Raw genomic sequence first — 71768 nt, 5'->3', positions numbered from 1 at the left:
TGAGCAGGACCATTTAAGGTAAGTTCTTTTTATACTGACTGTATAAAAGAACAAGACCTTTGTTATTATGGAAGTGTGTGCTCTTAATCCTGATATAATAACAAGCGCATATATTTAATATTTATTTCTTTAATTTATCAAAGGATGCGATTTAGTTTTGATAAATCAATAGACCCGATATGTTGAGAAATAATATTATTTATAGTGTGTGTTATTGATTATAGAAGAAACTGTATCCTAGAAATCTAGGTTGATGATGTCCCCAAGAGGAGCTCATAAGGATTGTCATGTAAACCCTGCAGGTAGACTTAGTCTGACATGACGATGAAGTTGAGTGGCACTACTCTTGGAACTAGATATTAATTAAGTGAGTTGTCAGTAACTCATTTAATTAGTGGACATTTTATATCTTAAACACAGGGAGACTAACACACTCATGATAAGAAGGTGTTGGTGCGGGAAGCATCCGACGATCGAACCTTGGTTTTGATAATGGCAAAGGATTCAAAGTTAAGTTAGTGTGTGATCTAACATGTTTGAATGAGTGTTTCAGGAAAGTCCTAGCTGCGGTTAGGCAGATGAAAAACCCTAAGGGGTGGTAACCTTAGGTCCTAGGGGGCGGTAACCCTAGGTGGAGGAAAACCCTAAGGGGCGGTAACCTTAGGTCCTAGGGGGTGGTAACCCTAGGTGGAGAAAAACCCTAGGGGGCGGTAACCCTAGGTCCTAGGGGGTGGTAACCCTAGGCGAAAAGTCCAGTTGGTCTGGAGGACCGGACTGGCATCAGGTAATCTCTCCTGAGGGGAGTAGGTGAGGACGCGTTCCCCGTAGAGGGAACAGTAGGCGTCGGGTCGACCTAGGGTTTCCGGTAGGAAATCCGAAGTCAGACTCGGGCAGTCCGAAGACTGTCAGCTCTTTTTTACTTATGAATTATCAGATTCTAACATTGTCTTGCAGGGTATGCAATTGCTCGGACTAACCTTGTTTTGCAGGAGAAGCGGCTCCTAGAAAAAGGAGGTCCGGGCGCCCGGGACCAAACTTTATCCCCTGCGCGACTTCACCACGTGGAGCAACCTAGTTGGCTAGCCACGTCACACTCCAGGCGCCCGGAAAGGCCCCAGGCGCCCGGAACCTCATATAAAAGGAGGGTTGAGGTGCAGCTTTAAGAACAATGATCTTCTAAGCATTCTTCGTGTGACAAGCTGCTAACGTCTCGACTCAGAAGTGCTGCAACGACAATTCAGAGCTTCATCTTTATTCTTTTTATTGTCGGTACAATATTCTTTTCTGCTTAAATTGTACTTAGTGTGTAATAGCTTTTACGAATTATAGTTGTTGCCCACCAGAAGCGATCAAGGATCGCGGGCCTTCGAGTAGGAGTCGTCACAGGCTCCGAACGAAGTAAATCCTTCGTGTCCACTTTATTTACTTTTCCACTGCGTTATTTCTGAACAAGCTTTTACGATTTCGAAAAACGAAATAGCCACGAGCGCTATTCACCCCCCCTCTAGCGCTTTCGATCCATCAATTGGTATCAGAGCGGGGTCATTTTGAATCGGTGCAACCACCATTCAAAATATTTTTTCGTGGTATTTTTTTTAGATTTTCGGAGTCGATTAGAATTTAGCCTCATAGCTATATTCTAATTCTTTTTCCCTCGAATCGGTTTTTCTCGGAATTGGTGCAACACCACCCGAGTTCGTGATCCATTTTTTTCCTTCCGCACTGCTAAGCCAGGACCAAGTCCTGGGACATTTTGTTGGTTGTTTTTCGTTTTAGGTTAATCTGAAATGGCCCGTCAAGAAGGCTACAGTACAGCCCGCCCTTCGCTATTCACCGGAGACGACTTCGGGTACTGGAAGGGTCGGATGGAGGCATATCTCCAGACTCACTTTGAAGTCTAGATGATTATCAAAATCGGATTCCAAATATCATCTGATAGCGCCAGCAAACCACTACCGTACGAGGACTGGGATGCATCTTTGATCAAGAAGGTGGAAGCTAATGCCAAGGCAACCTGCACCCTCTAGTGTGGCCTATCAAAAGAAGAACTCAACCGCGTCGGCCCCTTTAACAGCGCCAAAGAATTGTGGGAGAAGCTAATTGAACTTCACGAAGGGACATCCGACACCAAAGTAAGTAAAAGAGACTTAATTTTTAATAAATTATTTAACATCAAATTGCAGGAAGGTGAAACAGCTGCCCAACTCCATGCCCGGATTCAAGATCTGCTCAATGGTCTTCATGCAATTGGACAGAAGGTAGACAACCGGGACATCATAAGGTATTCTCTAAACGCCTTTCCAAGGAACACCTTGTGGGCATCCATGGTAGATGCCTACAAGGTCTCCAAGGACTTATCTACCATTAAATTAGATGAACTTTTTGCAGAATTTGAACTTCACGAACAGACTAATGCACGCCCGACCGAGAAAGGGTTGGCTTTGGTTGCAGGAACAGGGAGATCGCGTGAGTCAAAAATCAAGCGAAGAACCTAACCTGAGTCAGAAGAAGAACCAGATTCGGAAGACGATGATGAACTTACAACTGAGAAAGTCAACTTAGTAAAAAAAAAGCTCTGCAAAAAGAAGGGCTTCAACAAAAAGGATCTCAGAAAAGCCATCCAGTCTAAAGAAGCCCAGCCAAGCTCGAAGGTTAAATTCGAAGTGACCTGCTATGGGTGCAATCAGAAGGGTCACATCAAGGCAAATTGCCCGAACCAGAAGGATTCAAAGAAACCCAAAAGGAAGAAGGCATTGAAGGCAACATGGGACGAGTCTTCTTCCGAGGAATCCGACGACGAAGAACTGGAACAGACGAACTTTCTCGCCTTGACAGCCAGGGACTACACCAACGGATCCGGAAGTGAGGACGAATCGGAAGCCGAGTCCGAGAGAAGCCACGGATCCGCATCCGTTTCTGAAGGGTCGAACCCCTCTGTAAGTAAAAGTCGTTTATATAGTTTAATTAATTATTTAATGCATAAAGTAGCTAAGTCCAAGATTCGAATCAAAGCGCTTCTAAAGGAGGTAACACTCCTTAAAGAAACGCCTAACAACGAATCCTTAACTGATCAAGTTCAGACTGGAACCTCAACTCAAGTTCAAAAACTTGAGGAAGAGAATTCCAATCTGAAAAGTCAAGTCAAGGATTTGAAAACAACCCTAGAGCGATTTTCCTTGGGATCCAAGAATCTTGACTTGATTTTTGGAACTCAAAGGACAATCTACAATCAAACTGGACTAGGATATAAAAAGAAATATAAATCTTACCTATCCTTAATAAACAAACCAAATAGTAAATCAGTCCAAGCTTGGGTTGCCAAGTCCAATCTGATCAATCAAGTAGGACTTGGACATTACTGGATTCCTAAGGATCAAATACATTACCTCGATAAACCTTATCGAGACTATGATCCAGGGGGAGCTAGCAGAAAAATAATTAAAATTAATACTTTAAATTCAAATACAAAATTCGTGATTAACAATTAAAATTAATACTTAAAATTCAAATACAAAATTCGTAATTAATAATTAAAATTTAAAATTCAAACTCAAAATTCATAATTAATAATTAAAATTCAAACTCAAAATTCGTAATTAAAACTTAAAATTCAAATTCAAAATTCGTAATTAAAACGTAAAATTCAAATTCAAAATTCGTAATTAAAACTTAAATTCAAAATTCGTAATTATAACTTAAAATTCAAATTCAAAATTCGTAATTATAACTTAAAATTCAAATTCAAAATTCGTAATTAAAACTTAAAATTCAAATTCAGAATTCGTAATTAAAACTTAAAATTCAAATTCAAATTCAAAATTCGTAATTAAAACTTAAAATTCAAATTCAAATTCAAAATTCGTAATTAAAACTTAAAATTCAAATTCAAAATTCGTAATTAAAACTTAAAATTCAAATTCAAAATTCGTAATTAAAATTTAAAATTCAAATTCAAAAATTCGAAATTAATTATTAATCAAATAGTAGGAGGGTCCAGAATAGCTGGCAACTCCGAAATCTATTTACCCGACAGGGTAACCGAACTTAATCTACCCGAAATGGGTAAACAAGAGTAGATTACCTGGATGGGTAAATAAGGATAGATTAAAAAGGGTTAAATTTTAACTTGAAGCACAGTACTGGTGAAGTTTTTGGATGATAGTACGTTGGGAAAACTTGGGCATCACATGTCTAGGAAGATATGACTTGGACCTGGTGCATTTGGCCAAGTGGAACTAACCGAAGCTACCCTTAAATGGATCCTAACTAGTTAGACCAAGGTTTAGTATTAAGTTCAATGGGTAGGACTATTTGGAAAACCTCAAAGGCTTGGTTACTTTAATGAGCTCCTTGTGACTCACCATAGCCCGGAAGTTTATCCAAAGAATGCTTACTTGTTTAACCCAAAGCTAAACCTGAATTTAACATAAAGTTAAACTAAGCCCTAAAAATTGAACTAATTCATCTCACAGAATAATAGGATACCCTGATTGAAAACATAGATCAGGTGAGATAACTAGGCAAACTAAATTTTAAATCTTACTTAAGTTAAGTTAAACATTTTCAAAATTAAATTAACTTAAATATTTTCAATTTTAAAATTAACTTAAACATTTTTTTAAAATCAAATTAACTTAAACATTTTCAAAATTGAATTAATTTAAAGATTTCTCAATTAAACATTAAAAATATTTAATTTTCTTTAAAAAAAAAACGAACAAACTGGGGTCAAAAACCAGGGGCGGGCGCCCCCGGTATTCGACCCAGGGCGCCCGCAGAGAACCCGGGCGCCCCGCCTCACACGACCTCGGGCGCCCGGAACAAGTTCGGGCGCCCAGACTCCCTTATAAATAGGGGGCAGGGGGCGCCCCCTACCCTTGCACCACCAAGTTTTCCCTAAGCCTTTCCGGCATCACTGCGAAAACTTTCAAATTAAAATTTTCTGTGGTTAATACGGAGTCTCAAATCAACCGAGGTCGTCAGTTCTAAAATTTCTTACAATGGCCCCTCGGTAAAATTTCTATCCCTTCCTAAACTTTATTCCAATTTACAATGCTTGTTTATTTCTTAGTGTAATATTAGTTTTAAATTTAGGAAGCGTTCTAAATCTGGTGCTGGGCCCTCTACACCGAGCATTGACCCTAGGTTTCCCACCGACGAACTTAGGATTAAGTTTCAGTCAACAAACTACATGGCCATTAGAACCAAGTGTATAGATAGAGCGTTTTTTCTACGCTCTTGTGTTCCAGCCTCCGAGGCTATAACCCACTATAGGTTGCGAAACCTTGTTGAGTGCACCAGCCCAATAAACATAAGTTTATGTGCCGAATTTTACAACAACCTAGTGAAAATAGACGACTTCTCCTATACCACTAGGGCAGCTGGCACGGATATCACATTATCTCCCACTACCATTCGTGAGTTTCTAGGGTTACGAGAGTCACCCTGCACCTTTTTGTGCTATCCTCCCAGGGAGCTACCTTTTGGAGATCCCTACTCACATATTACCCTCGATACGATCTATTTGTATTTCTTTGAGGACCAGCGTGATGCCACTGAGACCCAGTTTAGGTCAATTACCCTTAGAGTTCAGGACTACGCCCTTTATAGGGTTCTGGTGCTTTGCATTCTACCGCTGACCACTCACGACATTGCGGTGATGCGTCCATTTCACTCCTTTCTTCTCTATGCCCTGTGTCATGGGTTAGACATAGACATCAGTCTACACATCTTTTCCACTATTATTTACGCAGCTGGATACGTGACCAGCAGACGAGTACATATGCCTTACTGTCACATTCTGACAGCTTACATGTCCTCCTTGCACATTGATGTCACCAGAGGTGACATCCGCCACATGACCGAGTTTGACATCATAGGAGCCAAGAACTTTTCCCTAGCAAATATCCATATAGACAATGAGGGTACCATGTCCTGGCGAAGGGGGGCACAGCACCAGCAGGCGGAGGAGGCAGAGCAGGATGAGTTCATGTTGGCACTATTTCCTAAGGAGGCTGCTCCTGCCCCACCACCACCTCGAGCACCACGCCCTGCTCCCCGCACTCTAGCTGATCGAGTTTCCGGACTAGAGAGGGCTATGTCGAGTCTCCAGAACGAGAGCTCCGAGTTTCATCAGGCCATGCGGCGAGAGGTCTCCGATCTTCGACGAGAGGTCTGACAGGAGGTCTCCGACTTACGATGAGACGTACGGCAGGAGCTCTCCGACCTGCGCCGAGATCTACGAGAGGACGATCGGGCTCGTCACACTGAGCTCCTGACACTACTCCGATCGCTGGGTTCCGGACCACCTCCCTCATCATCTCAGTAGCTCCGACTGTAGCTCTATTATGACTCTAGTACAGCATGTAGCAGCATGTAGCAGCTCTATTATGACCCTTTTATGACTCTTTTATCTATGTCGACTTTTTACTTCAGACTTGATTGATTATACCTTAATCTAATAGATCAGTCTTTTAATCACATTTTTGAAATTCTAGGCAAAATTTGATTTTTAAAATCCCTACTTTACTAGACTTTCAAAAGTTGGATTTAGCCTAGGATTTCCCCCTAGAAATCATGTTCCCCCAGGACTCAGCCAGAGCATCTCACAAACACCTAGGTATACCTTGATTGTGTTTGTAAAACATAGAACGGTGTGAGATGCATAGGGTACAGCCTGGACTCAAGAATGCTTATTTTTGTGCATCAAAATGAGTCTGGGCGTTAAATACGTGATTAAAAGTAATCAAATCAAGTCTACCAGCCTTAGTCAAATCTAACTGGATAAATTGACTTGACTTGACTAACCAAGTGAACACTGTTGCCCTCTAGGCAATCAGCAAGTAGCTAAACGGTTAGACAGTTGGTGAAGGAAATAATAAGTTTAAGCATGTCTGTACTTAAGGGATCTGATACCTGATCAAAACAAATCTTTACTCATGCTTGGACTTTAGGGCTCTGATACCTTACTAAAACAAAATGACAAGCTTCTCCTTTGCCTTAAGTATTCTTGAAATTCATTTCAAAGCAGCTTTTTCAAAAACTTTCTCCAAATTTTAAACTTTCAGTGTCCTCTATTCTGAAAATCTTTTTTAATCTTGTTAGAAAGTTATTTAAGCTGAAACTTTTTCGAAAATTCGTTAAGTTAAAATTTTTTAAAGCTTTGAAAATTTTAAGTTGAAAATCTTCCTTGGAAATTTTCTTTAAAAACCTGAATATTTTTTTCAGAAAATTTCTGAAGCTGAAAATTTTGTTTGAAAATCTTTGAAGTTGTCATTTTTTTGACAAATTCTGAAGTTAAATTTTTTGTTTTGAAATTTTTCTGTGAAAATTTTGGAAACTCTTCAAAACACACTAAGTTAAAAAGAGTTCCTCTTGGCAAATCACTTCAAGCAAAATCAATTGATAAAATTTTGAAAAAATTTGCTATTCTAAGGTGTTACCTTTCACTTGCTCCTTGCCTAAGTTAAAATGTTTTCTGCTAAATTATGTCTTGAAAAATTAAGTTTTTCAAAACTAGCTCATTTTTTATATATGGCAAAGGGGGAGAGTAGAGAAATTCAATTCAAAGAAAGAAATAAAAATAAAGAAAGAGTAGAGAAATTCAAAGAAAATATTTTAAAGGAAGCTTGTATTAAGGGGGAGCTATGTTTATCTTGCTATCATGCTTATCTTGTGTCTTGTGCTTATACATAACAGCATATTTCTTTTACTTAACATTGAATTTCGATTGTCATTATCAAAAAGGGAGAGATTGTTGGTGCGGGAAGCATCCGACGATCGAACCTTGGTTTTGATAATGGCAAAGGATTCAAAGTTAAGTTAGTGTGTGATCTAACATGTTTGAATGAGTATTTCAGGAAAGTCCTAGCTGCGGTTAGGCAGGTGAAAAACCCTAAGGGGTGGTAACCTTAGGTCCTAGGGGGCGGTAACCCTAGGTGGAGGAAAACCCTAAGGGGCGGTAACCTTAGGTCCTAGGGGGTAGTAACCCTAGGTGGAGAAAACCCCTAGGGGCGGTAACCCTAGGTCCTAGGGGGTGGTAACCCTAGGCGAAAAGTCCAGTTGGTCTGGAGGACCGGACTGACATCAGGTAATCTCTCCTGAGGGGAGTAGGTGAGGACGCGTTCCCCGTAGAGGGAACAGTAGGCGTCGGGTCGACCTAGGGTTTCCGGTAGGAAATCCGAAGTCAGACTCGGACAGTCCGAAGACTGTCAGCTCTTTTTTACTTATGAATTATCAGATTCTAACATTATCTTGCAGGGTATGCAATTGCTCAGACTAACCTTGTTTTGCAGGAGAAGCGGCTCTTGGAAAAAGGAGGTCCGAGCGCCCGGGACCAAACTTTATCCCCTGCGCGACTTCACCACGTGGAGCAACCTAGTTGGCTGGCCACGTCACACTCCAGGCGCCCAAAAAGGCCCCAGGCGCCCGGAACCTCATATAAAAGGAGGGTTGAGGTGCAGCTTTAAGAACAACGATCTTCTAAGCATTCTCCGTGCGACAAGCTGCTAACGTCTCGACTCAGAAGTGTTGCAACGACAATTCGGAGCTTCAGCTTTATTCTTTTTATTGTCGGTACAATATTCTTTTCTGCTTAAATTGTACTTAGCGTGTAATAGCTTTTACGAATTATAGTTGTTGCCCACCGGAAGCGATCAAGGATCGCGGGCCTTCGAGTAGGAGTCGTCACGGGCTCTGAACGAAGTAAATCCTTCGTGTCCACTTTATTTACTTTTTCGCTGCGTTATTTCTGAACAAGCTTTTACGATTTCGAAAAATGAAATAGCCACGAGCGCTATTCACCCCCCCCCCCTCTAGCGCTTTCGATCCATCAGAAGGAGCCCATATAATAATATGGGATTGGTGTGGTAGTTCAATAATAACTCTTTAGTGGAATGAGATATTATTGATGAACTCGAGTTGGGTGTTCGGGGCGAACACGGGAAGCTCAAGTTCATCGGGAGACCAAAACCAATTCCTCCTCTCGGTCCCTGTCGTAGCCTCTTAATTATAAATTGTTATACCCACCCATACCCACCTTCTTACCCACCTTAAGGTGGCTGGCCAAGCTTAGCTTGGAGCCCAAGCTAGGGCCGGCCAAACCAAGGTTAGATGGGTTAAGTAGGTGGTCGGCCCTAGCTTGAACCCAAGCTTAGGTGGCCGGCCACAATTAAATAAAAGGAGTTTATTTAAAATCTTTCTTTATATGGAAGGCATGGTTTTAAAATAAAGTTTAAAATTTAAATCTTACCTTTTATAGCTTTCTACAAAAGATTAAGAGAAAGGTTTGATATCTTTCCTTATTTGTAGTTAAAAGGAAGATTTTAATTTTTGATAAAACTTTCCTTTTATTAACCATCCTCATGGTTTTAAAAGAGAGATTTAAAATTTAAATCTTTCCTTTTATAACTTTCTGCAAAAGATTAAGAGAAAGGTTTGATATCTTTCTTTATTTGTAGTTAAAAGGAAGATTTTAATTTTTAATAAAACTTTCCTTTTTTGTAACCATCCTCATGATTTTAAAAAAGAGTTTTAAAATTTTAAATCTTTCCTTTTTATAGTTTCTACAAAAGATTAAGAAAAGATTTGATATCTTTCCTTATTTGTAGATTGAAAGAAAGATTTTAATTTTAGAGTAAACTTTCCTTTTTGTAAATCATCTACATGTTTTAATAGAGAGATTTTAATTTATAAAAGTTTCTTTTTATGACCAACCATGAAGGGAATTTTTAAAAGAAAATTTTTTTATTTAAAAATTTTCGGAAATAAATTAGGAAGTTTTAATTTTGTGTTTAAAACTTTCCATCCTTGGAGGATTAGATATGGCCGGCCACATTAATAGAGAAAAAGATTTTTAATTAGTTAAATTTTCTTTTTCAATGGCAAGGAAAATAAGGAAGTTTTTATTAAAACTTTCCTTATTTGCCAAGACCAAGGAATATAAAAGAGAGAGTAGAGGTGTCTCACCTCATAACAAGAAGATACATCTAGTATTCCTCTCTTCTATTCCTTGTGGTGGTCGGCCCTCCCTCTCTTCTTCCTCTTTCTATTTTCTTCTTCCTTGGCTAATGGCATCAACTCTCTAGGAGACCCTTGGTGGCCGGATCTTGCTTGGAGAAGAAGGAGAGAAAGGAGGCTTTGTTTCTAGCATCCCTTGAAGCTTGGTGGTGGTGGTCGAACCTCATCTTCTCTTGGAGTTCTTGTGGTGGCTGAAACTTGCTTGGAGAAGAAGGAAGCTTGGGTGGATTCTCATCTCGGGAGATCGTCGCCCACACGACGTCTGAGATAAGAAGAGGAATACGACAGAAGATCGTGAGGTCTATAAGCTATAAAAGGTATAACTAGTTATTAGTTTCCACATCATAACTAGTTCATCCTTTTATTTAGATCTTAAAATACCAAACACAAGAGGCTAATGAATCTAGGTTATCGAATTTATGTTTTTGATTTTATGTTTCTTTTGTTTTTCGAATTTGTGATTCGATTGTTCTTTTTTGTTAAACCTAGGGTTACTATAAGGAAATTAAATATTAAATTTCGTTGAAAGGTTTTGTCTAGGAAGTGGTGGATGCTCTCATACCCAAGAAGGCCTAGTGCCTCACCATGTTTAACCTGGAAGCCAATATCTGAAATTAATATTTAATTGAATTTGTAACATGGGTGGATTTGGATCAATAATGTTAAGCATCGTTTGCGATCCAAGTCTAAACCACTAAGAATAGATAAGTTGAATTTGGAATAAAAAATGTTAAGTTCCATTTGCGATTCCAAATTTAATTTCTAAAGAACATAATAGGTTGTTAGGAATGGTTCATGACTTGTATAAAATTTTTGTACAGGGAAACCGGTACGATATTCCTAATAGCAACCAGCAATTGGTATCAGAGCTAGGGTTTGCCTCTGTGTGTTTGGTTTTCAGTTTAATTATGCACATGTCATACATAATTTAGGCAGGATGATAGTAGGATGTGTAACTCTGTGGTTGCAGGCTTCAACTATTATGTCTTATAGATATTGTGTGTGATTGGACCCTTGGACATGTCAAGGGCATTTTATGTGTGTGCATGATTGTATTTATTAAATACAGCAGGAGCTGTATCAGTTTTAGGATTTTACATTTTTGTTTCAATCTAGATTACATGTACATCCTTTGTAGAATATAGGATCGATATATGTAAAATTATATTTTTATCGCGGATCGTATCCTTGCGAGGCGTGGTACTATTTGTGGACCAGAGGCACAGCGGAAAAAGAAGTAAGATAGATACGGCGACTAGACCCGATTGTGGTGGCTAAAGATGGCAGCAGCTAGGGTTGACAGCAAACAGAGGACAGTGATGGAAAAGGCCATAATAGTTGAAAAATTATTTTTCCATATTTATTGCTTTATTTGCTGTGATGTGTGTGTGCATGTTAAAATTCCTCACCTAAAATAACTAAGTGGGAGAGGGATTAGTAAATAAATTCCACGATCTCCATTACTGGTTTGTAAGTGATGCAACAAACTTACGTGTTGGCTCTGAGTGCCTCCCTCTACAACGGATGAGTTTGTTTGTAGATTACTAGATCAAACTTCCTTTATAGATGGTTATAGGAAATTATTTAGGAGTGTGTGATCTTCTCCAATTGAAGGGGCACAATAATATTTAATGGACTAAGTATCAAGTAATGGTATACACTTAGACACATTTAATAGTATCCTCCCCAACTGAGTCACTGCTATTATTTCTATGACCAAAGGAATACCAACTATTAATTTTATTTGTCATAAAGTTAGGATAACAAGATAATAAAATTAATGGGTAAGCCCCTCCTCTTACAAATGTTTGATTTTGTATACGCCCACACTAACGTTGCATGCAAAATTCACGGTATTTTGAGGTGTTGGTAAATTTAAATAATATTGTTTGAGGAATCAATATTATTCTAAATTTAGAGTTTTGACCAAAACTTATTTTGTGATTCTTAGGATAACTTTCAACCCACTAGCCATTATACTGAAAGAGAACAAACTTACTGGTCCCAATTACATAGATTGGAAAAGAAACCTAGACATTATCCTAACTGCTGAAGGCTATAAGTTTGTACTGTTAGAGGTCTACCCTAATGTGCCTAATAGTGATTCTAGTGAAGAGGAGATTGAGTATCATAGGAAATAGGTCAAGGCAGATGAGATGGCGCGGAGTTACATTTGACTTTTATATCAAATGTGCTGCAATATCAGCATCAGACCATGCCTACGGCCATGACATGATGTACAATCTCAAGGAACTCTTCGGACACTAGAATCGGGCTGACAGGCAAGACTGTATGAACTCTAGGTACTGGACTAAAAGCAGGAATGAAGAAGCCGAAAGGCAAGTGCTTCATTTGCAAGCAGTCTGGATATTTGTAGGCGGACTGTCCTCATAGGAAGAGAACAATATAGGTATATCTTATTCTCTAGTAGTTGGAACATGTTTAGTGGTGTTATCTATCGGTACCTGGCATGTAGATATGATAACAAATTATCATGTCTGCAAATCATTGTAAGGGTTCCAGGAAACTCGACAACTACACGAAGGAGAAATCACTGTTTACATGGGCAATGCTACAGAAGTAGCAGCTGTTGCAGTGGGAGATGTTTATAGGAATAAAATATTAATTTTAAGAAATTGTCTTTACGTACGAAGTTTTAGAAAGAACTTGATTTCAGTTTCTAAACAATACAAAGATGGATATTCTGTCTATTTATGATAGCAAAGGTGTTGTCAACATAAATAGGGAAGTTATCTGTTCTGGTACGTTTGTTAGCAATTTATATATTCTAAATCCAATAACTCCAATAAAGCAACAAATGGAAATTAATAGCGCATCTTCTAATTCTAATAAGAGAAAGGAACTTTCGGAAATAAACCAAATATATCTTTGGCATCTAAGGCTTAGTCATATTAACTTGAGTAAGATTCAAAGGCTTATAGCCGATGGACTCTTGGGTTCATTAGTGTTGGAAAACTTTCCAACTTACGAATCTTGCTTGGAAGGAAAAATGACCAAGAGACCTTTTAAGGTCAAGGGGTATAGAGCCAAAGATGTGTTAGAATTGGTTCATTCTGATTTGTGTGGTCCTATGTCTATCCAGGCAAGAGGTGGTTTCGAATATTTTGTCTCTTTTATAGACGATTATTCGAGATATTGATACATTTACTTGATGCACCACAAGTCTGAATGCTTTGATAAGTTCAAAGAATACAAGGTTGATGTGGAGAAACGTCATGGTAAAAGTATCAAGACACTACGGTCTGATCGTGGTGGCGAATACCTCTTTGGAGAGTTTAGGAATTACTTATCAGAGGTCGGGATTCAATCCCAATTGTCTACACCTGAAACACCCCAACAGAATGGTGTGACAGAACGAAGGAATAGGACTCTTATGGAAATGGTTAGATCGATGATGAGTTATTCAGAATTACCAAGTTTATTTTGGGGATATGCTCTGGAAACAACAGTATACATTCTGAATATGGTACCTTCTAAATCAGTACCCTCTACTCCCATGAAATTATGGAATGGGCGTAAGCCTAGTCTGAGTCATATTCGGATATGGGGTAATCCAACACATGTGCTGAAGGGAGATACTGACAAGTTAGAATCACGTACAGAAGTTTGTCTGTTTGTAGGATATTCTAAGGGAATGAAAGGTGGTTTGTTTTATAATCCTAAAAATCAGAAGATCATTGTTAGAACCAATGCTCAATTTTTAGAGGAAGATTATGTAATGAACCATAAGCCCATGAGTGAAATTGTTCTAGAAGAAATGAGAGAGGACACACCTACTTTAGTACTAACAGTGCAAGATGAAATATCACAAGAAACTGCAACACGAATCACAAATGATACACAACAACAGACAGTGCCTCGTCGTAGTGGGAGAGTTGTTAGGCAACCTGAAAGATTCATATTTTTGGGAGAGTCGTCGGACTTGGTCCCAAGTAAACATGAACCTGATCCTCGAACATATGATGAAACACTCCAAGATAAAGATGCAGTATCTTGGCAAAAAGCGATGAATTCTGAAATAGAATCTATGTATTCTAATAAGGTCTGGGAGCTTGTAGAACCACCAAATGGTGTAAAAGCTGTTGATGTAAGTGGATCTACAAAAGGAAAAGAAGGACAGATGGGAAGGTGGAAACCTTCAAAGCAAGGCTTGTTGCGAAGGAGTATACTCAGAAAGAGGGAATCGATTATGAGGAAATTTTTTCACCGGTGGCCATGCTTAAGTCTATCCAGATACTCTTATCTATTGCCGCTCATATGGATTATGAGGCTTGGCAAATGGATGTCAAGACAGCTTTCCTTAACGGAAGTCTTGAAGAGAACATCCATATGAAGCAACCAGAGGGGTTCATAGCAAAGTGCAAACAGCATCTAGTTTGTAAGCTCAATCAGTCGATTTATGGATTGAAGCAAGCTTCAAGATCTTGGAACATCCGATTTAATGAAGTAATCCAGTAATATAGATTTATTCAGTGTCCGGATGAGTCTTGTGTATACAAGAAGTGTGATGGAAACGTAGTGATATTTCTTGTTCTATACGTAGATGACATTTTTGATAGTTGGAAACAATATCAAAGTATTGTCGGAAGTAAGGGTATGGTTGTCCAATCAATTTGATATGAAGGACTTGGGTGAATGCGCACATATTCTCGGTATCAAAGTAATAATAGATCACAAGAAAAGAATGTTGCGCTTATCCCGAGCTTCATATATCGATACTATCCTAGGTCGTTTTAGCATGCAAGACTCCAAGAAAGGTTTTCTACCTTTTAGGCATAGAGTATCTTTATCTAAAGAGATGTCTCCGAAGACATCAAAAGAGATAGAAGAAATGAAGGCAGTTCCTTATGCTGTACGAAGTCTAATGTATGTTATGCACGAGACCTGATATCTGTTTCACCGTGGGCATAGTTAGCAGATATCAAAGTAACCCTAGACAAGGATATTGGACTGTAGTAAAGCATATATTGAAGTACCTGAGAAGGACTAGAGATTATATGTTGGTTTACCATGCAGATGCTTTTCTTCCTGTGGGTTACACGGATTTTGACTTCCAATCAGATAGGGACAATAGTAAGTCAACCTCGGGGTTTTGTGTTTACTTTAGGAGGTAAAGCCATAACAATGGAGGAGTGTTAAGCATAGATGCTTTTTCAGACTCCACCATAGAAGCTGAGTATGTGACAGTCTTGGAGACAGCCGTAGAAGCTGAATGGCTCAGTAACTTCATGATGGACTTAGATGTGATTCTTGGTTTACCCAAAATTATTGGTGCAGTAGCAAACTTGAAGGAACCACGAGCCCATAAGGCAAGTAAACACATAGAGTGCAAGTACCACCCAATACGAGATATCGTATAACGAGGAGAAGCTGTTGCCGCCTAGATTGCATCAGATGATAACCAGAAGATCCTTTCACTAAGGCCCTTAAGGCAAGAGCTTTTGATCGGTATGTTGAAGGGTTGAGAATCAGATGTATGGCAGGGTATATGACAACATAGTCTTTTAGTATAAGTGGGAGATTGTTAAAGTGTATACTAAAAGTCTAACTTTTTGTATAAACATATAAGAATCACATTGGTCAAATATCTACATTTATATGCTAAGTATAGTTGTTCAATTAATTTATATTGTAGATAACATGGTGTGTGGTGTTACACACAGAAGATCATGTTATCAATTCCTTATAAATTATAAACAATAGCTCACGACTAAGATGGATAGGAACAAACCATTGGAAAAGTCGTAGTGTAATTTGGTATTAGTTTATCTTGACTATAAAATTACACTAGTACACTCTGAGTGTATTGAGCAGGACCATTTAAGGTAAGTTTTTTTTATACTGACTGCATAAAAGAACAAGACCTTTGTTATTATGGAAGTGTGTGCTCTTAATCCTGATATAATAACAAGCACATATATTTAATATTTATTTCTTTAATTTATCAAAGGGTGTGATTTAGTTTGATAAATCAATAGGCCCGATAAGTTGGGAAATAATATTATTTATAGTGTGTGTTGTTGATTATAGAAGGAAACTGTATCCTAGAAATCTAGGATGATGATGTCCCCAAGGGGAGCTCATAAGGATTGTCATGTAAACCCTGCAGGTGGACTTAGTCTGACATGACGATGAAGTTGAGTGGTACTACTCTTGGAGCTAGATATTAATTAAGTGAGTTGTCAGTAACTCATTTAATTAGTGGACATTCTATATCTTAAACACAGGGAGACTAACACACTCATGATAAGAAGAAGCACATATAGTAATATGAGATTGGTGTGGTAGTTCAATAATAACTCGTTAGTAGAATGAGATATTATTGATGAACTCGAGTTAGGTGTTCGAGGCGAACATGGAAAGCTCAAGTTCATCGGGAGACCAAAATCAATTCCTCCTCTCGGTCCCTGTCATAGCCTCTTAATTATAAAGTGTTATACCAACTCATACCCACCTTAAGGTGGCCTGCCAAGCTTAGCTTGGAGCCCAAGCTAGGGCCGGCCAAACCAAGGTTAGATGGGTTAAGTAGGTGGTCGGCCCTAGCTTGAACCCAATCTTAGGTGGTCGACCATAATTAAATAAAAGGAGTTTATTTAAAATCTTTCCTTATGTGGAAGACATGATTTTAAAAGAGAGTTTAAAATTTAAATCTTTCCTTTTATAGTTTTCTACAAAAGATTAAGAGAAAGGTTTGATATCTTTCCTTATTTGTAGTTAAAAGGAAGATTTTAATTTTTGATAAAACTTTCCTTTTTTGTAACCATCCTCATGGTTTTAAGAGAGAGTTTTAAAATTTAAATCTTTCCTTTTATAGCTTTCTACAAAAGATTAAGAAAAGATTTGATATCTTTCCTTATTTGTAGATTGAAAGGAAGATTTTAATTTTAGAGAAAACTTTCCTTTTTGTAAATCATTCACATGTTTTAATAGAGAGATTTTAATTTATAAAAGTTTCTTTTTATGACCAACCATGAAGGGAATTTTTAAAAGAGAAATTTTTTATTTAAAAATTTCCGGAAATAAATTAGGAAGTTTTAATTTTGTGTTAAAAATTTCCTTCCTTGGAGGATTAGATATGGCCGGCCACATTAATAGAGAAAAGAATTTTTAATTAGTTAAATTTTATTTTTCAATGGCAAGGAAAATAAGTAAGTTTTTTATTAAAACTTTCCTTTTTTGCCAAGACCAAGGAATATAAAAGAGAGGGTAGAGGTGGCTCACCTCATAACAAGAAGATACATCTAGTATTCCTCTATTCTATTCCTTGTGGTGGTCGGCCCTCCCTCTCTTCTTCCTCTTTCTCTTTTCTTCTTCCTTGGCTGGCGGCATCAACTCTCTAGGAGACCCTTGGTGGCCGGATCTTGCTTGGAGAAGAAGGAGAGAAAGGAGGCTTTGTTTCTAGCATCCCTTGGAGCTTGGTGGTGGTGGTCGAACCTCGTCTTCTCTTGGAGTTCTTGTGGTGGCCAAAACTTGCTTGGAGAAGAAGGAAACTTGGGTGGATTCTCGTCTCGGTAGATTGTCGCCTACTCGACGTCCGCGATAAGAAGAGGAATACGGCAGAAGATCGTGAGGTCTATAAGCTATAAAAGGTATAACTAGTTATTAGTTTTCGCATCATAACTAGTTCATCCTTTTATTTAGATCTTGAAATACCAAACACAAGAGGCTAATGAATCTAGGTTATCGAATTTATATTTTCGATTTTGTGTTTCTTTTGTTTTTTGAATTTGTGATTCGATTGTTCTTTTTGGTTAAACCTAGTGTTACTATAAGGAAATTAAATATTAAATTTCGTTGAAAGGCTTTGTCTAGGAAGTGGTGGATGCTCCCATACCCAAGAAGGTCTAGTGCCTCGCCATGTTTAACCTGGAAGCCAATCTCTGAAATTAATATTTAATTGAATTTGTAACATGGGTGGATTTGGATCAATAATGTTAAGCATCGTTTGCGATCCAAGTCTAAACCACTAAGAACAGATAAGTTGAATTTGGAATCAATAATGTTAAGTTCCGTTTGCGATTCCAAATTTAATTTCTAAAGAACACAATAGGTTGTTAGGAATGGTTCAGGACCTGTATAAAATTTTTGTACAGAGGAACCGATACGATAATCCCAGTAGCAACCAACAGTGTTAGCATTGCACTTTTTCGTTCTCGATTTTTCCGTTGCTTACTCTACGACTTTCTGATCGATATTTACCCCCCCCCCCCCCCCCCTCTATAGAATTACACGATCCAACAACAATGGGTCATCATGTATATCATCCTTGACATCTAGAATTGAAAATAATACTGTCAGTACAAAACTAACAAGTCAGTAACAAAATCAGTTCATTTCAATTCATACATATGCATAAAACCAATACACAGAATAACTAAGCAAATAAGAAAAACAAATTTTCTTTATTTGAGGAGCTCTAATTAACTAACACACTGATCAGTCGATTAGGTAACTAGATCCTAAGTCCCCTACCCTCATTAGAACTAATTTAATTAGGATGTTTAGTTATTATTATTTAACCTTGTCCATTTAAGTCTAAACCAGACTTATTGATCAAATCAATGTTTATTTGATCAATCCTAGCCATTGGACAATTTGACCCAATTTTGATCCAATTTCTCCTATTAGAACAAATCTAATCCACTTGATCAAATCTGGAAAAGTCTAGTCAATTAGATTCAATGCGGTCTGATTGAATAAAATTGATTTGGTTAAATCAACCAATGGTTTGAACCGGATCGGGTCTAAAAGGATTAATCTGATTTAGTTAAACCAACCAATGATTTAAATCAGACCTCGGTCTAACTGAACTAAACTGGTCTAGTTAAATCAACTAATGATTTAAACTAGACCAGGGTCTCAATGACCTAATTATTCAAGTTCATGCCCAATTAATTTAAATATTAAAAAATAAAATTCAATTTCCAATTTAATTGAACCGTGAATTAATTAAACTATTTTCTAATTAATTGCAACATGCATTAATTAAAAAAATTGCACTAACGCTGTCAGTGTTGTCATTACTTTCAACATACATGCGTTTCAAAAGTTTCTTTTTCTTGTATTAATAAACCTTAGTTTAATGCATTAATAATAAACTTAATAGTTGCCAAAAAAAAAATTTTGCTGAAACATATGCATGAAATTTGGTACGAAACCTAATGCTTCAGGTTTTGTTCGTTATCACCCACATCACTTTTCTCTTCTCTGTCGCCAGCACTCACGTCACCATCACCTCTGACTCCCTTCGTTCGTTGATCATAATCAGATGACTGACCTCATAATTGTCCACCGGCTAAAAATGAAAACAAATTCCGTGGTTATCATTTGTTGTGCTCGGGAATTGTAGCCAATATGAGTACAAGAAAGTTGAATTCAACCGAATCGACCGAATCAAATAAATCAAGAATCGAACAAATTGAAATTTAAAAAAAAAACTGAACTGATTGATTTTTTTTACGAAAATCAAACAAATCAAGCTGATTAAATATCAGTTAATTTTATTTTCGACTGAATTAATCAAATCAATTAAAATTTTAAAGCTAAATTAATCAAATTTAAAATTTATTTAATTAATTATATTTTAAAATTAAAAAATAGATTAATATTATTATTCGATTTAGCCGTGATAGGACCCGTTGGTCGGCTAGAAGGAGAGTTGAATAGCCCTGCACAAATAAATAAACGAACCCTTCTCGGACAACTAACTTAAATAGCGAACACTTGTATAAAATAACAAAGAAATCAAACATACAGAAGCTTAGAGAGTTTTTACTTGGTTACAACCGGGGAGGTTGTTAATCCAAGGAAATGAATCACACTACTTTCTTCTTCAGGTGGAGAAACCTCTTTACAGCAGTGTAAGCAGCACAGAAAATGAGAAGCTAAACTAATAAAGAGAAGCGCACAAGTGTTGTTTATCAAGAATGATTGTTGTTCTTCAGCTTCTGAACCAAGGCTGTATTTATAGCCTTGGTCGGGGCGCCTGGAAGCGTTCCAGGCGCCTGGAGTGAGATAGAAATCTATCCTTGACGCAACGGTCAACATCCATGTCGAAGTGGATAAAATAAGGTTCTGGGCGCCCGAAATGGGTCTAAGCGCCTGGACCCTAAAAGTCAATAGGGTTGACTTTTTTCAATCCGAGCCCTCTGCTCCGGTGCTGCTCACCTGGGTGATTTCGACCATCCGGAATAGGGTTCACCCGAACCCAACTTCCGGCCTTTGAGCAAACTCCCGCTCTAGCTTCTCATCCCTCGGAAACGCCGCCCGCCTCCTCGTCCGTTCGCGTACTCTTCCGTAGCACCTTGTCCCTCGAATGCACAGAGCCCGTCGGCTCTCTCCCGTACCGTCCTTCTCGCTAGTTGCGTCTTTTGCTCGACTTCTTGTGCTCTTAAGCTCTTGCACACTTAAACACAAGGTTAAACACAACATGACCTAATCTAACTTAGTTGATCACATCAAAACCACCTTGGGGTATCAACAATCTCCTCCTTTTTGATGTAAGCAACCCAGGTTAAGTTAGGGTAAATAAATGTAAAATAAAAAAGTAATAAATTTACAATTCAAGTACAAAATTTTTTTTAAAAAAATCTACCTCCCCCTAGAATTAACTTCCCTTCTCCCCCTTTAATCACATAAAAAATGCGATACCAAAAAAAAAAATCTAAGGGTAACTTTTATAAAACTCTGATTTTCAAATAATTTTATCAAGATTTTGGAAATATTTAAAATAATTTTAATAGCACTAAAAATGTAATATTTTTAGAAAAAAAAATTTCTAAGTAAAAGAATTTTTATGAAATAATCAATAATTTCCTCAGTTAAATAAATTTTCAAAAACTAATTTTGTAGAAATTTTGGTAAAGTAAATCTGACACTAAAAAAACTTTAAGTCTAAAAAAATTCCTAAGTAAGAAAAAAAATTCTAAGAAAAAAATTTTGTGCAACGTATAAAATAAATTTTGGTAAAGCAAAATTTATAAAATAACTTAAAAACAGGTGAGAAAATTTTCTAAGTTAAACAAATTTACAGTGAAAAATTTGAGAATTTTCCAAAAAAAAATTGAGAATTTTTCAAAACAAAATTGAGTAACTATTAAAACATTATCTAATTTCAATTTCAATGCTCTATCAGTTAGTCAATTAAACATTTTATTTCAATATTTGGCTTTCAGGTTGGGGCGAGGCACTTGACCTTCTTGATTATTGGAGCAACAACCACTTTTTAGATAAAGCCTCATAAGGAAATAAACGCTTAATGTACTCTCTGAAAGCCCTAAGTCCAATTTTAATTAAGACAAGTCTTTAGAACCCAATATAGGTTCCTTCAACTAAGTTAATTAGGAATTTCTTTGGAATGTATTTCTGAGAAATTTTCCTAATTTATCCTTTGTGATATTTAAAATACCAGTTCAAATTATATCTTCTAATACTTACTATATTTGCATGTATGATTTTTCAAGTTTTTTATTTTATTTTTTTATAAATTGTCATTTTCTAGCTTTAATTTATCAAAATCTTCTAATGGACAAGATTTTGCTAGAATTACTTTTAATTTTTTAATTTCTTTTTCTAATTTGCAACAATCTTTAGTTAATAATTTCACAAATTTAAACATTTTATCAGGAGGAAGAGATCGTACCTGACTTACCTTGTCGATATCATTGTCCGTGGCTCCCCCTGAATTGCTGCTTTCTTCCGATGTCGCTCTCCTTTCATCGATGCTCTCGATGCTCATTTCAGAGGAGCTTTCTTCATGTCGTCTTGATGACTTGCCATCAACGCAAGCCCAGAGAAAGCCTCAACTTCCGATTCGGACGATGTTTCATCCCACGTCACCTTTAAAGTCTTGTACTTGTTCGTTTGAACATGCTTCTTTCCTTTGTCCTTATCCTTGTTCCTTAACTTTGGAAAGTTGTCCTTAACATGCCCTTTTTCGTTGCAGTGGTAGCATCTGATTGTCCTTTTCTTTCTACCCTACGGATGGTTAGTTTTTCTTGATTTAAATAACTTTTTATAATGTCTTACCATCATTACCATTTCTTCGTTGTCGAGAGATGATTCTGACTCATGTTCGTCTCTCGTTGCCTTGAAGGTGATATTGTGTTTTGGCTCCTTCGTACCTACACATCTCGATTCATGCACTTCAAAAGTTGAAAATAATTCTTCTAAGGTAATAGATTCTAAGTCCTTAGAGATATAGAAGGCATATACTAATAATGCCCATTTTATATTTCTAGGAAATGAATTAAGAGCGTATCTTAGCGAATCTCGGCTGCTTACCTTTTCTCCAAGATTCGAAAATCCAGTGATGAGCTCTTTAATCCTCAAGTGAAGGTGTGCAATCGTTTTGTCTTCTTTAAATCGTAGATTGGTGAGCTGGTTGCGAAGTAAGTCCTGTCTCGCGAGTTTAGCTTTGGACGTCCCTTTATGTAGCTCAAAGAACTTCTCCCAAAACTCCTTTGCAGAGTTGTAGGTGCCGATCCAGTTTACTTCTTGTGGTGGAAGGACGCTCAGCAGATGGAACTTTGCTTTGCCGTTTGCCACGTAGTCGATCTGCTCCTTCTTTGTCCGCTGGTATTCTTCCTTACCCTCGGGTGCTACAAAAGCAAATTTCATTATTAAAAGTAATTCAAAGTCGGTTTTAAAGAATACCTGTATTCGCTTTTTCCAGCTAGCGAACTCCCCCTTGAACTTCGGTAGGTATATGCTCAGTCTGGCCATTGATTCGGTGTTTCAATTGGCGGTTAGTCCTCCTGAAGCGTCCTGGCTCTGATACCACTTGATAGGACTCGTTGGCCGACTAAAGGGGGGTTGAATAGCCCTGCACAAATAAATAAAAGAACCATTCTCGGACAACTAACTTAAATAGCGAACACTTGCATAAAATAACAAAGAAATCAAATAGACAGAGGCTCAGAGAGTTTTTACTTGGTTACAACTGGGGAGGTTGTTAATCCAAGGAAATGAATTGCACTACTTTCTCCTTCAGGCGGAGAAGCCTCTTTACAGCAATGTAAGCACAAAAAATGAGAAGCTAAACTAACAAAGAGAAGCACATAAGTGTTGTTTATCAAGAATGATTGTTGTTCTTCAGCTTCTGGACCAATGCTGTATTTATAACCTTGGTCGGGGCGCCTGAAAGCATTCTAGGTGCCTGGAGTGGGATAGAAATCTATCTCCGATGCAACGGTGAATATCCACGTCGAAGTGGATAAAATAAGGTTCCAGGCTCCCGGAAGGGTTCCGGGTGCTCGAAATGGGTCCGGTCGCTCGAACCCTAAAAGTCAACAGGATTGACTTTTTTCGGTCCAGGCCCTCTGCTCCGGTGCTACTTATCTGGGTGATTTCGGCCATCCGGAATAGGGCTCACCCGAATCCAACTTTCGGCCTTCGAGCAAATTTCCGCTCCAGCTTCTCGTCCCTCGGAAATGTCGCGCGCCTCCTTCTCATCCGCTCGCGTACTCTTCCGCAGCACCTCGTCCCTCGAACGCACAGAGCCCGTCGGCTCTCTCCCATGTCGTCCTTATCGGTAACTGCATCTTTTGCTCGACTTCTTGTGCTCCTAAGTTTCTGCACACTTAGACACAAGGTTAGACACAACAGGACATAACCTAACTTAGTTGATCACATCAAAACCACCTTGAGGTACCAACAAGCCGGATTATGAATTTTAAAATCAACTAAATTAATCAAAAATCGAACTGAATTTTAAAATAAAAATCTATGAAAACTTAAAATCAAATTAACCAAAATGATTTTTTAAATTCTTTAGATCGGTTGATTCAATTTTATTAAATTTTTTGCTATGTTTAACATAAGTTTTGTAACATGGTTCAAATTAAATTTACAATAACATTTATGTAGATTAATTCATCAAACTGATTGTTGTTCCCGGGTAACGGTACGCTTTCTTAGTTTTCTATATATCAGGATCGAGGCATAGTCTCATCGGCCTGTGCATTTGATAGTCGGCATCGGCCACTCTGAGTATTGTACTGACGAGCTACTCCGAGTATTTTCCAATTTATTTGATAGTCGGTATAATCGGCCCCTCTGAAATTAACCTGCGGCCGTTAACTTTTCATGCCTTGTTCAGTGACTTGGTGCGTGCTATGCTATGAGAGGGGAAGCCTTACGCTCTGTAAAAGATCACTACGCCCGCTTGCTCGACCTGTGCATCCTCCACAAGAACCCAGCTCCGGCCGCACGAGTCCACTCCAAGATCATTGTCGCCGGCCTCGATCGCGACTCCTTCCTCTGTGTCAAGCTCATCGCCTTCTACTCCATCTCCGGCCAACTCCACAAGGCCGATGCTGTCTTCAGCCGCGCTCCCCACCGCGACGCCTTCGTCCTCAACTCCATGATCAGAGCGTACTCCTCCCACGGCCTGCACCGGGAAGCCATCGACCTCTTCCATCGGAAGAGGCATGACGGCGTCCGGCCGGATTCCTACACCTTCTCCTGCGCCGTCAAGGCCTGCGCCTCGATTTCCGATCTCGCGCGAGGGAAGGAACTGCACGGCCTCGCCTCCGAGAGAGGCCTCCACTCCGATGTGTTTGTGGGCAACTCGCTGATGTGCATGTACGCGAGGTGCGGGAGGATGGAGGAAGCGCTCGAGGTGTTCGAAGGGATGCCGCAACAGGACACCGTGTCGTGGACGTCGATCATTTCGGCCTACGCGATCAACGGTCACAAGGGAGAAGCTGTGGAGAAGATGAGGCAGATGATCGAAAGCGGATTAAAGCCCGACCAAGTCACCGTCCTTGCAATCCTTTCGATGGCCGCCGATGCGGCTGTCGTCCGAGAAGTGCATGGCTACGTCTTGAGAAGTGGGTTTGAGCCGACGCCGATGCTGCAGAATTCGCTTATATCAGCTTATGGCAAGTGCGGCAGGGTAGATGACGCACGGAAGGTGTTCGAGAGATGTTCCCGAGTTAACAGAGTCACTTGGAACTCCTTGATCTGCGGTTATGCTCAGAATGGGCTGTTCCAAGAAAGCATGCAGCTTCTCAGGGAGATGAAGCGTTCTGGATGCGATCTCGACGTCATTACTTACAGTGGCATGGTGTCTTCCTTTTCTCAGAATGATCTCTTCGATGAGGCAATGGAGGTCTTCGACGAATTAGTGAATGCAGCGTTGAAGCCGGATGTTGTAGCTATTGCAAGTGTATTGCCGGCGATTTCAGGTTTGCAGCTCTCTAGTTGCTGTAAGGAAATTCATGCTTTCTCTTTCAGACATTGGCTGGAGTCGGATCGCCGAATCCGAAATGCTTTGGTATCAGTTTATAGCAAATTTGGACGTGTGCAATGTGCTGAACTAGTTTTCAAGGCAATCCCAGATCCAGATGTGATATCCTGGAGTTCAATGATCATGGGTTATGCTCAAAACCATTATTTTGTGGAAGCTTTGGATACATTTCAGCAGATGATGAAGGCAGGAACAAAGCCCAACCCTCTTACAGTCACCAGTGTTCTTTCAGCTTGTGCGGGTGTTTCCTGGCTGAGGCAAGGGAAAGAGCTGCATTCATGGGCAGTGAAGAACTCCGTCGACGACCAGTCATATGTCGGAAGTGCTCTAGTGGACATGTATGCCAAGTGCGGAAGGTTGAACGACTCCAGAAAGGTGTTCGACTTAATGATAGAAGACAAGAGCTTGGTCACTTACAATGCGATGATTGGGGGTTATGCCGTGCACGGATTGGCAGAGGATGCGCTTGAGGTTTTTCGCATGGTGAAGGAGCCTGATCAAGTGAGCTTCATTGCAGCATTGTCAGCGTGCAGCCATGGAGGAAAAGTCGAAGAAGGGATCAAATTATTTCACAGCATGAAGGATATGGAAGTGAGACCTAGAGAGGGGCACTATGCTTTGATGGTGGACTTATTGGCACGGTCAGGAAGATTGCAAGATGCTCTCAATCTCATAGCAACAATGCCGATGAAACCAAGTTTGGAAATTTGGGGAGCAATGCTTGGAGCATGCAAGATACACTCTAACTTGGAGATGGGCATCTACACTGCGAATCAGATCATTGAGTCGGGCAGTGGGAATTCGGGGTACTACGTATTGCTTTCGAACATATTGGCGAATTTTGGGAGGTGGAAAGAGGTGGAGGAGATCCGGGAGGCGATGACAGGTAACGAAGTGAAGAAGGGTGCAGGGTGTAGTTGGGTAGAGGTGAACAAGAATGTGCATTCATTTGTTGCAAAGGATAGGTCGCAGCATCCGAAGTCGGAGAGCATGTTCATGATGCTAAATGTGTTGAATGAACATATGAAAGGAATGAGTTGCTAGCTTGTCTCTCACCCAATTTGTGGGGGTGTGACTACGAAGATATAGAGGAGAGCTACAGTTTAAACAAACTTGGGAATCGTTTGTTTAGCTTTGCCCAAACAAATCGTTTACTGACTGGTAGCTGCAGATGATTTGTGGGCTTCACTTCTAGAATAATATCTTCATTTTTGTAACTTCTGACTTGAATTATTCTGCCATGGATCAAGTGTTATTTCAATTGCACTCCAAACAAAATTTGAAGGCTGATCCGGTTACAAAGAGGCATCTAAAAATCTAGAAGGAAACCTCTATATACTAATGTAACCATCATAATAATTCTGCATGTGTTATAGTACCAAAAAGACATCACCATATCACTACAAAGTAGTGCTACACTAACAACCTTGAAAACTTAATAGGTTTCCAATTCAACCGACGATGAAATAAGGCCACAGGTGCTCTTTTCTACAAAAATTCTTAATCAGCATACTCGAGGATACAGATATTAAGCATTATAGGTAACTTAAGGCCATACTAATAAGTATATTTTAGTAGCGGAAAGTGTTGTCCTGGCCATACTTGCTTCTGATATTGTAATGATCATACTTTGGATCGCTATAGTTCGTGGACTTCATGTCAGCTGATTTTGCCTCAGTGCCAACAGCACCATAAAGAACCTCTGAACTCTTGTCGCGATGGCGGGGACGTGCTCGATCCTTTGAGGTCTGAAAGTCCTCAGCCGAGCCATAGAAGCTAGAGTAATCAGGTCTCTTTGAGGATCTGTGCTTACTGGGTTGTGATGGATCCTTGAATTTAGGTATCTTGTTAGATTTCTGGAGCTTTGGTGTAGCATTGCTGGTAACATTTGGTTCGTGAAGTGTCTCAGGCATAGGTGGGGTGCTCTTTTGTTTCTGCACAAGCTGTGGTTCAGTTTTATCTTCAGGCATTATAAGATGATCTTTCAGAGGACTCAGTCCAGTTTTACGTCCGAGATTAAATGGAAAGATGTTGAGAAGCATGTTGCCAATCCCTTCAAATGCAAATTTAGATAGATCAACGAGAAGCCTCCCTAGAGATGGCCATCCAGCTCCAGGCTCTTCCTTAATGGATTCTACAACTAGAGCTGGTTTCTCATGCGACTTGTGCATGTGTTGTACACTTTCAGAGACTTGGTTCTGAAGAAACATAAACCAGAAACTAAAATCCAATAAAGGAGACGTATAATAATTTCTCTGCTAATCTCAAGTAAACTTTCTTTATGTTAGATTTGCATCATGTCAGAATTAAATCTATTTTTTACATTGGCACTAAATGAATTCCCTAATCGCATTCATGATAAACATCCTTTGTGTATATTATTCTAGTATGATAATAAGAAAAGATAAGAGAGAACAGTTAAGATAGATGAAAAACAAATATCTGCAAACAGGTTCAAATATCTTATACCTACCATTTAACAGTGCGACACTCGAAGAATATATTAATAAGAATAAAGAGTGAATGCTAAAATGGAGAAGGGTTTTGAATTCTTGTTTGATTGTTGTGTATCTCTTATGCTATTCCAAAATTTTTATAAAGTTTAATATACAACTAGCCTTGCTTTATGGGTCAGTGTCGGGTGGTTTCTGAATAATGAATGCAAAAAGTTAGTATTAAGAGAGATGAAATTACTAACATTAATTTGTGAGATAATGAGAAAAATTGGAAAAACTATTACGAACCAAGAGTGGTTAGTGCAACACATAATAAGATGAGAGACAATATGCTACACTAATAAGAACATGTTAAAGACAATCAATACATTCTAGATTTAGATGAGTTGGTCTTCATTCTAGTTAAATAGAGGGGTAAGATCCATGTAACTGACCCAAATCTTTGGAACCCATGGATAAATTGTAGTATCTATAGTTGATGCATAAATATTGCGTCAGAAAAATAAACAAGTGCTAAACAAATAAAGTTGTGTGGTTTATCACCTTCTGGGAAATAAATGGTCCAAATCCATACTGAAACAGGCATGAGATGTACCCTGCAAATATTGCACCAATGACCATAATAATATCTGCCACAAAAGAACCAGAAACAATGAGTTGTTATATCAATTGTAATTTGGATCATGAGGATAATTTTTTATAAAAAAGACTTTGTCAAATTGAGTCATTCACAATTTCAGATAAAGAATCAAGAAATGAGATACCAACAGTAAATTTTTGGAGACATTACATTATATGAAAGAAAAATACTATAGTAAACTACAGGCGTCAATTATCTACTTTGTTTTCTCTAGTGATTTCGTCCACCTATGTTGCATAAATAAAGGTTAGCTTACTATGCAGTTTGAGTAGTCAGAATAGTCAGACTTCAATGTGAAATTCAAAAGACAAAAAAAAACAAATGAGAAATGACATGAAACACTCGAGTAAGATATAATAATATGAAAACATCAGCTATCTATCAGTTTTTCGGATGAAAACAATACTATTACTTCAATACAATAGAACGAGTTAGACTTCTCTAAACTTCTTGAAAGACTAAGCGTTTTATGTCATTTATCAAAAAAGGGGAAAAAAATAAGATTGAAATTTATCATCTTAACCTTAGGATGGAGGAGTCATAGCAGCAGAAAAAATTCATCACCAGTGTATGACAATTGATAGTGATATGTGCCACAATCCAGGCTTCAGATGCACAGTGTAAAAAAAACTTGCCCAAGAACAAATATTACAGAAATGAAAACAGGCATTAAAATCATGAACAAACACAAACAGGGAACAATACAAAATCCTCTGGCATCAAAGATAAAAAGTTTACTAGAAACTTTCTTACATTACAGTTTTACAAGTTGAGTCTTGTTCGCAATAACAACCAAAGCCTTCAAATATGCATCATCATGCCCTTGTGGTTTCTGGTTTATATACATTCATTCCTTTCCCTAATACCATATTACCAATTAACAAACAAGAATCACCTTGCATTTTGACAAGTGAATTTTAGATGACTGAGTTCATATTTTTCAACTTGTTATGCCAATGTCCAAGAAGAACCAAATTATAGTCTTTATTTATAACACTAACAAGAAGGGGAGTCTTGGCGCAACGATAAAGTTGTTATTTTTTTGACCAAAAGGTCATGGGTTCGAATCCTGGAAACAGTCTCTTGCAAAAAATAGGGTAAGGTTGCATACAATGGATCCTCCCCTAGGACCCCGCATGGCGGGAGCTTCGTGCACCGAAGTGCCCCATTTATAACACTAACAAATTTTCTCAATAGATTACAGCTCAACTTGAAATGAAGCTTGAAGTTTACAAGTGTTTAACAGAAATTCGAGAAGATGGAAGAGAAAATATTGGAACAATAGTGCCATATCGCAAGGTGGAAAATGTATTCCAGTTCTATGTTTCTTGATTACAAAAATAACTATATATAAAGGAACATCACTGGAAAGTTTTAAGTAACCTGGTGTAGATACTGAAGTATCTTGGTATTCACAGTCCTCTTGCTGAAGAGAAATCTGGCGAAGAGCAGCATTACCCCTGTCTACAACTATAAGAGAACAAGTTCTTCCAACATATACCACATCAAAGTCACTAGAAAACTTAGCATCATCACTTGGTCCATCTCTATAACCTGCTAAATTGGATTTCCCTCCAGCAATAGTAGTTACACCTGATAACAGGGACAAATAAAAAAGCAGGTTTTTTTTGACATTTGCAGAAATTGGTGACTTAATTTTGCATTTCTTCAGCTCCAAATTCAGAAGGCTTTGTCCAAGTATCGTACCTGTTTCACTTATCTTACGAATAGCCAGATTGGAGGTATCAGCAACATACACATTCCCTTTGTCATCCATAGTGACACCTTTCGGATGATAGAAACGAGCATCAGCAGGTTTACCATCTACATGCCCAGAGTATCCCTGAAATGAACCAGCAACCAGTCTTGCTCTGCTATCTGCAACTCCATTTTTGTAGACCCAAATTACAATGCCAAAAAATACGAGCATATGTCTCATTTTGACTGATATAAACAAAAAAGTGATCGTCTCAACAAAAGTCTCAGATAGCATAGCCCCGAAGTATAATTCCAAAGAACTTATAACCTAAGATCTCTACTGATAGTTTGCAATAAAAAGGCATGCAAGTGAAAGGAAGGCGGAATTACACTGGGAGAGAGGAGGAGTGATCCGAACTATATTATTATTTGTGGCATCAACTGCGAAGAGCTCGCCCTCTGGGGAAACCCGGATGGTGTGTGGCAGCACTCCAAGCTTGCCGCCCTCCACAAGCGTCTCCACGAAGTACCCACTCTCGAAGTCGACGACGTCCCCATCTGCCAACCATCATATGGTACACACAGCTTGAGTCGCAAAGAAACAACTTTGAAGAAAAATCGAAGAGAAAGATGCCTCCACCTACCATGCTGGGTTGTTTTCGGGGCGGACTTGGTCCATTTGAGAACATGGGACAAATGCTTCACAATGGCACCTGCAGGATCATAACAAAAGAGTGATCCGTGCAATCTTCGGAGAGAAGGAGCAAAAAAATAGATATAACCACAACGGGGTCGCTTCGACGACGACCCACAGGGCTACCTACCTTGCGTTTTGGAATCGAGAAAGGCGGCGGCGTAAGAAGCAGGGGTGGAGCTGACGATAAGGAAGACAACGAAGAGGAAGAGAACGGATCGATCCATCTCGCAGCTCAGAAGAAGCGAGCGAGAGAATCGGGCGGAAAGCAGAAAGGTACTAGTCCGTGAAGCAGTTCGCTCGGTGGGAGTGTGATGCTGCCGGCTGCAGTGTCATGGGCTCTGTTGAAAGCGAAGAAGAAAGGAAAGAGAAAAGGCAGGCCCCTTTTCAAGCTGTAACAAAATGGGCTGATAAGCGGTCCAGGTAGATGAAGGCCCAACATGGTCGAATGGATGATGTCTTTGAGGTTTACCCAATGGACTGTTAAATGAGCCTCGTCGAAGAAGGCCCAACAAGGCTTAATGGGAATCCAACCATTGTAATTACCTCCACTATTTAAAAATACTAATGGACAGCCGAGATGCGTCCATCATCATTGTTATTGGACAAATCATTCACGCTTAAAAAGCCACAATTAAAGACAAATTACATCTCAATAAATTCTTTATGCAACCATCGTATTAAAGATAAAGTGCACTTAACGAGTGAAAGGAATATATATATATATATATATATAAGGTAGATAGACATTTAGGATTGCATAGATTTGATCCAAACAATAAACTAAAAGATTTGTCAAGTGATTTCCATCTGTACACTTTGAATTGCTACTTTATGCACACAAAACCAAAGAATTAGGGCCGGAAGCGAGCCAACATATATATAGATGACCTCCTTAGTAATCAGACTGGAATCAGGAGTTCATATTGTTGGTTGGGATAATTTTCCAGCTTAAGGAATAAGATCATAAAGAGCACGGTAGAGGACGGCGGCAGCTGGTGGCCTCGGCATCGAGCCCAAAAGTATGTTGGATGCCTTGACCGGAGCGCCATAGAAACGGGAGTTTTCAGACACACGAGTACCGACCATGTTGCTATTGAGAGCACAACCGACAAACGCACCTGCAGCATACAACAGCTAAGATGAGTTTCAAGCTGAACATGATAATTGATGAAGAGCAAAAGCTGAGTAAGTGCATTACAAATTCTTGCTGATGATAGAAATCAACTATGATTTGGTCATGCATATTCATGAATCCAAAAACTCCTAAATTGAAATTTGAGTCGGGATTCATTTTGGTTTATTATCAAATGATTTAAGAGGAAATGGCTAAGCTAATGACTCAAGCCTAATCTAACAGCCGAAGTTGTAATCAGACACGCGGGTTGTGTAATCTGCGTAGTAACCTTTCTTTGACAAAAATAATAAGCCCCATATCGGTCACCAGCAATGAATTGTGTAGCGGGTTTGTTCATATTTGCTTAGCTGCACAAATTCAAGTCAACAAATTCCAAATATGGGAGGGAACAGTACTGAGAAAACCGAAGGTATTTCTCTATAACCTTAAATTTTTACTACTATTGTGGGTCTGGGATGTTTGCTATCTAAGAAAGAACAAAATTTCATATCTAATTTATATAGAGGTGTTTGTTGAATTTGATCAACCACAACATTCTCCAAAAAATAAGCTTGAGGTCTAGCTTTTTGAAGCAAACATAATTTAGCTGATGCATAATTCACAATTCTGCCTTATTCGGATGAATAAGGCAATTGGTATTTGGAAGAGGCATACCTCTACTGCAGCTGTATGTAAAACAAGCAGCATAACCACCATCACCTGCACGTATGTCAGCCTCTGCTGTCCGTCCAACAATGCCAGCAGCTGCACTCACTCCTGCACCAAGTGATAAATGCCCATGGCTACTAAAAGTTTTGATGGCAGCTTTGTTCCTCAATACAATTATATAGTCAGTTAGCTCGCCTCCAACCTGTGCAAAGGATTAATTATTGTATCTTATGGTCTCAATACTCACTTCACCAAACTGACAGTATATACCAAATAAGGCTCTTATATATATTTAAAAAAAAAACTAACCTGAGCTCCCCATCCCAAACCAAATGAAGAGATGGCAGAGGGTGGAGACCAGGAGCCATCTTCTCGTCTAGAGATAACAAGACCAGTCCCAATTTTATAAGTAACAACCATACCAACACAAACAACAGTTAGGATTGCAAGGCCCTTTGCTTGTTTCAGAATAGCTTCAGGGATGGACTTCTCAGGCTTCAAAGAACCAACCTAGCAATAATTACAACAGTCTGAAATTCTATTTAATTAAAAATAATTTAAGAGGCATCGATATTACAAAATAACAGTCCTGGACAACATTGAGGGATAAAAATGCATGTTGGCGACTTTAAATAATTGTGACTAATACTGCTTGTTGATGGTGTTGTTTGTCAACAGTCATTTCTATTTAAGAGAGAAGTCAGTATAATGCAGACACTGAATCTTTCAAATGTAATTAAAATTAACCATAATGAGAAGTGTTCAAAATGCATTAGAAGTGTACTATAAATAAATGAAGACGCTGATACGTTGCAGTTCATAAGATGTCCTAGAAATGAATTTAATTGGAATCCCACTTGTTCCAGCTTTTAGATAGTAGTCTATCCAGGCAATATCTCCTAGTCATGCAAGTGCAATTGCTAGATGTTGGCAAGACCACTAACAATTTGAAACGTCCAAAGAAAAATGACCTGGAAATTGACGTTGAGAAATTCTGAAGTAAATCACAATCATTAACAGTTGGGAGAATTTATAAGTGTAAGCAAAATGTTTGTGAAAAAGCTAACATGAATTCCATGGCATTGGAACATAAGATTTACCTAGTTATGATCATACCAGTACCATTAGGAAAAATGGCCTACCTTAGTGTAAGTGCGAAGTATATTTGCTGCTTTGTAAATCTCATACTCCATAGTTCGACCCCATGGAAAGTTCAACCATGATCGCAAGGTGCTGAGGTCAGTCAAATCATGGGTTGGAAGTTGCGAGGCATGACTGATTTGATTCATCAAGTAAACCTGAACCGATTCCAATCGAACGCCACAAACGTCACAGACTCGTTGTGGGTCTGCAACTCTGAATTTTCTAGGAAGCAAGCTTCTTCCTTTGGAACAATCGTTGCAAAATATGCCACCACAAAACCGGCAATGATGCCTTGAGCACATTATTGGGTGAAAGCGCACATTGCACAACATGCAAGCTGCAGCAGCACTATCAGGCAACCACTTTGGTGGCTCAGTTTCCAAAATCACCATTTTGTGCCCATAGTTAGCCTCTGCCAGAGTCTTAGCCATTTCTTTCCATGTTTCTTCTAAGAGCTCTGTTGACATGCAAGGCATTTTACGACTCAAAAGGTCGCCCGAACTAACAGCACTCACTTTGCCTCGTGCCATAAGAAGCATTTCATAAACCACATCCCATATGGTCATCTCCTTATCTTCTGATAATTGGTCCCAACTGAATTCTTCCTCCGGAAAGTAACCACCATTGGAACCAAATCCCTTGCTCCATTCATCATGGTCATTTTCAAGCATGGGAGGGACAGATACAGGTATCCAAAAGCCAGTTTCCTCGTAAAGCGGCGAATCATAAAAGAAATATTTGCCTGATTTCATTTCTACAGGATCTTCAGTAGTGTTCATTCTGCGAATAGAAGATTGAAGCACTTCTGGATTGCAAGATTTATCGCTCTTAGGTGAAGAGATATCATTGTTGATATCCTCTATTTGATCAGAAACCTGATTAAAGATTTCAGAAATCAATATACGGAACTTCCAACAAGCTGTTCTCTATCTTTTCAATAGTAGACATTATGCTGAAATCATGAATATAAAAAACCAAAAAACAATTCCTCGAGTATTTGACTAGTGGTTTTTGTGAACTCAGTGTAATGTGTTTCCAACTAAATTCTCTTTGCAGCATGAAAGCAAGCTAAGATAAATGGTAATATATAGTTTGTGTGAGAAAATACACAATTTAGTTTTTTTTAAATTCAATTCTACAAAAAAAATTCTAATTTATATTAAAATGGAATGAACAGAATAAAAAATAACATTATAAAAGAAAGTTATGCTTGAGGAGAAGTGCAATCGGAAGCTGAAATCCAAGACACCATAGTTAAACAGAAAGAACAGAATGAAAAATCATTATGAAAAAAAAAGTTAGACTTGAGGAGAAGTGCAATGCGGAAGCTGAATCTAGTACACTATAATTAAAAAATGATGATCAGAATTTTTTTTAAAAAAATAACATTATAAAAAAGGTTAGAGTTGAGGAGAAGTGCAATTGGATGACGAAATCTAATACATTATGATCAACTACTCCTTCCTGCAAGTAAAGTTACATTCAACTAAACAGAAAGGGATGAAAAAAAATCAACAACAAATTAAATTGTAGTATCGAATCCTATCATGCCAAAGAAGAAATTTAACCCTATGGACTGGAAATCAAAACCTCAGAAAAATTGATTTTCCTGGAAATTCACACAAGCACCTCCCCTCAATTACGGAGGAATCTGAAACCAAGTAGTGGAACCTGACCAAAATTTTCCCTTTGGTCCGGTCCCAAAACGAGATATGACAAGGGGAAATTAAAGTAACGACGAGTCGATTAAATCCAACCTCCACCGACGAAGGACAGAAATTCTTCATGCATGTATCCGAATAGGCGGCAGACGGGGGAGATGTCGATTCCTCAATTCCCGTTGCAGAGTAGAGATTGTTGCTCCCTATCATAGTGAATCGATCAGGCGAGTCAGATTTCCAAAAGAAAATTCACCATTGATTGAAAATTGAAATAGATTGCTGGGAGATTGAGGATTCCGAAGGGATTTTTGGTATTGGAGTTGCGAAGAAAACCAAAACCTGACGAAAGGATGAAGAGCAGCCGTGGAAGGAACTATCATATATATCTATATATATAGACACGACCCCAAGGGTACCCGTCGGCCGCCGGGGAGCTGAGTTGGGGTTGGACCCAAATTTCTTTATTGGGCTAATAATTGAATGTTTGGGCCCAACAAGCTAACCGAAGATGTCATGAATAATTCATACTTAGAAAAAAAAAATTTTAAGAAAAAACTATGTTCTTATCTACATATAAACGCACCATTTACTTACTATAAATTCAAAAAATTTATGGTATATATTTCCTTTAAATTTTCTTATCCAACGTAAGCTTTCTTTTGTTTTGACACACTAAACTTGGTACTTAATACTTTTTCTGACCCAGCTTTAGGATTCTTTTTTAAATTTTGTTTAGAAATCATGCTCTCTAATTTGATTTAAAACCATAAATAAAAAAAAAAGAAACTCAACCTGTTAATTTTTATTCAGTAGATTATTTTACAAATTAAATTGTCAAAACAGTGTATGCTATTTTTCACTATGCAAACTAAATTACAACTAAAATTGTAAAATCAATACTTCAAATATTTGGTAAATCAAGGTGTAAGAGGTATAGTTTGTAAAATTGCGATTCAGAATCGCTTTTTACAGTAGGATCGTAGCAGGATCGGTAGGATTGGAACAGAATCGATAAGATCGGAATAGAATCAGAACATGATCGGTGGAAGCTTTGAAGGTCATAACTTTTGACTGGCATCAAATCAAAAAAATTCGTTCAGATATCTTTAATAAATTTCAAAGTTTATCCTTAATCACCCTATTTCAAATCCAAAAAATATTATTTAAATCCTTTTCGGATGTCCAGAAGATTTTATCTTTTTTTTTATTATCTTTTTTTCATCTTATTAGGGTTTTAAATTATTTAAACATATGTTTAATTATTATTTTTTTTTAGTTTTTTATCAATAATATTCTGTCATTTTTCTTTTCCCCAAAATAATGAGTTTTTGGATGTCTATTGTCTAATATTGTGTGACATCAACCAGTCTTTAGAAGATTATTTCTGATATTTATATTTGAATCAAAGGATTCAATAGCTTATGTTATATACGTTAGGTACTTTGTTGCCTTTAAATTTAATTATCTTATAAATCAAGGAAATATTTTTGACATTGAATGTGTTATTATTATTGTGTTAATAGAAATTTTATATTCTTTCATTTTATAATATAAAAATATAAATATTATTACTATGCGAGAATAATAGTTGAATTACAAGTTAATTTAAATTTGTACATGTAGTAATGTAATTTGAGGTGTTGAGTATAAATGATTACATATATATACAAAATTAATTATTTATTTATATGTAAAATGAGTTTTTAGGTATTTTTTCTAATCATTAATCATGTATGATAAGATTTTAAGGTTTTTTTGTAGGATCGTACAATTCTACGATCCGATCCTGACCGATCTGATCCTGACCCTAAATTGATTCTGTGTAGGATCACGATTCTACAAACTATGGTAAGAGGTCTTCGATTACAATCTCAAGCTACAATCTCCCTGTTCCAATTTTTTTTTTTTTTGAACTAATTTTAAGTTTTTTTATATATTTTATTTGTTTCACAGGTTAAAAGTTAAAACATAAGAGATAAAAAAAACTCAGATTGACGAGACCGGATTCTCTATATTAAGAAATAATTATTATTAGTAAATATTTATTTGTTTCCTAGGTATTAAGGAATAATTATTATTAATAAATACTTATTTATTTTCTAGTATTTTATATATTTTTCTATTTTATGTGTTTTTCTATTTTTCACTTGTAATGGTATTTATATACCATATATTATTATTAATAAAGTACATAAATTCTATCGTCAACATGGTATTAGAGCGTTAAGCTTAACAGCAATCCTTTTTTTCTTTTTTTTTCATAATACCCACGGGTCGCCTTCTATAATTGCTACCGTCGATAACATCACTCACCAGCTATCTCTCACAAATACTCCTGATTCACCTTCCGTCCTTATAGTTCTTAACGTCAATGCTCAAGCACCGTTGAAACTCACCACCTCCAATTACTCTGTCTGGCACTTGGTGTTCATGTCTCTTCTATTCGGATATGACATAGTAGGTTTTGTTGATAGTTCACATCCTTGCCCCCTGCGCAGATAACGCCTACAGATGCCACGCTCCCTCAGGTGAATTCTGATCATATTCTCAAACTCCGTCAGGATCAACTTCTCCTCAATGCTATTATAGGTTCAATGTCGCCTACTCTTGTGTAGTTTATTTCTTCATCCACTTCATCTAGAGATACATGGCATATGTTGGAGAGAACCTACGCTACTCCCTCACGTAGCAAAATTATGACTCCTCGTCAAAATCTTGTCAGCCCTCAATAGGATAACAGATATATCACTAATTATATGCAGGACATCAAAAGAAATATTGACGCTCATGCACTTATGAATGTCAAAGTTGACTTTGATAATTTTTCCATTCGTGTCCTGAATGGTCTTAGCCAAGATTACTGTAATATCTCGCATGCTCTGTAAGTTCGTGACGTCCTTATTACCTTTGATGAGCTATTCGAGCATCTCCTCAACTATGGAGCCCAGTTAAAAGTCTCGACACCATCTCCATCTTTGACACCAATGATTGCTCTTGTGGCTCCAGCAAGGAATTCTCATAATTGGTATTTAAACTATCGTGGTGGTCGCTAGTAGGTTTCGTCGATGTCCTAACAGTCGTGCATGTCTACTCTTGAGCTATCTACGTGTCCTCCTGCACATCCAGCTGTGTCCAGCCCCAATCGTTATCTTGGGCACTGTCAGATTTGTGGTGTCCAAGATCACTCTGCTCGCCAGTGCAGTCATATGACTGCCTCGATGTTTGCTCTACTTCCGTCGACTCCTCCGCGTGCTCTGCGTCCAGTGTATAGTGCATTGTTTGCGCACACTATTGTTCATTTTATATCTCCGTGTGATTCTCGGGAATGGGTGGTTGACTTTAGCGCCTCTCATCATGTCACCACTAATCTCACTACTCTCTCATTGCATGAGCCTTACTCTGGGAATGATAACGTCGTCATTGGTCATGGTTCTGGACTACCCATTACACACACTAGTTCTTTCCCTTTCTCCACTCCATCTTTCCCTTTAGTTTTCTATAATGTTTTATTTGTGACATCTATGTCAAAAAAATTTGATTTCTGTCGCTGCACTTTGTGCTATTAATCTTATTACATTTCTTTTCTTTGATTCCTATTTTCAGGTGTTGGATCGTTGTACGGGAGCAATACTAGTCAGCAAGGTCCATAGAGTTGGTATCTATTACTAGTCAAAATTTACGTCTATGCTATCATCCTCTTCCGTATTTTCTGTGTCTGTCTCATCATCTATTTCCTTATGGCATAGTCGTTTAGGTCATCCATCATTAAGTGTTTTGCAATATTTTTTGTTATCCTTAGGTCTTTCGTTTCCTGTAGATACTTTGTCTAATTTTTCATGCACTTTGTGTAATATTAATAAGAGTCATAAATTATCCTTTCATAAATCTAGTATTTCATCTCGTGCTCCTTTGGATATTATCTTTTCTGATATTTGAACATCTCCTATATCATCATTTAATAGACTTAAATATTATGTTATCTTTGTTGATCATTTTACAAAGTATATATGGCTTTATCCTTTACACAAAAAATTGGATGTATACTCTACCTTTATTGCATTCAAAATTCTTGTTGAAAATCAGTTCTCGATAACTATCAAAACACTCTTCACTGACAATGGAGGTAAATTCTTAGTTTTCGCTCCTCTCTTACTACTCATGGTATCAGTCACCTTGCCACTCCTCTACATACTCCTGAATACAATAGATACTCTGAACACCGTCGTCGTCATATTATTGAAACTAATATCACTTTCACTCACTTTCTGGTCTTACGTCTTTGCTATGACTGTCTATTTGATTAACCACATGTCTAAAGTCAGTTTTTCCCACATGTCCTCTTTTGAAAAATTGTTCACCATCGTTCCTGATCTTTCTAAGCTTCAAGTTTTCGGGTGTCTATGCTTTCCGTGGTTGCGCCCATACTCTCACCACAAGTTTGATCCCAAGTCAACCTCTTGTATCTTCCTTGGCTATTCTCTCACCCAAAGTGTCTTCCTGTGCTATGATGTCACTCTCAAAAGAGTTTTTATATCTCGTCATGTAAGTTTGTGGAGCATATTTTTTTCATTTTCCATTACCTCCTCCTTGGATTCCACAGTAATAGACATTGACTCTGAGCTCTTTATCGCACCAATCCTCTTGTGCGACCCTCCGGCACCGGTGCAGCAACCTTCCACTAGCTATAGTCGCCCGCAATTGACTTCTCACCGCTGCCATCATCGTCGCCATCACCGCCTCTTGTTGTCGGGTCGTCCACGATGCCTGGTGGTGACCAACCCTCTAGCCCACTACCTCTCCATCCTCCTCTCACTTCTCAAAATCAACATCCCATGCAAACTCGCTCCAAAAATGTCATCTACAAACTCAATCCAAAGTATCTTCTTCATACTAGCCCTCCACAACCCTGTAAACCCTCTTCTATCACACAACCGCTCAAAAATTCGAATTGGCTATAGGCCATGCACGAAGAGTATGATGCTCTTCTCCGTAATCAGACTTGGACTCTTGTCCCACCTTGGCGCCTTCGCCATACCAAAATCTTGTGGGTAGCAGGTGGATATTTCGCATTAAGCGTAATTCTGATAGCTCAATTGATCGGTATAAGACTTGCCTTATTGCCAAGGGTTTTCATCAGCATTATAGTATTGACTTTCATGATACATTTAGCCCTATTATTAATCCAGTAACAATGCACATTGTTCTTAGTTTGGCTGTGAATCGAAGGTGATGTCTTCGCCAACTTGATGTCAACAATGAGTTTTTTAATGGTCGCTTTGAAAAGGAGGTTTATATGGCACAACCTTCGGGTATGCGTAGTGTTGAGTTTCCAGATCATGTGTATAGTTTGCATAAGGCGCTTATGGCCTGAAGCAGGCTCTGCGCACCTAGTATTTGGAGCTTCGCGTTTTCTTGGTCTCTCTTGACTTTGTTGCATCTCGGGCTAACACCTCCTTATTTGTTTATTTTTATGATGATACTCTTATCTATTTCCTTGTATATGTTGATGATCTAATCATTACAGGGAGTGATGCTTCTTTTGTTGACGTCATAATATATAAACTTCATACAAAATTTGTGATTAAGGATCTTGGGGCTCTTTCGCACTTCTGCGGTGTTGAGATTCGCCCAACCTCAAATGGTCTTCTTTTGTCTTAGCAAAAGTATGTCATTGATCTTCTCTCCAAACACAACATGTTTGAGTCAAAGCCGGTCTCCACTCCATTATTGCTGACTCTCGTCTTACTTTTAATGATGGGTCTTCGTTTTTTGATGCGACTAAGTTTCGACAAGTGGTTGGGAGCTTACAACATCTCCGTATGACTTATCTTGATATTTTCTTTGTCGTCAATAAGCTCTCACAGTTTATGCATGTTCCTTCAGAGACGCATTGGAGCGTTGAGAAGCGTTTACTTCGGTATCTCAATGGTACTAGGGATCTTGACATTCGTTTTCTTGTGGATACACCTCTTACTCTTCATGGTTTCTCCGATGCGGACTAGGCAGGAGATCCAGATGATCGATGTTCTATGGGTGCATTTATTATTTTTTTGGGTGTTAATCCAGTTTCCTGGAAATCTATCAAACAACGCACGGTTGTGCACTCTTCGACTGAGGCCGAATACGTGTCATTGCCTCTGTGACATCTGAGATCCTATGGATTAAGTCACTTTTGACAGACCTGCTTCTTCCGGTTACCACGCCTACTATGCTTTTCATTGATAATTTAGGTGTCACCTATCTTTCAGCTAATCTTATTTTTCACTCTCGGATGAATCATCTGGCTATTGACTATCACTTTGTTCGTGATTTAGTGCAAGCCCCCGAACGACGAGTTACTCATATTATTGTTGAAGATCAGTTAGCCGATGCACTTACCAAGTTACTTTCTCAACCTCGACTGTTTGCTTTTTGTAACAAGATTGATATCATTTCTGAAACACTATTTTGAAGGGGTGTATTAGGAAATAATTATTATTAGTAAATACTTATTTATTTTTTGGTTATTAGAGAATAATTATTATTAGGAAATACTTATTATTTTCTAATATTTTATATGTTCTCTTATTTTATGTGTTTTCTTATTTTTCACTTGTAATGATCTTTATATGTCATATATTATTATTAATAAAGTACATGAATTTTATCGTCAACACTCTGATCTATTTTCTCTAGTCCATTTTTTATGGACCAGGAATAGTCCACTGTTGGGGTTCAATCAAAGTCCCACATGGAAAGATTTGGTATAAGATCATGGGATTAAAAGGATGCATGATATCTCCATTGGATGAGGCCTTTTGGGGAGAGCCCAAGAACAAAGCCATGAGGGCCTAGGCCCAAAGTGGACAATATCATGCCATTGTGGAGATATATGGGCATCCTTTGGCACAACAAATGGTATCAGAGCCATGGTACGAACTAGATACCATGTGGGGTGGCCTTGAACGAAGTTAAGGGTGGGCCCGGAATAAGTCAGGTGATCGGATGTTCGTGGGAGGCCTGGAGCAGGTCAGGGTGATCGGATACTTGTGCGGAAGCAAGTAGGTCAGGGTGACCAGATGCTCGCAGGGAGGCCCGAAGTAGGTCAGGGTGACTGGATACTCGCGGGGAGGCCTGGAGCAGGTCAGGGTGACCGGGTACTTGCGGTGAGGCAAGTAGGTCAGGGTGGCCGGATGCTCGCAGGTAGGCCCGGAGTAGGTCAAGGTGACCGGGCGCGGATACTCGCGGGGAGGCCTGGAGCAGGTCAGGGTGACCGGGTACTTGCGGTGAGGCGAGTAGGTCAGGATGGCCGGATGCTTGCAGGTAGGCCCGGAGTAGGTCAAGATGACCAGGCGCGGATGCTTGCGGGGAGGCCCAGAACAGGTCAGGATGACCGGATGCTCGCGGGGAGGCCCGGACCATAAGAGTAATTGTGGTCCTTCGTTTGAGGGGAGGATTGTTGGGGTTCAATCAAAGTCCCACATGGAAAGATTTGGTATAAGATCATGGGGTTAAAAGGATGCATGATATCTCCATTGGATGAGGCCTTTTGGGGAGAGCCCAAGAACAAAGCCATGAGGGCCTAGGCCCAAAGTGGACAATATCATGCCATTGTGGAGATATGTGGGCATCCTTTGGCACAACATCCACAATGAAATTACAACCGGATCGCCCCAATGATTCGGTCGTTGTAATTTCTCTCTGTATTCATTTTTTTCACCTAGATTATAGTTTAGATTAGAATGAGCGACCGAAGAACCCCCTCTCGACGCCCAATAGTTCAGCTATTCATCAACCGTTGGTGGCCTTGGACTGTCTATCCGACCTAAATTATAACCTAAGTAAGTAAGGTCAACATAGGAAGAGGAATCCGGCAACTGAGGACCATCTCAGGGTCCACTGAGGACCAAGGATCCTCTCTCCGGACCTGCAGTTTAGTTATTCATCACTTTCCGCGTTTCTTTTGCATTTGCAACCTTCTTCCTCCCCTCCCTTCGCTCTTCTCGTCCCGCTGACCGCATGGAAGCTGAAGTCATCAGCAGCCGTAGCAGCAACCCCAGCTGCGCCGGTGGAACCGCCCCCTCTCCGCCACCAGTTCCCCTGCTGACCCCCAAAACCGTTCCCAAAGCCTGCGAGGCGACTCCGTGTCTGACGACGACCTTCGTCCAGGCGGACATATTCTCATTCAAGAAGGTGGTACAGATGCTCACGGGCTCTGCCGAGACGGCGGTCGCGGCAGCCTCAGCGCCGATGGAGCAGCCCCCTCCTCCTGCGGGGAAGGCAACCGGCCCCAAAAAACAGGCTTTCAAGCTCTACGAGCGACGGAACAGCCTCAGGAACTTCAAGATGCTTAGCCCCCTCCTGCCGACGTTCATGAGCTCGATTCTCAACTCCCCTGGCGGCGGCGCCTCTGCTGGATCCTCTCCGCGGAAGCAACCAGAGGCCCTCTCGCCCAGCACGCTGGAATTTCCCTCCTTGGCGCTGAGCCCGGTGACGACCCTGATCCCGGATCCCTTCAGCCGGCCGCTGCACCCGAGCTCGGAGGCCGCCAAGTGGGCTGAGGACCGAGCCATTGCCGGAAAGGGGTTCTACCTCCACCCCTCGCCTCGTGCTATGGCCGACATATATAGAGCCGCCACGGTTGCTGCCTTTGTTCCCAGTGACGTCTCCCAAGGTCGTCTCGTCTGAGTTATCTCTCGCCACGCCTCACCCTGTAGTTTGATTCCTGCTCTTCTTGCTTCCATTGTATGATTTGACCTTTTTAATCCACGACGGATCGAGATTAGCCATAGTAAGAAAGAAAAAAAAAATTCTCCTTAATTTCTTCATTTGGAATGCATAAGTAAGTATACTCGATTGGGCAAAAGGATTTCTGGTTCTTACTCTTCATTACCTTCCTCACATGAACCGTAATTAAGCCAACCATGAGTGTTTTGAATCAGAAAGTCATGTTGAATATCTACTAGGATATTTAAAAAGATAACAAAGCATGGCAGGTTAATTTCTAGGGTTAAGCAGCAAGATAAACTTGTGTTGTTTCAGAAATTGTCATTTCTTTTAGGAAGATGTGACAATTTAACCGAAACAAGCTGCCGAGCTCGATCTGCAACTTTTAAATGCTTAACAACTAACTGCTGCTCAGTCATTTGTTGGCCTCTTTGTCAAATAGGCAGGGGTATCTATGCCAAAAAAAAATTTCGAACCTTAATTTGAAGATGATGAATTTAGAATTAAAGTGTTTTGTCTCCAAATTCTTATCGTACAAGTTAACCAGTTTTTTTGCATCTATGAATTTCGTCAAACTGGGCATTGGCATGGGACCATGAGCTACTTCGTCTGCACAAAACAGGTAGGGAAGTAAAAGTCACTTAAAGCTGCAGCCATTCTCCTGTAGGGCCCACTGATTTCCAAGGAGATTAGGGCATCCGTATTGAATTCAATATTAATCTCATATTTATGGGACGGGTTCTCCTCTCGTATATGTCTAATGGTTAACACATTAAGGGGACATTTGGTTTTTTCCTAGGAATAGGAATCGAAATAGGAATCATTGTATTGTGGAATGAGAATGAGTATGAGCACGAATATCACTCTTAAAAGTAATGTTTGGTTAGTTGTATATCTTCTATCGGAATAAATCAAAGTTTCTTTTTTTACCCTTAAAGGAAAATAAGAGAAAAAATTAGATGTGAGAGAAAGATTAATGTGAGAGAAAAATATGATGAAAGAGATTGATGAGAGAGAAAGTATTATGAGAGAGAAAGTGTGATAAGAAAGAATGAAGAGAGAGAAAGTGTGATGAGAGAAAATGAAAAAAGAGAGTGTGATTGGAGAGAGCATGATGAAAGAAAATATGATATGAGAGAAAGTATGATAGGAGAGGATGAAGAGAGAGAAAATATAGTGAGAAAAAAATAAGGAGAGAGTGTGTCATGAGAGAGATTGAGGAGAGAGAAAGTATGGTGAGAGAAAAAGAGAACAGTGAATATGATGGGAGAGATTGAGGAGAGAGAGAGTATGATGAGAGAGAAAGTGTGTTGAGGAAAAAGGTGTAAGTGTGGCAAGAGAGATTGAGGAGAGAGAAAGTATGATGAGGAAAAAAGGAGTAAGTGTGATAAGAGAGATTGAGAAGAGAGAAAGTATGATAAGAGAGACAGTGTGTTGAGGAAAAAAGGAGGAAGTGTGATAAGAGAGATTGAGGAGAGAGAAAATATGATGAGAGAGAAAGTGTGATGAGAAAAAAGAAAGTGTGATGGGAGAGATTGAGGAGAGAGAATGCATGATGAGAGAGAAAGTGTGATGAGGAAAAAAAGAAGGAAGAGAATGCGATGGAAGAGATTGAGGAGAGAGAAAGTGTAATGAGAAAAAAAGAGGAAAGAGAGTGTGATAGGAGAGATTAAGGAGAGAGAAAGTGTGTGATAAAATGATGAGAAAGAAACTATGATGAGAGAGAAAATATAATGAGAGAGAATAAGGAGAGATAAGTGATATGAAAGAAAAAATAAATAAATATATTTTGATATTTGATATTAATGGAAAAAATTTTAGTTTTAAGTCAAGGGTATTTTTGGAATAAGGGAATATTTTAATTGATGAAAATAGGGTAATGACTCATTGAAGGGGGGTACATGGGAATGAGTTATTACCCAATTTCAAGGATTCATTCCCTTATTTGTATTCCTATTCCTATAATCCAAACATTAACAATGGGAATCAATGATTCCCATTCCCATTTCTCACTCCTATTACCCTAAACCAAACGCCCAATGGGAATAAGTGTTGCTATAATGAGGTCTGAGATTCAAATCTCGGTAAAATTAAGATAAATATCTCCCTTATGTGTTAGTCACTATTCTAAAGACTAGTAGTTGTCCGTGATTTACCTCCTTCGTATTAACACTAGGACGGATTGATAGAGATGTTGAGACCAATGTATTCATCTTTTGCCATAATATTTATGGGACGGGTTGACGAATGAACATATTAACCTTTTACTGGAAAACAAGGGTGAACAAATTATTTTTTACCATATTATTTATTTATTTTTCTCATTTATTAAATAGAATAGGGATCGGAGAAAGAACTCCTTCATCCCCTGATTATTCCGTCGTGATGATTTTGTTTTTTCTACAATCATATCAATTATATTTATTCGAACATTGATTGATGATCTGATATAATTACAATTAAATTTGATAGGCCGAATTAATCACACACTACGTATATAAGATGATTAATATATATATATATATACAAAGCCCAAGTACAAGTACAAGTACAAGTACAAGCCCAAGTACAAGCCCAAGCCTAAGCCCATTATATTTGGTATTATCCAGTGCACGATGCATCCTCCGCCGCCGTGTACTCGCCCTCGGTCACGTACGACGATAGGTTAACGTACGCATCCTGCTCCCTGACCCTCCTCCGCCACCGCGCCCTGCACATCACGCAGATCGCCATCCTCCGCCCTCGACTCCGCCTCCACCTCGCCCAGCACTCCTCGTGCAACGCGTTCCCGCACCTCCCGCACCTCACCAACCCCTGATTATCTCCCCTGCCCATCTCATCCAAGCACACGGGGCATACCGCCCCCTCCTCCTCTTCCACCTCCGCCCTCTCGTCCGCCCCCGCGCTCCGCTCTCCGCCTCGTAACTGCTGGAAGCGCTCGCGCGCGCGGGCGCCGGCCAAGACACCGGCGGCCGCGGCGGTGGGTGTGGCCAAGAGGCGGGCGAGCTCGTCGGGGAGGATGGCGGGGCGCCAGAGGCAAGGGGCGTCAAGGGGGAGGCCGAGGGCGCGTAGGAGGACGAAGAGGATGTGCTTGCAGGGAACGACGCGGTCGGGGCAGGAGCAGGAAGGCGCGCCGGCGAGGGTGACCTGGTAGACGTTGCCGGTGGAGCCGAGGACGAAAAAGTCAGCGCCAGAGCGGTGAAGGAGGCGGAGTGGGTGGTCGAACGCGCGGAGGATGCGCTCGCCGACGTGGGTGAGGGGAAGGGAATGGGCATGCGGCGGCGGCGGCGGCGAAGAGGGCGAGTTGGAAGCGACGGACTCCATAGATAAGGGATCGATCTGCTAGGTCGCGCTTTTTGTTGGGTCAGGAGATGCGTTGAGTGAAGGGGCGGATAAGAGAAGGGACCGGATGGCTTCTCCTTCTCGTGGAAATCAGTTGGGTTAAGCAACGTTGGGCTCAAGTCAAGCCAGCTCCGGGTTAATTATTTATCCTAAACATTACGTGAATTGATTCTTTTATCATCTTTCTCCCTTTACTATAGAAAGCGATTCGTGAATAAATTATCTCCGCCTAGTGTTCATTTGGTCAGAGCATGAAAGATTTATTATAATGAGTAGAGATTAATTTTTAATGAATATATATTTTGGAGAAAAAATTTCTTCTGCTCCTTAGCTATTTGATGAATATATTTCTGACTATATGTTGAATTTATGATTTATTATCTTTTCACGTAATTTGAGAACGAGGCTATGAGTGATATTTAGATGAATGTAATCACATTTACTATAACAGTGATTCACGAATAAATTATCCCATAGTTGAGTAGACTTTCATACAAATAATCCTCCCATTTAAGGGGCGTTCAGTATTTAATTTATCTCTTTTCATCCTATCATGAAGTTGATGATGAATAACGTTTAGCATGAGGATTTGCTATAATGGATAGGAATTAATTCATGACGCGTGCATGCTCTCGGAAAAAAAAATTCCTCCCATCTCTAACCATTGAGCGGCCATCTATCAGCTGACACCGTGATTTACCTCCTTTCACATGACCTGGGGATGGGTGTTGTAAGGAATGCATGAGGTGGGCGTAATAACCTTTGCTATAACAATGATTCGTGAATAAATTGCTCCATAATTGAATTGTTACCAAGTGGTAGACTTTTATGCAAATGATTCTCTCATTTAAAGGGTAGTTTAGTATTTGGTTTATCTTTCTTCATCCCACCGTCAAGTCGACTATGAGGAACGTTTAGCGTGATCGTGAGCATTATCATTATTAAGATAAAAAAATTCACATATCTTCACAATAATATAAAATTATCCATTGGATCAAAGTTCTCATGAATTTGTTTTTAATCTCTATTCAAAAGACTTCATTGCAATAGAAATATCTTTATCTTTTAAACTCATGATCTTTTTCATGTATTTTTAATGTAAGATTTTGATTGTATTTCCAATAATCCTCCTCTCAAGTATGTGATCACTATTAATCTGCTCCGAACCTCTTGAGACTTTTTCACTACCTAAGTTCACTCTCTAAGATTTCCACTAAGCATCTGATTAGCCTTAACTTGCTTAGATATTTCACACATAGGGTTCACTCTTCCAGGATTTCCATCAAATATTATGTTACTCTTGACTTGCTTAAGTTTTTCACCATCTAGATTCACTCCCTAGAATTTCCACCAAGTATCCGATTACCCTTGACCTTCTTAGACTTTTCATACATAGGGTTCACTCTTCCAAGATTTTCGTTAAACATCTGGTCACTTATGACTTACTTATGACCTACTTAGTTAGAACCATGGAATGAGATTGATTGAAGTGGGGAATGAGAATAAATATGATTAATAAAAGTATGATGTTTGATTAGTATTAGGGAATCATTACCATTTTCATAGATGATGTTTAATTTGCCAATATATATATATCTTCTCTATTTTATTTTTAGCTACACTATATTATTTTATTGAAAAATATAAAATAATTATATTTGAAATTGCTGTCTCACATTATATTTTTATTACATTACATTACATTTGTGTTAAATATAAACTATAAATTCTATTTTTAAGTTACATCATAATTTATTGATTTAAAAAATATCATGTTATAATTTATAAAAAAAAGACACACTTAGTACCCAAATTTTAAACGACATGAAAAATTTGCCCTGAAATATTTACGAGCAATAAATTTAGAGTCAATTTTATGACATATCCTGTACATATTCTTTCCTCCACTTTTATAAATATTTTATTATTTTATAGTTTAGTGGATTTAAAAATAGATGAAAGAACTCTCTTTTCCACTAACATTGATATATTATATATAATGGGCTGCGTTAGATCGACGGAGGGTGAATAGTCTCAAAAAAAAGTTAGCTAAATCTTTTGTGTTTGCTTAACAAAAATAATCAAATTAATTAAATAATTAAAATAGACAACATAAAATAAAGAGGTTCAGGAATTTACTTGTTTTACAATCAGAGAAGTTGCTAATCCAAGACGCTTAAAAGCCCAATAAAAATATCATTCGTTGAAGGCGGAGAAGTCTCTTACACATTTTAAAAGTTCGGGAATTACTAGAAAGATGGATATCAATAATTTCTACCTCGAGGGGGCTTTTTATAGTCTCTTGAAAAAAGTTACCGTGCTTGGAGATGTCTCCAAAGCCATTCACGATGCCTCCAATGCGGATAAAATTTTATCCATATTCCAATGGTCAGGAAACGATTCTGATTTGTTGGAGGCGCCTTCAATGTCATTAGAGGCACCTCCGCATCTCTGCTTGAAGCGCCTTCGAGTTTGCTCAAGGCATCTTCGTGCCTTTTCATCCGAGGCGCCTCAGACACAATTGAGGCACCTCGAGTATTCAAGATCAACCTCCAAATTGATCTTCTTCGATCCCGCTCAGTTAGGTGATGCTTCAGTCGTCCGGAGTTGAGTTCACCCTAACCTAACTCTGATCTTCTCCTCGAGCAGGTTTCCTTCCGGGCTTCTCATCCCTCAAATGCGTCGTGTGTTTCCTTCTCATTTGCTAGTGTATTCTTCCGCAGCACCTTATCACTCAGATGCACTGAACCTGTTGATTCGATTCCCGTGCCATCCTTCTAGCTAGCTACGTCATCCACTCAACTTCTTGTGTTCCTAAGTTTCTATACACTCAGATACATGACCTAACTTAACCTGATTGATCACATCAAAACTAACCTGGGATGCAATATATATATACAAATTACCTAAAAATAACTTTTCTACATTATATTAAACAACAACTTACTACATTATGATATTACCATAGACAGTCCTTGGACATTTGTTTTCACCAAACATCAACACCAATGGAGAAACACACATGTATATTAACCTATCAAACACCTGCATTGGCAGCTGATGCCTCAATATTACAAAATATTTCTACTGACATACAACATAACTAGGTTAACTCAATATTGTCTATTTATATCGCTTAACTACAATATTACAATGTTAAAAATACCGAATATAATTTAAAATAACCTAGTTATTTAACATCAACAAAAAACATGAATCCACATATGTTTCATGGAATAGAAGATGGATAGATAAATCCAAGCATAAAGGATCACGACAAATGGCTTGGCAACACAAACAAAACTTGAACTTTGACAAGGTCATTGTAACAAATTTCAGTAGTCTTACCAACATCTATTGTAGATATGCCAATATTAAGTAGTTCAGTAATAACCTCTTGCATTTTTTCACCACCTAGGGATTCTATCTTGGACTCCACAATCAAAGAATCTGTAACGACAGCATACTGTGTTGCCATTTGATCACAAATGGACTCAATCTTATTAATAAAGTTGTCCAATCTTGAGTCAATGGTTTGTTGGAGTGTTGCTACTTTCATTTTCTTGTAAAAACTTTCCTTTCTTGGTGAAAGTTTTTTTTTTTGTCTTTTTTGATCCATTATTATATGACAATCTCGAAGGTGAGCCTTGTGATAGGATATCACTACAAAAAAAACATCCATATAGAAGCGGTTTATTAGGAGCGGTTGTAACACCGCTCTTGGAAATCCAACAACAAAATCAATTTGAACTAAATCATTTCTATTATCCTACCTTTTTAGAACGGTTTTGCAACCACTCTTGTTGAATAGCTTTAGCACTAATTTGATTAAACCGCCGCTATAAACCACTCTTAATGATATAACTTTTAGAAGCAATCTTGAAGCTACTGATATTGAGTATCTTTAACAATGGTTCTATGTCAAACACTGCTAGTAACCGTTTCTATTACTCTAACTTCTAAGAACAATTATCAAACTATTCCTACTAAATACTTTTAACATCATTTTGTGTAAAGTGCCATTATAAAAGGCTTCTGTTGCTCCATTGTTTTAGAATTAATTTTCAAAGTGCCCCTATTATATAGTTTTAACATCAATTTGAATAAACCACCGCTATAAACTACTCTTAATGATATAAATATTAGAAATAATCTTGAAACTACTGATATTGGGTAATTTTAGCAATGATTCTATATCAAATGTTGCTACTAACCGTTTTTATTGCTCTAACTTCTAAGAATAATTATCAAATCTTTCATATTGAATACTTTTAATATCGTTTTGTGTAAAATGTTGCTATAAACCGCTATCAAATCATTCAAACTTTGGTCGGTAATATTTAATTTGTTTTTATAATCAAAGTTAGATTTAACAGGTAATATATAATTTTTTACTAACCAAATTTATTTTTTCTGTAATATTTAATTTATTGTTTATCAAAATTAGATTTGAACGGTAATATTTAATTTTTTTTACTAGTGTAAGTTAGGTTTCACTAATAAATTAAAATATTTATTGGGTATACTTATTATTAATTTTTTATAATTTTTTCTAAAAATTTGGACATAACATTTTTATGTTTAATTTTTTTAATAAAAATATATTTAATATTTAAATAGATTATTTCTCTTTAAATTTTATTTCTTTCACAATTCCTATCTTTTGTTATCAATTTTTATACTATTATTTTCATATTCTCATTTATCCACTAATTGTTATAAATATTTTTTTTTTATCTAGATGCTAAAAAAGAATTAATTACTAATTAAATATTTTTGACCAAATAAATTTAGTTAATAACTTATCGAAGTTAAAATTGATCAATAATATTTTTAAAAAATAACAATTAAAGTGTATCAGTCTGACGAACCCAACTTAACAGACCCAACTTAAATTGATAGCTCTATCTCGAGGAAATGGTGCAATGGATCACAAGACATCGAAATTATCTACGTAGCAACAGTCTTGTGTCAAATACTGCTACTCACCGTTTTTATTGCGTAACTTCTAAGAATAATTTTTAAATCGCTAACAACATTTTATCTAAAGTGCTGCTATAAACCATTCTCTCTTCTAATGGATAAGAATTAGTGCGACAATAAATCACTTATATTCTCTGGTCTAATGGGTAATGCCCCTAGGGCAAACACAGATGGTGGACGCATGTCATCTCTAGCGTAATAGTCAGGAGTCGATTACCAGGAACTGATGACCTGTGGTCACCCACCGTACGTTTAATACCTGTGTATCTACATTTACCTTCTTTCATATCCATGGGGGCGACACGAGGGACTCGCTAAGGTGGCCGATCTATTTTTTTTTCTAATGGATAAGAAATGATTTGCAAACTATACATGTTTCAAACCGTGCTCGTCTAAATTATAGTAATACATAAATAAATAGTATAAAAAAACTTGTAAAAAGTTAAAAAAGAAAAACGTGTAAATTATTTTTTAAAAAAATATAAAAGCATGTAAAAAATTAAAAATAAAAATCATTTATCAAAAATTTAAAAAGGAAAATCATGTAAATAATAAAAAAAGGGAATACGTGTAAAAAATATTAAAAAAATAAAAACACTTAAAAAATAATAAAAGGAAAAAACCAATGATTGACTACATCATGCTATTGTCATTTATTCAGTATTATTGATAATGGAAGATTTGTGGAGCATATTTTGCTTAATTGGAAAGGGGATTACTCTCATTTGAAAGCTAATCGTGACAGTCGAATATCTAAATTTCTCACATCATCTAACACCTTTAGTTGTTCCACGCTGGCAATCCGAGTGACGACCCATTCAATAAAATCATGTGCAAACCCTACCCATCTAGCATCCATCGTTGCTGCTATTTTTTTTCCCGTCGAATAGCTTCGATCTCTTGTGATGAGTTTGATGACAGTGGGGGCGACGACGACTAAGAGTGGCCATAGCAAGGCCAAGGCGATGAAGGTTGTTTCTTGGTTGCAGAAGGCTGGCCTCCAGTTCCAGATGGGGTGCATCACTCACTATCTTTGGGTTGATCGATACTCTTAGCGCGTTGGTTCCGATGCACCGGTCTTTCTCTATAGTCCTTGAGTACATAGATGCTGACTTAAACTTCGTTGTTTTGTTCTTTTACTAGGGATCCCCTTCTCTACCTAAATTTACATTTCTTTATTGTTCAAGGTGTTAGAGTTGGCCAAAAATGATGCGTCATCCCAAAGCACATTCAATTGCTCATGAAAAACAATGAGGAGTTTGGCAGGCTCCTAGCGTGTGCGACGATTTCCAATGATGGGTCATGCCCAACATCCATCGGGCTTTACTGCCCAAGAAGCAAGGCGGAGGGAAGAGTAAACCAGAGATCATATCACCCTCACAAGAATTCTAGGCTATTTTTTGTTCATCTTCATGTTTTGATTGTAAAAGAATCTTTAGAGTTGTAATTAAAAATATTTTTTAATTGTAGTATTCGCAAGTATCTAATCTCAAATCATATTGATTTATTCATCATCAGGCACGATTAACATGATAATTTTGATTTACATAATTGATCAGGTAACTTAATCCGTAAAATTATTTAGATCACTTTTAATCAATCAATAGGTTGTACTTTTAAGCATAGTTTAAAATAAATCTAAACTTTCTAACATCAATTTTGAAATTACTCTTATTTTCATGACATGTAAGAGCACGGGTTCAAGAGTAGTTTGTAGTGCTCTTAAAGCATTTAATAATGCTTCTTTATCCATGACATTTAGAAGTGATTTGAAATCACTCATATATTGTGAAAACTGTTATTAAACCTTATGAGTTCTAGAGCAATTTGAACCGCTCCTATATTTCTAGCTTTAATAACGTTTTGAAGTGCTCCTATACCCATGACATTTAGAAGTGGTTTGAACCGCTCCTAAATTTCTAGCATCAACTCTTATATTCATGGCGTGTAGGAGCGGTTTAAAATTGTTCTTACACCTAAAGAGTTGTAGAGTGGTTTAAACCGCTCCTGAATTTATACCTATAGAAGTGGTTTGAAACCGTTGTTATATGCACAATGTGTAAGATTGGTTTCAAACCGTACCTACATAGAATAATAGGAGCGATTTTTCACCTTGTACCAACGATTACAAAAACCGCTACTATAGGATATAGGGGCGGTAACAAGAGGAGCGGTTTTACAACCGTTGATAAAAGTGTAGGAGCGCTTGAAAACCGCTTTTAAAAGTAAAAAAAAAACCGCTCCTATATAAAATAGGTTCACCTTCATTGTTCGAGGAAGAACTCACACTCAAATTCTTTTACCAATTAACATCCATGCTTGTGCCATCCACTTCTTCAGCACCAAGTCCCATGGTTCTATCCTTTTCCCACACAATGTCAAGTTTGTGCAAATATAAAAATTTAAAATCCCGCAACCCAACAACATTGGGGTGAGTCTACACAAAACAAAAATAATGTTTTAGAAAATGCACTGCTATTTAGAGAAATAATCACTACAGTTCTATCTTAAAAAATGATTGATGTGTACAAAGCTCTTACCAGCCACCATTCATCAAACTATTATTTTTCACAGTTGATCTTATGCTCCATGTCATCCATTGACACTCACTTTACATACACATCTCAAAGAGGGGATTGTACTTAGTTTTAAGATATTTGATCTTGAATTCAATATGAGGAATAACTGTTTTATTGAAACTTGTAATCTTATCCAATATCATTTTGTGTATTTGAACTATATAACTATTTTTAAAATCAGCATCTACCTTCCATAAATGATCGGAAGCTAGTTCTATAAGAGCGTCAACCAATGCTTCCACCTCCTCATCTATCCAATATTGTTTGTTTTCCCCTCTTCAACGTGCAACTGATGGAGTAATTGTAGTCATCCTAACAAAAAAGACAGGGTAAGAGGTATGAAAGGAATATCATATTGGTATAAAGGAACTTTTTTAATCATTAGTAACGATTAATGGATGAATTTAAAAAATCTAGGATAAAAATGTTTATGTTTTCAAAATTTCTCATTTTTAGAATTTTTGAAAATCAGATTTAGCCTTAGACTAGATCAATCCCTTAGAAAGCATGCTCCTATAGGGCTAGTACTTGAGCATCTCACCAACACATTAGGGCTAACTTGTTTGTGCATTTATGAACTTAGAAAGGGGTGAGATGTATAGGCAAATTGCCTAGACTTAATATGCTTATTTCAGTACATCAACACAATTCTGAGCGTTAAATACACAACACATATCAATCAGGTTAAGTTATTCAGTTTAGTCAAACATTAACTGATTGCAATTGACTTAACCTGACTAGCCAAGTAAAAGCTGCTATCCTCTGATAATCAGTAAGTAACTAATTGGTTAGACAATTTTTTATGTCAGGTTCAGGGGAGAATTAATTCAAATTCCTTTTATTTAGTTTTCCTTTATTAAAAATATTTTGAAAAATTAGTTTTGAAAAATATTTTTTTCACCCACTTTTGAAAAGTATTAATTTTTATAAACTAAGTTTTTGAAAATTAAATTTTACAAACTCAGTTTTGAAAGTTGAAAATTGTATTTTGTTGACTTTGAAAATCAGAGTTTGTAAACTTACCTTTTATAATCCAAAGATGAATTTTATACAAATTTATTTTTGAAAATTTATAAAAACTAACTCTTTCAGAAAATTATTCTTTAATTTTATCTTCCATTTGCAAGCTTATTTTGCAAGTTAAGTTGATTTTCAACCTAAAATAGCTATTTTTCAAAACTAAGTTATTTTGAAAACTTAAAAGAAAAATTTTCAAATTTTTTTTTTACTTTAAAATCCCCTAAGTCAATCTGATTTTAGTTCGAATTCTCTATTGCATTATTTTCCTTAACCACTTAATTTTATCTATCCTATGTTCTTTTTTGATGAATGTCAAATGGGGAGGGTTAGGTGATTTAAGTTAGTTAGCAATGAAAAATTACCAAAAATAAAACAAGACTAACTTAACATCATTGCTTGTAAATGCTTATTTATTGCATGTTTTTTTTCACTAACTTAACTAGGTTGTCATTGTATCAAAAAGAGGGAGATTGTTGGTGCGGTTAGCACTAACGATCTAACTCAGGTTTTGATAAATGACAAAGTATGTTAAGTTAGTTTTGTTGTGATCTAACGCTTTGACCAAGTGTGCAGGAGAAGCCCAGCTAGGTCGACGGGCCGACTAGATAGTTGGCACGAAGTCCAACTAGGTCGATGGGGTGACCGGATGTCTGGTACGAAACCCAGCTAGGTCGACGGACCGACCGGATAGCTGACACGAAGTCTAGACGGGTCGAAGGGCTGACCGGACGTCTGGCACGAAGTCCAAAAGGATCGAAGGGCCAACCAGACGTCTGACAAGTAAGTTAAGGTAAGTCACTGGAGGGGAGTGACTGTGAGGACGCGTTCCCGGGAAGGGAACTTAGGCGTCGATCTAACTTAGAACCATTTCAAAACTCTTAAGTTGAGATCTTGACTAGATTCCGGTCTCGATGAGACGTAATCTAATTACTACTCGTTCATTATATAACTGTGCTAACAATTTGTTTTACAGGGTAGTATAATTTGCATTTTGCCTCGGACTAACGTTTTCATGCAGGTAGCTGGAAGATAGAGGTCCAGGCGCCCGAAAGGGATCCGGATGCCCGGAATGCAAAATCTATCCCGAAACGACGTCGCAACGTGAAGCGCTCTGGTTGGTCGGGCTACGTCATAGTCCAGGCACCCGGAGCTTCCTATATAAGGAGGCCTTCTCCAGAGCTTCAGACAACAACCACTACAACGCCATCCAACGCTTACTAATCTGTCGTGTTGTGCTCCTGCGATGCTGCATGTTTCTCCGACAACGTGCTGCTAAGAAGTTATTTTTCTTTTATTATGTTGTCGATATTCATTTTAAAAGTTCATGTACTTACACTTGTAACATTATTACAAACTGTTAGTGATTGCCAACGAAAGCACTCGACGAGTGCGGGCCTGGGAATAGGAGTCGACAAAGGCTCCGAACTAAGTAAATCGGATTGTGTTAGCGTTGTTCTGTTTCTCTTCCACTGCTTACTCTTGATACAATATTTTTTTTAATTGCTATTCACCCCCCTCCCCCAGTAAATTTCTCGATCCAACACAAACCACACACGACACAAAGAAATCCTATACTTGGGTTCAATTCTTTATCTTATGGTACTCCAATTCCTAAGAATTGACCTCACATACCCTCCAAAAGTATCACAATAACTAGGATTTCATGACATGGAAACTCATAAATCCAACACTAACCCCTCGTCATAAGTGGTAGAAAAGAATACAAAAATAAGAGCAAGGATTCTCTAAGGGTGCATATATATTTTGGTGGCACCAAGTCATGAATGTGTATTTTTCACTACAACAAAATCGCTCATAGACATCAGTGGAACAACATCGGTTTTAGGCTAAAACCGAAGTCTTTGAGTATTTTACACCGGTTTTTCTAAAAACCGGTGTCTATGAGTGCAGATTTTAGCTCATAGACATCGATTTTTTAGGCGATGTCTATGAGCGCCCTTTTTTTGGTTAATAGACACCGATTTTAACATCGGTTTTTAAAATCCGATGTTAATAAACCCCTTCTTAAATAATTTAATTTTTTCACCGGCCAAAATTTACAAGACTTCACAAAATTCCCTCCAAACCTAAACCAATATCGTGCCCCTTCTCTCAACATAAACCTAAACCTCAGCCTCATCTCCCTCTTCCCCTTCCGCCGTCTCGCCCTCGGAGATCTCGCCGTCGCCGTCCCCTTCGTCTGCAAGTCCTGGTATCGCGCCTCCCTCGACCCTAGCTGCTGGCGCCGCCTCAACTTCCGCTCCCTCGATTTCTCGCCGTCGCCATCCCCTTTGAACAGTGGGTTCATTTCCTCATCACATCTCCCTGCCCGATTCCGCCGACCCTTCTCTTCTTTCCATTTTTCCCGAGTCGACAGAGCCACTCGTCGCGCCATTTCGCTGCCTAGCTGAGCTTCGCAGGCGGCGCCACAGCTGACGGGGCACAACGCGAGGACGAGTGGAGGCAAGACGAAGAAGAAAGAGGCAAGTGTATCTACCTGTGATAACTCGAAATCCATGAGGTATAGTGGGGTGGAAAACCTATAGAAAGTGAGGATTTGGTATGGATTTCGACTGGTTTTCTTCTGGTAAAGGCTTTGATTGTTCTTCCTGGAGATGTTTTGATTTACTTCTTTTGTAGACGCTTTCGATATGTTTTCCTCTTCTGTGGATGTGTTTGATTGGTTTTTCTTTGTATACGATTAGGGTTGGATTCTTCTCGGTGGGATGTGTTCTTGTTGGAGGTTTCGGTTGAAGGTTACTACTTGGTTTGCGTATGTTACCCAAAATTGTTTGACAGTGATTTCTGATGTGTTCACAGTAGGTTTTCCTAGAGATTTTGGCTGGTGTTCGATGATTTGAGGTTGAGTTGTGTTGTGTTTTCCATGATGAACAAGTTGTAGAGAGTTGCACGTCACCTGTTTGTTAGAATGGGTCACAGAGAGGTCAGAAGTGATTCGAGCTTTCCTTGAAGTTTTGGTTCCTAATTGGAGGGTTTCGGAATGATTTAGAGTCGAATTTGTGTCTTCGTGAGAAGTTGATTTGAAATCTTTGGGTAATTTCCACTCAATGAATTTTCCCCTGCAGCATCGTTTACGGATTTCTCAATTTTACCCTTTGATGTGCATCTAACTATATACCAATTTAGCTGGATGAGCATTATTAAACCCCTTATTTGGGTTCTTTGCAAATTTTCTTTTGTGTATGCTGCCTAATTAACATTTCTTTATATGCAACTACATCTGCTTGGTGATCGTGTTGAAGAAGCACTAACAGAGCTGGATGGCTGCTGCCAGAATTCTAGACTTTCAGAGCCTTTCAGGTTCTTTTTTGTTACTAATATTTTTTTTATTTATCACACGCGGTAAGTTTTCTCTTAGTTTAAAGCGAAATTTGTTTGTACATTATGAAACTTAAAAGAGTGGTAGATGGATAAAAATGAAGAAAAAGTTGGGACATTTTTCAAGCTCTTCTTTTAAACTTTCACTGTTTATTGTCTTAGCTACAAAGGTGAGAGAAGAATATCGATCGTCGTTTTCTCATCCCATTCATTCACTTAAAAACTGAATAAAAAATTAAAAATAATGAAGCATTTCAAAAATATGAAAAAGCTGAATAAGTATAAAAATATTAAAAATAATAAAACCACTCTGATTTTTTGTTTAAGTTAATGAAATGTAGTGTTCAAAGTAACCATTGAAGATCCTTGCAACTCTTGTTTTTCTTCCAGATTGAAGGCTAGAATTCTGGAGTGTTTTCAAAGCAATCAAGTGGCTACTATTTGTACCTTTATCATGTTAATCGTGATGTGTTTGTCTTAATTATTTGGGCTTAACTATATGGATCTTATCTTAATGAGTGTAGATCTAATGCTTGATCATTAGATCTAATGAGGTATCTGCAGATCTAATGCTTGATCATTTGTCTGTGAGTTCAAGATGACTTTTTTTTTTATGCCGATCAGCAATCTGTAGCAATAGCACATAGTTGTATGCAGATCTAATGCTTAGATCATTCCTCTATGAGTTCAAGATTACTTTTTTTTAACACCGATCAGAAATAAATCTACATATTTCCCAGAAAATAGAGAGGTTTCATCTTTCTAAGTGATATGAACTTGTTATCTCTGATAGTTTTTGTGATCATAACATAGACCAAGGAAGAAATCTTCAAGAAATGAGTTTTTTTTTTATTTAATGGATCAGGCAAATAATTATTTTGATATATGGAATTGTTTTCTTCTTGTCCAATTGATTTACATAGATTTTTTCTTCTTTTAATAATTGATAGAAGATTGATTTTTCAAACCTTTGATAATGTGATATTCCATAATGAAACTCATAAAAGAGGAGCACAGAGATTATAGTCTTCATTTCCATGTGTTATTTATGTTTCCTAGTATTGTTATGTTCTTTGGAAATCTCCTTGTAAGAGTTTGCAAAAGTGTTCTGTTTGTCCATCCCTGAAGCCTTGTCCCTTTGAAGCCTAATGTCTAGCAATGGGTTCATCAAGGCCTCATATAATGCCATTGTGCATAAGAGAGATGCAAGTTCTTCTACAGTGTATTTCGATACCTTGCTCAAATACACTAGTTTTGAATAGCATATATAAATTTATGAAGAAATAGTGAAGCAAAATTTGTATAAGCTAAATAGCCTTACCGCGACATCTACATGTGTCAGGATGGGGAACTAATGAGAAGACACTGATCAACATTTTAGCGCATAGAAATGCCACCCAAAGAAAGCAGATTCAGTTGGCTTATGAGGAATTGTACAACGAGAGTCTCACCAAAAAGCTCGAATCAGAACTGAAAGGAAACTTTGAGGTGGTTATTTTTCTCAACCTTTATTGTCCAATGAATGTTTTTATCTGTAGGGGCAACATCATTTGCAGAAGCTAATATTAATTATTTGAAAATTTTATAAATGTGAAGAGATCGACATGAACTTAGATATGACTTGAACCAATACTATGAATGTAAGTACATAATTAATGGTAGATTGATAGGACTTGTGGCTTGTTATGCGTGATATGCTTATGTACACTATCACATTGTAGCGGTGTATCTGATTATGTTTGATTCTTCAGAAAGCTGTATACCGCTGGAAACATCCACACTTCCAATCAAAACTTGACACTCTTAATTTGATAGCATGTAAATGTTTACAAAAAGCATTAGATGTTTTGTTTCACAAGAGTGAAAACTAGTTGCTTCTACTTAATATGTACATGGTTTATGCATATGGCTTAGGTGAAAAGGAGAAAAGAACCCACACAAATTGGGACGAATTTAGCTCTGACATAGCATGTACAGTAGCTTAGGGATGACCTTAAGCAATTCACACAACATAAAACACATGAATTAAACAACCCATATTAATTGACCTACATCCCATTAAAGAAAATTTATATGTTGACTTAAGCAATCCTTATGCAACCATTAATGAGTGTAGCATTCTCTCATTTCATAAGCTTATATGGTTGCTTTATTTGCCTAAAATAAGTTACAAACCGGATGCTATGCTTTTGTTACAAACCAGATACTAGTTGGAGACTAAATGATTGCCTAAGAAGAAAGGAATTAGAGATTAGGAGCTGCAGTGAGTAGAGTGGCTGGATAAGCTATCTTAAATGATAACCTTAGGATTAAAGTATTGATTACATTTTTAACCTGCTCAACTTCCTCTAAATATCTAACACATTGATACTCGAATTTAACCTAACCTATTAAGATAAATGGGTAATCAAACTTAAAGGGTACCCATTACCATATTTAGCTATACCAATGAATTTCAAGTTCAACTAGAAGTAAGAGTGAGTGTCAATATGCCTGTGGGTACCTCAAGAATAGGGAACTCTTTGTTTTTATGATTTAACCCCTCTTCATTATTTTACTCACCTCTTTTGTTTTTACCTATATTCATGTTTTTCATTAATCAGATAGAGACCCCTAACTACATTATTTAGGTTACAAGCTCGACCTCTACCACATGGCTATAGGGAGGAAATGATCATGTTGATCCCTAATCTTATCCCTAGCCGATCATTAAACATTAAATGTGTGGGAATTTACTAGAATCTACTCCTACATGAAGCAAATGAATAAAAACTACAAGTAAAGTTTACCGACCCTGTTATGACTTCAGAAGAATATGCTGAATTTTCCATGTATGCTGGCCTTTAATATAGAGGGCTACAAGAGGATTATATCTTAGGTCAAGACACTCCAAATCCATCATAAACCAAAGGGAAAATAGTTTCTACTTACTAGAGGATTGAATGGACCCAAAAGGAAGCTCTAACTTGCTGTTTTGGGTGTTGGACTAAGGAGGCAGTTGCCTTCTTGCCGCATTCCTTGCTGCTGTGGTTGGTAGCAGAAATCACAGAAAATAGGGGGCTTAGTGCAGGATATTCAGGATACCAAGATGGCATCAGAGGTAGTACAATAAATAGTATATCTCTTCATCAGAGGTAGCTTTGTTCTTCTATGCTTCACTAGATTTGTTGTGTAGTCATATTTCTTTGTTCAACCATTATCATGCCTAGTAAGTTGTTGTATGATGCTGTCGGTTCTTATCAATCTGTACACTTGAATTAGAAGGAGCAAATTATCTATGTTATATTCTAAGCAGCATATACTAAGTGTCATATATGAAAGTTTTAGATTCTATGTTATATTCGTTATCTTGCACAGCAGCCTTTAAAAACTCAGTATTCTATTTTATTTGATACATATACACATTTGTTTTAGTTATTTGACATATGGTGGATTTATGTGTTTTTACAGTTTACAAATCTCAAGTACTCCAGAGTTGAAATTGATGAAGTGCGGTTCGAGTGGGCTGAATGCATGCTAGATTACATTTGAAGTGCGGTTCTACCTTGATGTGTTAAAAGAATGTTCTACCTTGATTTTGATATTTATTAGCTAGCTTTTGATGTAAAAAGAATGTTTGGGTATTTTATGGATATTGTTGTAAGAAGATTATTTATATAATTTGTGAATATTTGTGTATTTTATGGATATTATTGAATGAAGAATATTTGTACAATTTGTGAATATTTGTGTATTTTTTTTTGTTATTGTCGGTTTTAAAATCAAATCTGTGCTGTTAGAAAAAATACATATTACATCGGTTTTCCACCGATGTAAAACCGGTGTTATAAAGTAATATTACATCGGTCATTTACCGCTGCCAAAACTGGTGTTATTAACATACAATATTACATCGGTTTTACACCGTGTATGAAACGGTGTCGTTAAGTGATACTACACCGGTTAATAACCGATTCGAAAATCGGTGTCGTTAAGTGATACTACACCGGTTTTAACCCGATGTCTAAAATGACAGACTTTTAACATCGGCTTCATAGACATCGGTCGAAAATCAAATAGACACCGGTGGAAAACCGATGTCTATGAGCGATTTTATTGTAGTGTTTAATTTATACCTTAAATAAATTTGCTACATAACACACACATATATATATATATATATATGTATGTTTTTCTTTATATGTGTTATCCTTTCCCAATTAAATTTTACAAGATAAATATGACATTTGGATCTACATATTTATCTTAGAATTATATATGTATATATACACACATGTGTATATTTCTTAATTAAATTTTTTGCATAAAATTTATATGCAATAAAATTTATGTCCACACATCTTATAAATTTTAAACTTGCTAAATCCTTTACACACACTAAGCCATGTATAAATTTATTTCCAGTTCTATTTTATCCGAGAATCAAATAATTCATTATCATATATTTTAATTCCTACCCGTATCTAAATTAGCCATGTCATATATTTATTTCCAATTCTACCTTAGCCGAGCCTTCTAAATTAGGTACCTTATATTTGGTATCAAATAACTATATATATATATATATATATATATATATATATACTAGTGTGATCGTGCACACGCGTTGCGTGTGTAATATAATAATATATAAATTATTTGGGTATTTGAAAATCCGAATTGTTTGAATTTTCTAGTGTCACCCTTATAAGATTACCCATGCAATAGTGACGCTAGAGAATCCCAACAACAAACTACTGTAATGAGCTTCCCTATGTAAAAAATTATTTTAATTTAATATTATACTTGTCTTAGTAAAAAAACTAAGAAAAGTATATTTTTTAACATCGTCGGCCTAAATTATTTATAGAAGCTTTTTTGATCATATTGTTGTCAATTCTAAGATATGGGACTAAAGAGAAATATATATATATTTTTTATATAAAACAACCAAAGAAAATTAATGATGAAAAAAATTCATAATAATACGCTGTAGCTGAGTCTCGAACTCTAGAGCACTGATTGTTTCGCTCGTAGAATTACTAATAAACCTTGGAATTATTTTTAGTGTAAATAGAAAAAAAGGTATTAACGTAAATGCATTTTAGGCTTCACCAAAGTTAGTTAGTAAAGGGGGGAGATTTTTAATAAAATAGTAAGATATATATATATATATATATACTTCCTTTTATCATTTGAAAGATTCATGTATTTATTTTATACACATCTAAGTTATACAAATTTATAATTTATATTGCCTAATCATTAATTTTTATAAATTCATGGATATTTAAGTCATACAATTTATTTAAGTTTAGATATACTATAACTTATTGATTAAACATAATTAAAGCTAGTCACTTAAATTAAAACTTCATTCTAATTAAATCTGAACTAAATAAATAAATATTTTTAATTAAAGCAATTGATTTAGGATATTACATTAGTCCTCCAATGCCTACTATCATATCACACGGTAACCTTTTCCTAAAGGTTGCCCTATCAATGAGAAGATGACTAATGCAAGCAGAATCATAATCCATTGTCAATCTACACATCCATCTCATTCGTTCGACTCTTTTTCTTCTTTTGTTTTGATATGATGGACATTATCTCAAAGGTATGAACAAATGAGCACATAATATAGAGTAAATAACAAGACCAACATATTATTTGTTGTTTGTTGAAGCAATAATAGGTTCTTTAGTTTTCGTCGTTGTTCGATAATAGGAAGGCGAGTCATTTGATCTACATAAATATAATCTAACAAGTAATTATAATTTATGGATTGGAAGGTAGTGCAAGCAGCACTGGTAACAAGTAAATTGGTTATCATTTTTAAAACAAGAAACAAACCATGGGCATCATATATTACAAGCAAATTCCTCAAGATGCATCTTTTTATATATGGTAGGAAATCATGTTTGTCCTATTTTTTTTATTATTTTTTTCCTTTTCCACATAAATCCAGAATAAACATAATCCCTTTATAGATATATATCATAGTTTTATGCTAAAAACCATCATCATAATCAAATTCTTACAAAAAATAATACACAACTCCATAGAGTAATCAACAGAAACAACACAAAGTTATAGTTAATAACACATCATATTGTACTCCCAACAATCTTAGAGCAATTTCTTACTTATGAATTCATAAGCATAAACAGGAGATATGCAAGTGTAGAGGATTTGAAGGCTTGAGATATCAAGAATGAGGGTACGATTGATTTAGATTGGAGAAGAAGAAGATATTTAGGGTAGAAAAAGAAAAGAGAGGGAAAACAGTGTGTGTTGGTGGGAGGATTTTTGAGGCAGAAAGCTTAAGGCGGTAGAGGATTTGGAAGCTTGAGATATTAGAAATGAGGGTATAGTTGATTTGGATGAGAGAAGAAGATATTATAGGGTTGAAAAAAAGAAAGGGAGAGAAAGTAAAAAAGAAGACATGCTAAATCGAGAGGAATGAATACTAATTTTTTTTTCATCCCTCCCAATTTTACCACGGATTGAAGAAAATCCATAGATTAGTTTATATAATTTACTATTCAGTAAATAATCTCACTCACCAAACACATTAATTGATTCTCATACCCTTTCCTTTGGTCAACTCCCTCTAACCAAGTAGGCCCTTAAGTTTTTCACCCTTTAGGGTTCATTTCTCCAAAATTTTTGTCAAGAATTTATCAAGCATTCAATCACCCTTGATTTGCTTAGACTTTTCGCTTAAAGTTCACTTCTCTAGGAGCCCCCACCTCCTTCATTCAAGGTCACTATTCTATCTACATGGTTTGATCTGAATAACTCGGATACCACTTGTTAAAATTAAAAGAATTCACATATCTTTATAATAATATGATATTATATACTTTAGACCTAAGTCCATATGAATTTATTCTTAGACTTTATCTAAAAACTCTTGTTTGATGATATCTTTTATTTTTTTTAAATTTATAATTTTTTTAATGTGTTTTATGAGACTTTGATTGCATTCTTAGCTATCCTATTCTTAATGGGATGTTAAACTAGAGGGTATAAATTTAGGATCAATTATCGAGGGACAAACGTTATCTTTTGTTACAATGATTCGCGAACAAATCTGATGCCAAATCTGCTTGGAAATCACATGAAATATGTGACGGCAATAATTTATTCCCATCATTTAATATTGTCCCACCCCTTTGCCAATAAATTGAGCCACAACGGGATGCTGTTCGCTGCGATGAAAAGAGAGGGAGACGCATACTACTACCTTTCCTTTACGGTCATTTTCTTCCTATTAATTATGGGTTCAAAGTTCAACGTCCATAATCCTTCTGATCGCGACTTGCAACTTAATTGGATGGGCTCATAAAATCATAGATGCATCACCGCCAAATGAAGTCAGTCGCACCGACCAGTGGACTAAACTCGTGGCCACACCAACAAGAACGCGTCATGGAATAATGATAGTATATTAGCTCCGAAATCCAACTCCACATTTAAGAATTGAATAAATGCACTCAGTCGCACCAACCAAACTTTTTTTTTTCTTTCTAAATTCTATTATATATTTAAACATATTTTTATACTCCAAAATTTAACCACAATAGTTATCTATTAATTTCAGTTATGTTTTTCCATGTGGGTCTTTGAAAGGCTCGGCGACACTTTTCTACGATTACGCGGAGCAAAACTACGAAACAGATTAACAATTGAATGCAATGACATCATCTAATAGATTCGTGCAAGTTTTGGTTAAGGAAAGAAGCACAATGGGAGATATGCTTTTATTCCCTTTTATTAATTTGATAGTTTCGACGTGTACAAGCCTTCTCCCATGTATTATTCACTTACCGCGAAACGTAACGAGTGAGTTTTTGACGCAACCGTCAAAAGCCCGAATAGTCCATGAAATGAAATGAAAAAAACGATAGGCGAATCGCGGGGAAGAGAGTCTATATACGCCAACCCTTTTCGAAGCCGCCCAACCAAATCGAAAAAGGAGAGAGAGAGAGGCAAAGCCAACCCGGAGGCGAAGAAGGAAGAGGAGAAGGCGAAGAGGAGAGGGCGAAGAGGAGGCATGGAGAAGGCCGCGCGGGTGGAGGAGCTGACTTCCGGCGCCAGCGGCCGTATTATCCCCGTCTTCAGGAACATGAGGAGGTCCGTGCCGTCGCTGGCATCGCTCCTACGCGTGGTCCTTTTGTTGCATTCTCTCGCCACGTGGTTCCTCCTCCTTATTCTCCGACGTAATCCCATCTCATCTCGCACGGCGGCGGCGAGTTCTCCTCGGCGGAAGACGGTCAAGGGCCGGTGGTCGATGGCCGCGGAGGAGGAGGACGTGCGGCGGCGGCGGGAGATCGCCGAGGGGGTGGAGATGGTTTCCCCGTCGGAGGAGATGATGTGGCGCGGGGAGACGTCCGTGTTCGAGGGAACGAGGAGAAGGGCGCTCTTCTGCCGATCGTGGATGCCGATGTCGGGAGATTTGAGGTGAGGGTTTCGATCCGATTCTGTCGGCGAAAATTAGGGTTCTGATGGATTTCGCGGCTTTGGATTGGCTACGTCGATAATCCATGTTTGTGATTTTCAAAATGCAATATCGCCTCTTGCGCTATGCTTGATGATTCACTTTGCTCTAGAGAATTTCAATAGATTTAGATTGCAGGATATACAGAAAAATGTTGGTCTTTATCTTCCTTGAATGTATAGTTTGACCATATTGTTTGTTTTATAATTGCCAAATTCATGAAACTTCTGGTCTTCTTCCTAATAGATTTTTGAACTAACTTTCAACTTTTTAACCTTTACGTAACAAAATTTGGGGAGTTAAATCTTATAACTTATAGATATATTGTTATCTCATGTGAATAAAATTTAGGATTATTTTAATCGTTTTGTCTAAGATCAGTTAATCCTTATGATGCTATGAATAAAAAAAAAATCTTAGTTTTCAAATGAAGTCTTGATTAAATTCATTGTTTCCATTTATTTGTTCATTTGGCTGGAAATGGTATTTTAGTTAAGTTTTACTACGGTCACAAATCCAGAAACAATTTTCTACCACGGCTTGTGTTATATTTTGCTTCTTTTGACTATTTCCTGTAGCAGTTGGATGAATCCGATCTTCTTTTGTATGCCATGATTCAATTAGTTGTTCTTCACTGTAATGCTTAAGGCAGGCTAGTTCTCACCAAGAATTCAGATAAAGGCTACTTTTTTTTTCTCTCTTTTATCTTTCAGACCTTTCTTGTTGGATTTCATCCTGTTAGGTCAAATTAATAAGATAAGATTTCTTCCCTCCTACGCGCGCGCGCACACAATTTTGAGTTAGTTAGACTGACCAAAATTATCAGGACTCAACCAAGTCAGAAGTTAGCTAGCTTAAAGAATCAAATATGCTGCTTGTCTAATGCGAAAATCACCTAATTTTGGTAGTAATAGATGTATGGTTCTTTTCCCCTGTAGGCATTATTAACAAAAATTCCTATTGTGATTAGATTTGATGGATGAAATTGCATCTTGCATCTTGATTGGTTGATTACAAGTAATTTTTTCTTTAAAAAAACAAATCCTATAAGAATCTAGCAATTTGTACATTGGAATGGCTCGTGACATTTTTATTCAAGCTGTTGCATGGTCAATTATCATGATGCCTAATTAGGATTTGTTTCTTCTTACAATTTCAGGGGTATAATGTTGATAATACATGGGCTTAATGAACATAGGTATGGCACCGACTTGATGTGTTTATACTGCTAGCATATTCCAACTATAACTTACTACCACATTATCCTTTCTTTGGTCCCAATGACTTGTTGATAGTCATTGCCATTTTTCTTTTTGTCACTTTATTGAGAATATCGTTGAATAACAGAACTGCCATTTTTCCAGTGGAAGATACGCTCACTTTGCTAAGCAACTAATGGCATGCAACTTTGGAGTATATGCAATGGATTGGATAGGTGCATCGGTTTTTCTTTCTAGTTTTTTTTTTCTTTTTCTTTTTTTAAAAAATTGTGTTTGTTTGTATCCTAAATCTAGAATAATAGTCTCTATTTGATGTTTTCACTACTACCTCAATATAGCCTACTGTTCAAAAACCTTAGGTTGCAATAAAAATGTATAGTTTACTACAAGAAATGCAGGAAAATCAAATGGTATCAAGTTTTTGCATTCCTCTTCTATGATCTGCATGATTCTCTCATAACTCTTTTAGAATCTTCAACAGGCCATGGTGGGAGTGATGGATTGCATGGATATGTACCTTCACTAGATCATGTTGTTGAAGACACAGTATGTTAACTTTTTTTTGTTAGAGATTATTATTTTTCATGTTTATGAATCAGTCATATTCTGGATCATGCTTATTAGAATTTCCTTTTTACATGTTCTAGGGAAAATTCCTAGAAAAGATCAAATCTCAGAATCCTGATACACCCTGTTTCCTTTTTGGTCACTCCACTGGTGGAGCAGTGGTTCTGAAGGTAAAGTCATTTGTGGAAAAATAACCTACATCCCAACTTACTAATGACAATCTCCTTTAGCACAATTCAGAGTTGATTTAATGGCAGCCGTTTGCAAGTAAATAGTTGTTATTAAATCAACCGGATCTTCCAGCTTTTCTTAGGCGCCTTCATGCAGTTTCTTCCTGAAGGCCCCTTTCAGTTTAGTTTTTCCTTTATTTATCTCTCTAATAACATGGGTTGCATGACAGGCCGCTACTTTTCCTCATATTGAGGCTTTGGTGGAGGGGATCATATTGACATCTCCAGCTATTCGTGTAAAGCCTGCTCATCCAATAGTTAGGGTAATTGCTCCTTCTTATAGTCTATTTTGGTAAGCTGCAAGATATTGCTGTCCATCTTTGAGTCCATTGATAGGTATATATGGTGTAAGATTTCATTTGCTTAAGTAGCTAAGCAGTGTTACAGCTGTGCAACTAAAAAACCCAAAGACTCGTGTCAAAGCCATACTTGACACTTAGAAACTTCATAACTAGAAACTTTTGATAGTATTCTTTCGTGCCCTTGTACCAATAGCTCATCTCTCATGTGAGTTGTTTTCTAACGTGCTGTAGACTATGGCACCCTTCATCTCTATTGTACTGCCGAAATTCCAATTCAAGGGGGCTAACAAAAAGGGAATCCCAGTATCAAGAGACCCAGCAGCTATGTTGGCCAAGTACTCAGATCCTCTAGTTTACACTGGACCGATCAGAGTTCGGACAGGCCATGAGATCCTACGCATAACCTCTTATCTGATGCAAAATCTCAAGTACATCACCCTGCCTTTTTTGGTGCTGCATGGGACTGCTGACCGGGTCACCGATCCATTGGCATCGCAGGATTTGTACAACCTTGCTTCGTCTAAACACAAGAATATAAAGCTCTATGAGGGCTTCTTACATGACCTTCTGTTTGAGCCAGAGCGTGATGAAATTGGAGCAGACATAATCAATTGGATGCTCAAGAGGCTGCAACAGAAGCAGTTGTAATTATGCTCGTTGTTCCTTGCCAGGTATTTCGTTAATTTGTAAATATAGTCTTTCAATGCTTTGTTATCCGACGATTACGTTTCAACTCAACTTCTTGTCCAAATAATATGAGCCATAGACGGTTCTATTGTTCGTTTTCTTTTATTTATCTATTTATTAATTGGTTTAATGCTCGTTTGTGTTTCGTGGCTTGAAAAGTTTGTTTATGTTTATGGTGCCTAAAAGGAGAAATGCTCGATCGCCTGGCTAGCTAATTCATAATTTCAATTTCTTTAATATAATTTATATAGAAAATCTGATGAACATAAAAGTATATATATTTATAACACTAACTAAGATTAATTGCTAATTTTAACATATATGTTTAATATTTTAAAGAATTTATTAAACAAATATATAAATACACTTTCTATTTTTTTTAGCAAAATCACTTTTTTCGTTAATCATAAATGCGTCACATCAAAATATATATCTCGATCTAAATTCATTCCTTTTGTATAAATAGCACCACCCTGTTTACTCCGATGGAGATGGGTGAGACAATGGAATTTTTTTTTGTAAAAAAAAGTTTTTCACTATTTACTCCACAAAAGAGCACGGATGATTCGTCCTTTCTCTTATTTACCTCTTTTAAAATAATGAATGGATTTATTTTGAGATATTTTTTCATCCCTTAAAATCGGACGGAATCAATCATCTGTCTTCCGCTGTAATTCTGCCTCAACTCCATGAGCTACCTCAGTCTGCCAACACAGACAACCATTCTCGTCTCTTCTCTTTCTTCAACCTCGCAAGCACGAGCAGCACGAGCTCGATGGATTGTGAGGCGGCTCCAGGATATTTCTTCTTCTCCCGTCTTCATTTTTCGACAACTTTGGGGGTTTTAGAGACGAGAAAAGTTGAGCCAAATCCATTTCAAATCCTGCTAAAAGAATAAGATCACAGATCAAAAATTGTAGCATAGAAAGCGAATGCCCTTTT

The 71768-nt window shown here is 37.6% G+C and overlaps 5 protein-coding genes, 1 long non-coding RNA gene and 1 pseudogene across 7 annotated transcripts; 4 read left to right on the top strand and 3 right to left on the bottom strand.

The window, feature by feature from the left end:
* The first annotated feature begins 23986 nt into the window (after window positions 1-23986).
* LOC122015047 (pentatricopeptide repeat-containing protein At5g16860-like) lies at window positions 23987-26529 on the top strand. The gene has a single exon (XM_042571695.1). It carries the CDS (start codon window positions 24158-24160, stop codon window positions 26330-26332), a length of 2175 nt encoding a protein of 724 aa, XP_042427629.1. The 5' UTR covers window positions 23987-24157; the 3' UTR covers window positions 26333-26529.
* Window positions 26530-26624: 95 nt separating this feature from the next.
* Window positions 26625-31152, bottom strand: LOC122015048. Its single transcript, XM_042571696.1, has 7 exons — window positions 30907-31152; window positions 30727-30795; window positions 30473-30640; window positions 30092-30262; window positions 29768-29977; window positions 28288-28373; window positions 26625-27486 (listed from the first exon to the last, which is right to left on the bottom strand). Exons 1-7 carry the CDS (start codon window positions 31001-31003, stop codon window positions 26860-26862), a joined length of 1428 nt encoding a protein of 475 aa, XP_042427630.1. The 5' UTR covers window positions 31004-31152; the 3' UTR covers window positions 26625-26859.
* A 380-nt stretch (window positions 31153-31532) lies between these two features.
* Window positions 31533-35723, bottom strand: LOC122016542. 2 transcript variants are annotated; one of them, XM_042573876.1, is made up of 6 exons: window positions 35706-35719; window positions 35463-35569; window positions 33705-34580; window positions 32872-33072; window positions 32569-32764; window positions 31533-31897 (listed from the first exon to the last, which is right to left on the bottom strand). In XM_042573876.1, the coding sequence occupies exons 2-6, from the start codon at window positions 35490-35492 to the stop codon at window positions 31728-31730; spliced, it is 1473 nt and encodes a 490-aa protein (XP_042429810.1). In that variant the 5' UTR covers window positions 35493-35569; window positions 35706-35719; the 3' UTR covers window positions 31533-31727. The 2 variants fall into 2 exon arrangements, with proteins under 2 accessions (XP_042429810.1, XP_042429809.1); XM_042573875.1 differs by having other exon boundaries at window positions 35463-35723.
* Window positions 35724-43223: 7500 nt separating this feature from the next.
* Window positions 43224-44150, top strand: LOC122016960 (annotated as a pseudogene).
* A 2523-nt stretch (window positions 44151-46673) lies between these two features.
* Window positions 46674-47396, bottom strand: LOC122013906 (mitogen-activated protein kinase kinase kinase 1-like). The gene has a single exon (XM_042570119.1). The coding sequence runs from the start codon at window positions 47394-47396 to the stop codon at window positions 46674-46676; it is 723 nt and encodes a 240-aa protein (XP_042426053.1).
* An 11835-nt stretch (window positions 47397-59231) lies between these two features.
* On the top strand, window positions 59232-60919 carry LOC122017262. The gene is made up of 2 exons (XR_006121311.1): window positions 59232-59317; window positions 60678-60919. It is a non-coding gene; the product is annotated as an uncharacterized LOC122017262 (long non-coding RNA).
* A 6339-nt stretch (window positions 60920-67258) lies between these two features.
* LOC122016852 (monoacylglycerol lipase-like) lies at window positions 67259-70931 on the top strand. Its single transcript, XM_042574277.1, has 7 exons — window positions 67259-67783; window positions 68980-69018; window positions 69185-69255; window positions 69522-69586; window positions 69688-69777; window positions 70008-70100; window positions 70371-70931. The coding sequence occupies exons 1-7, from the start codon at window positions 67377-67379 to the stop codon at window positions 70785-70787; spliced, it is 1182 nt and encodes a 393-aa protein (XP_042430211.1). The 5' UTR covers window positions 67259-67376; the 3' UTR covers window positions 70788-70931.
* Window positions 70932-71768: the final 837 nt, after the last annotated feature.

Source organism: Zingiber officinale, chromosome 8B (assembly GCF_018446385.1).
Source record: "Zingiber officinale cultivar Zhangliang chromosome 8B, Zo_v1.1, whole genome shotgun sequence".
Lineage (NCBI taxonomy): Eukaryota > Viridiplantae > Streptophyta > Magnoliopsida > Zingiberales > Zingiberaceae > Zingiber > Zingiber officinale.
This window is presented reverse-complemented; position numbering and strand designations above follow the sequence as displayed.

Bases quoted from the DNA above. Each gene is read 5' to 3' on its own strand.
- LOC122013906 (XM_042570119.1), bottom strand. From the start codon at position 47,396: ATGGAGTCCGTCGCTTCCAACTCGCCCTCTTCGCCGCCGCCGCCGCCG.
- LOC122016852 (XM_042574277.1), top strand. From the start codon at position 67,377: ATGGAGAAGGCCGCGCGGGTGGAGGAGCTGACTTCCGGCGCCAGCGGC. The intron at 67,784-68,979 runs GTGAGGGTTTCG...TTACAATTTCAG, and splicing joins CCGATGTCGGGAGATTTGAG to GGGTATAATGTTGATAATAC. The intron at 70,101-70,370 runs GTAATTGCTCCT...AACGTGCTGTAG, and splicing joins CTGCTCATCCAATAGTTAGG to ACTATGGCACCCTTCATCTC.
- LOC122015047 (XM_042571695.1), top strand. From the start codon at position 24,158: ATGAGAGGGGAAGCCTTACGCTCTGTAAAAGATCACTACGCCCGCTTG.
- LOC122016542 (XM_042573875.1), bottom strand. From the start codon at position 35,576: ATGATAGGGAGCAACAATCTCTACTCTGCAACGGGAATTGAGGAATCG. The intron at 34,581-35,462 runs GTTGGATTTAAT...ATCTTTAATCAG, and splicing joins TCTGTCCTTCGTCGGTGGAG to GTTTCTGATCAAATAGAGGA. The intron at 31,898-32,568 runs GTATGCCTCTTC...TGTATGCTGCAG, and splicing joins TACATACAGCTGCAGTAGAG to GTGCGTTTGTCGGTTGTGCT.
- LOC122015048 (XM_042571696.1), bottom strand. From the start codon at position 31,003: ATGGATCGATCCGTTCTCTTCCTCTTCGTTGTCTTCCTTATCGTCAGC. The intron at 30,796-30,906 runs GTAGGTAGCCCT...ATGATCCTGCAG, and splicing joins TCTCGATTCCAAAACGCAAG to GTGCCATTGTGAAGCATTTG. The intron at 28,374-29,767 runs GTTACTTAAAAC...CTTTTGTGGCAG, and splicing joins TACTTCAGTATCTACACCAG to ATATTATTATGGTCATTGGT.